Source organism: Rhodamnia argentea, chromosome 9 (genome assembly GCF_020921035.1).
Source record: "Rhodamnia argentea isolate NSW1041297 chromosome 9, ASM2092103v1, whole genome shotgun sequence".
Classification (NCBI taxonomy): Eukaryota; Viridiplantae; Streptophyta; class Magnoliopsida; order Myrtales; family Myrtaceae; genus Rhodamnia; species Rhodamnia argentea.
In genome coordinates, this window is record NC_063158.1 from 16,467,678 (window position 1) to 16,539,766 (window position 72,089).

Sequence of the window (72,089 nt, forward strand, 5' to 3'; positions counted from 1 at the left end):
CTCGTGTTGCTTGCTAGAATTAACCCGTCTGGACCCCGATGTGGAGTGGTTCTTGACAGGGGTAAAGAAATGAAACCATCGCTCAAAAGGGGTAATCAATGGATCACCTATAGTGTTTAGATAGAGAAATGAACGCCTCCGTCACTTCAGTTATCGTACCTTTCGCGAGAAAACTCTTTACCTCGGGAATGCGGAATTTTGCCACCGTTCATCTCGCCTGAAAAAATTGGACGTGTTTGGGAAATGATTGCCTTTCATCATCCTGTCATGCCCCATTCCATACATTTGATGTATCTTATGTAGTTCATGTTCCTTATTCAGAGTTGGTAAATTAAATACGAGGAACAGTCATGCACAAACTATGCAATGTATGAGTGTTTTCGAGCATATAAAATGTAGCAACTTTTTATCTTGGTGCAAGCACGTAAGAAAATTCTTAAGGGCGTGAATTGTGAGTTGCCCCTGCTCATGCAAATGAGTTGCAAAACTTCATTATCTAGTTTGAGACATGAGATTGTCAAAGGCTCCAGGAATTTCTCATTTCATTAATTTTTCGGGAGAAGGGATACTTCCCTATCCGGGAAAGGCAGTGACCCTCGTAAAAATCAAAAGGGAAAGCGTCAATGTACGTTCTCACGTTCTAAACGAGTTGAAACGATACCGCTTTACCCTTGTACGTATTCCTTGCAAACTTTGAATTGAAAAGATCAATTCATCTCGGATCGGATCGTGTGTCGGGGATGTTATCTCTCCAGGTTGTGTAACCATCTTGGCTGAGTTTCAATCGACCTGAATCGCGAAGCAAAAAAGTTTTTATTAATCTTTGTACATTGATGCCAAATCCCAGGATCGAACCCGGGATGCCTCGGACCCTTTGTCATTCCCCCAACCACTAGGCCGTGGTGATGTTGGCGTCCATGGTTGGTTCGTTTTTTGCTATATTGTTCTCAAAACAGTTGGCAATCCCTCGTCGAGAATAAAATAAGCATAATTTAGAGTTTGAAATGACTAAGAGCCAATTGGGACGATACGGAGTTACCCATCTTTGAGCCCGCTTGGCCTTTTACTCGTATTCTCCCAAGTAAGGCTATTCGGAATTTCTCTTTATGGGCGTTCGTAGGCGTCGTCCACAAATTGATTTGCTATAGGCCTAGCTTAGTAAGGAACTTACGCATTTGACAAGAGAGGAGAAAATTCGTCCTTTAACTCTAGGCAAATTCTAGACAGGTTAGAAAGTAAAAAATATCCCACGTAGGGGAACTATACATGGAATTAAAGGAATATTCATGCGAGATTAGTTCCACCTCTCTTGCCGGCCACTTCAACGATCAAGCGATTCTGTCTTGGACTAAACACCAACAATCGTTGTTTGAAGACCCATAATAACTTGCTTCGGATCACAGCTCTGGAGGTCCTTCATTTCCAAACAGGCTCATCAAGGTAGCAAGCTCATCATCAAAGTAATCTTCTGATTTTTCGAGCAATTGATACTCGAATTGGGCATTGTTACTTGCTAACACCGGTGACGATTCTTGTGAGCGGTCGACTCCTTAAGCTTGAGCCTCCGTCGTTGCTCGGGAACTTGTAGGGATGATCAACTGGTCTGCTACTAGAACCACCAGCGGAAGGTTGGTATGACCTGTATTCTTGATTGGGAAGTGGCCGGGTACCTTTTGCTCTGTAGATTTTCCCGAATTGATCTTCCGACCAACTCTGGTCCGGTCGCCTTGGTCCCAAGCTGCATCGTGCTTCCTCGGCTTATCTCTAACCCTTTGAAGGTGATTTGTGACACTTTGCATGGTGAGTCCGTCTATATTCATCATTTTATGTACAGCCAAGTGGTCGTCTTTGAATTGATTCCTAGTCGTCGAACCGCCTCAATGAATATAGAATGAAGCTTGGCGGACCAAAGGGGCCTTTTCTTTTGGACAAAATCGTCGTCGTCGCCTTGGTCGTGGTTTTTTTGTACAAGTAATTGCTTCCTTACAGCATGCTGCCAAATGTTTTGGAGCACTTGAACGCAGATCGGCTTCGCGGGACGTCTCGAGCACCATGCGATATGGCCCTCGTTATGAAGCTCGCGATCATTACTTGCCGATACTACGATGACTGTATGTCCAACTCGGAATCAATGATCTTTAAGAGAGCTCGAAACCGTCCATGTCGATCCCTACGACGCACATGACGACGATGTCAAAATCATATTTGTATTTGCCTCGGTACTTGTAAGGCATCCGTTGCTTTCGCATTAGCAAAAACCCCGTACATGCAACTTCTCAAGCATAGCAACGAGGATTGAGAGGGAAACGGGGTTGCCATCAATGACCATGACTCGCAGATCTTCGGGGATAGGAAGGTTCCCATACTTCCGCCCTGGAATGAACGTGTTTTTCTTTTAAAACCTTCCATATGTAGATCAAAAATGGTCTGTTTCGACCCGTAGACCGAGCTTTAGATGTTCTCGGACTTGCAAAACAATCGTCCGAAAATCACAAAAGTGATGGTGGTCTTTCGTGACGAGTTCGGTGGTCATTTATAAACTTTTTCTGATCCGTTAGTCTCGCATATAGGTTCTCGCTTTTTCTACGAAAGAGGACAACTTTTTCTCTCCTTTCTGGTCTTAGTGTCTTGGATCCATTTCGTAATAACTCTTGCCTCTCACTCAATCTGTCATCTTTTTCCTTTTCTGATATGTAGGAGCCCTCAAATCTTTTCGCTTTCTCTATGAACGAGGCAGTTATTTCCTTCCTCGGATCTTTTCGGTTCCCCCTACGAATGAGGCAGTTATTTCCCTCCTCAAATCTTTTCACTTCCTCCTGAGGCGGTTATTTCCTCGAATCTTTTTGCTTTCTCTAATAACGAGGCAGCTATTTTTTTCTCAAATCTTTTTGCATCTATCTATGTGAAGGCTTTTAATGCTTTTCCTTTCGGCGTTCAATCAAATCTGACAAAGAATTCACGCATTTAAGCATGAAGATATTTGCGGATAGTACTGTTCTTTGCCCCTTGATTAACTCTAGGCGTAAAAGGAAGAATGTCTCACATGGGGACTTTGTAACAAACAGTACATTCATTCACGCATGTCTCTACTTCTCTTGAGAATTCATAAGGGCTAGCTAGTAATGCTCGAAAGAGTGATATTTTGAAAGCCCATAATAAAAACTCAAGCTTCATGTAGGCTACTGATTCGGAGTTTCATCGGTGTTGAATTGGCCGATCGTGACATCGTGGAAACTCCAATTGTAGTGATGCATGTCACTTCCCTCGAAGGGCATCGGTTACGCCTCCGCAAGACCGACTTTCTGGGATGTATCCCCAACGAAATCCGATTGTGCGAGAACTTGCTCGGGAGGATGAATCGATAAATGAGCATTTTCAATGCTCGGATGTGGCTCATCAAGGAACATGCCACCAAAGGTGATGGGGTTGCTGCAGACATGGCAAATAGCGATGTTAAGAGCATCTCTATACCTCTTGATCTCTGCTCGAAGCTCTTCATTTTCTTCCTTTAGAGACGCAAGTTCATGACTTTCACTTCGAACCTTCACTCGGGCCCGCTTATTTTGAAACCAAAACCTGACCTTCAAGGGCTCCATTCCTAGCTTCCGGCTCAACTCATTTTTTCGTTTCCCGTTCACGTAAGGGCACTCCTTGAAGGCAGCTTCGAGCTCTTTGATTTGATGTTTTCTTTTCCAGGGTTGACTACGGCTGCTCTCGCTGCTATTGTTGTTCTTTGTTATCGAGATATTGAACTTCACCGCCAAGGGAGTTGGGTTTTACGGCTTCATGGCTGGATCCGCCTCGAAATTCAGCGAGTTCATTCTCGGGGATGTCTAGGTTGGTTGCCTCCAGTAAGTCTTGGTAGCCTCCAAACATGTTGGATTGAAATACTTCTTACTGCTTTTTGTTCACTCTACTCTCCAGTTGTATGCTTACTCTCTCCAAATTCTTTTGAGTAAACATGCATGTTCCAGAGCCTCCCTTTTAACGTGGATGAAAACCACTAAGCCGGTGCTTCTCCCAAGATTTTGTGTTTCCCGCTCTGTCTTCTTCATTTCCTTCTGACACGGTGGGACCCTTAAATCTTTTCTGCAGTATGCTTGTCCCTCTTTTAATATGGCGGAACCTTTAAGTCATTTCGCAACTTTTTCGAATTCGTGAGCCTCGAGATGGTAGATCCGTGATTCACTGGACGAAACGTCCGTAGTTTCACCCGAGATAATTAACTCGGCCCCCACAATAATTATTGCTATGACTTTTCCTGCCCTTTAAATTAGGATTTAACGCCGAGATGATCATCGCTTTCATATCTTCATCTCCAACCTTCTAAGCACTCTTTCGCATCCATTCTTTTTCGGTTGCTTCAACAACAATGGCCTCCCTCCCCGCACACGTCTTCTCGGCCGAGGTTTTGGCCAAATGGGAGAAACTTTATAATCTCCTAGGCCAGGGCTACTCTTATATAGCCAATCATCCGGAGGTCGAAACCGAAATTCGTCTTATGTTTAGGGATATGGATGCTACTTCTATTCAAGGTACCAAGTTAGAAGAGGAATATAGGATCTTCCCTACCCTCTTCACTAACTTCCCGGAGGCTTACAATCACGCTCATCAAGATGTTACTTTGGCCTATCTTGTGAGGGCACGCTATCGGGACCGGACAGATAACTTGGTGTTGGCCGTCCTTGTAGCCGACAATTATAAGAAGGCCCTTGACTACGGTAATGATCAAGTTTCCTTGCTTGGTTCGTGAGAGGGGAAACTTGGTGGAACGTTTGGCCATGTCTCGGACCATCTTTGAGCGTGATCCGCTCAATATTGTTTTGAAATTCCAATGCACATGGCTGGAAGAAAGGATGGACGATCCGACCCTGGATATAGCCCGCGGGAGAATGCTTGATCCATGACTTGGAATCTGGCCGTCGAGTATCACGAGGACAAGGTAGCCGAGCTTAAAGAGAAATGTGAGCTCCTCCTCTTTAAGTCGGGCGGATCTTGATTCTCGAAGCGATCGGTGTAGGCGGAGCATCAATTGTATGGAGGACCGGTTAAGCTCCTTTGTGATGCTCATTAGGGCTCGTTTGGCTTTACGTTCCCACCCCGATGATCTATTTGTAAGGCTTTCGATGGATGAAACGAATGCAAGTTTTCACCGATTTCATCTTGGTCGTCATATTTTTTCGCAAGATAACCCCTTTTACTCGTGAATATGTAAATCTCACGCTCCGATGGCTAATTCAATTGGGCCGGAGAGACCCCCCATTCGAAACGATCTCTCGAAAAAAATTGGTAGCGATGAAACAAACGAATGCCCAAATGTGAACAACTTGTGAATCCGTATTAATATTATAACTCGATTATGAAAACATCGAGTAAATCAAGTATAATATTTCTTTACGTAGTCGAATTCACCGGGTTGGTAAATACACGACCATCCATCTCGGCCGAATCAAAGCACCACCAGGGAGCACCTTCTTTACTATATATGGACCACCATAGTTTGGAGCAAACTTCCCTTCCGGGAGTGGGACTATTGGCAACAATTTTCGCAAGACCAGGTCATTGATCCGAAAATATCGAGGCCGAACTTTTTTGTTGAATGAATTAGCAACCCTTTGCTGATAACACCGGCCATGACATATAGCCTTAATTCTCTTTTCATCGATCGGATTCAATTGGCTTGCCCTCTGCTGGATCCATTCAGCTTCCGTCAAGATAGCTTGAGACAAGATATACGTAAGGAAGGAATTTCCACTTCAACTGGTAGAACGACCTCCATTCCATATACAAGAGAATACGGGGTTGCCCCCGTAGATGTCCCGGATCGAGGTCCGATACGCCATAAGTGCAAATGGCAACCTCTCATGCCAATCGCGATAATTCTCACCGTCTTCGCTAAGATTTTCTTAATATTCTTATTGGCGGCTTCTACTGCTCCATTCATCCGAGGACGATATGGGGAAGAGTTCGGATGCTTGATCTTGAATTCCTTGAACAATTCGTCCATTAGCTTGTTGTTCAAATTTGAGCCATTGTCGGTGATTATGGCTTCGGTGAACCATATCGAGCGATGATATCTCGACGGATAAATTTCACGATATTTCGTCTTGTGACCGCTAAATAGGATGCGGCTTCGATCCATTTAGAGAAATAGTCAATTGCTACCAAGATGAATCGATGCCCATTGGATGCTTTAGGATTGATAGGGCCAATAACATCAATGCCCCACATAGAAAACGGCCATGGTTCGGATAATCGATGCAACTCATTCGGAGGGACATTAATCTTGTCACCATGAATCGACATTTGTGACAACTCCGGACATGCTGAATACAATCTCTTTCGAGCGTGAGCCAATAATAACCCAACCTCATAACCTTCTTAGCTAACATGTGGCCATTCATGTGTGGACCACGAGATCCCTTCATGCACTTCCATCATCGACGAACCGCTCCGGTTGAATCAACGCATCTTAGCGGGACGTAATCGAATGATCGCTTGTATAAATTTTCTCCATTTAAGAAGAACTTGAAGCCATCTTCCTTATGTACTTTTGGTCGATACGGTACTTTCTTGAGGAACCGCTGCTTTCGAATATAAGTTTTGATGTCATGGTACCACGGCTTACTATCGGGTTCATCGATCACGGCCATACAATATGCCGGCTTTTTTAATACCTCGATTTTCGGTGGGTCAACCTCAAGTCCATTGGCGATTTGTAACATTGAAGACAAGGTAGCCAATGCATCGCGAATCGATTATGAGTCCCGGACAGATACTCAAATGAGATATCCTCAAATTCCTCCACCGGTTTATCCAGATACTCATGGTAGGGTAGCAATTTAGCATCTCTCGTCTTCCACTTTCCAACGATCGAAGGATAATCGGAGCGGAATCTCCGAACACCTTGAGTCGGGCTATCCCCATTTCAATCGCAGCCTGCGCACCGAGGATGCATGCCTCATATTCCGCTATATTATTTGTGCAAGGGAATACCAATTTTGCGGCCACGGGATAATGTCGACCACCTGGAGATATCGTAACCGCGCCCGTGCCTCGATCCCGATAAATTGACAGCTCCGTCAAAATACATAGTCGAGATGTAATCTTCCACCGACATGATCCGATCCTCGAATAATAGGCATCATCATCTCGTCCCGGATTTTCAGCTAGGACATCCGCTATAGCCCGTCCCTTGATTGACTTTTGGGACAAATATTGAACATCAAATTCGGAGATGAGGATCCGCCATTTGGCAAGTCTACCAATCAAGGCGGGTTGATTAAGCAAGTATTTGATAGGATCGCACTCTGTCACCGAAGTACCCGGTAATGCAAGGTATATTGCCGAAGCCCGTGCGGTACCCGCACTAACGCCGCACATGTTTTTCTCGCCGGTGTACTTCATTTTTCAAGCGGTGAATTTCTTGCTCGGATAATAAATGGCTCGTTCTTTTCCATCCTCCCGCCTCTCTTGTGCTAACATAGCACCCAAAGACTCACTAAGGATTGTGAGGTAGAGGATTAAAGGTTGCCCGGTGTTGGAGGAATAAGCACGGGTGGACTCATGAGATCTTCGCTTCAGTTTCCCAAAAGCTTCTTCACATTTGCTATCCCATTGGATTAGCGCATTCTTCTTTAACAGCTTGAGGAATGGCTTAGCGGTTTCGATAACCGAGAGATGAATCGAGCAATATAGTTTAGCTTTGCCCATCGGACTTCGAACTTCTTTAACCGTCGTCGGCGGCTTAAGCTCACGAATAGCCTTGACTTTAGAAGGGTCGACTTCAATACCCTTATTGCTTACCACGAATCCGAGCGGCTTGCCCGAGCTGGTCCCAAAGACACACTTGGCGGGGTTGAGGCGTAACTTGTACTTTCTGAGTCTATCGAACAATTTATTGAGCGTTTCGACATGATCTTCTCCATGCCTTGTTTTTGCTATCATGTCATCAACGTAAACCTCAATCTCATTATGCATCATGTCGTGGAAAAGGGCAACCATGGCTCGTTGGTAAGTAGCTCCAGCATTTCCGAGACCGAACGGCATCACCCGGTAATGAAACATTCCCCATGGTGTGGTGAAAGTGGTTTTCAACTTGTCATTGACATTCATCGGAATCGATTGTACCCGGAGAAACCATCCATGAATGAAAACAATTCAAATCCCGCAAGATCGTCAACAAGTACGTCGATATGCGGGAGGGGAAAATCATCTTTAGGATCGGCCTTATTCAAATCTCGATAATCGACATGGACCCGAATACGCCCATCCTTCTTCATGACTCGGGACTATATTGGCAACCCAATCGAATATTCTCGTAGTCTCAAGGAATCCGACGTCAAGCGCCTTCATGACCTCCTCTTTGATCTTCCTGGACCAATTCGGTCCGGCCCTCCTTGACTTTTGCACCACCGGCTTAGCCGAAGGATCTATCGGCAAACAATGTTCGACAATGGAACGGTCAAGACCGGGCATATCCGCATAGGACCAGGCGAAAATATCCCGGTAATCCTTCGGGAGCTTAGTCAAGCGCTCGGTCATCTCTTTGGAAAGGTTTGCCCCGATCTTAACTTCTTTAGGGTTTTCTGCATCGCCTAGGTTGACCGAGACGGTTTGTTCACCGGTCAAGGGCTTGATCTCCTCATGTCGTTCGAAATCCCGACGAATTTCCTCATAATCTGGACTGCACTCATCTAGGTCGTATACTTCTGAATCCACTAGATTTCCCTCCTCATGTATCCCCCTGAAACATAAAGTAACAAAATCAGAAAAACAAACAAGGTTTAATTGCGGTTTTTTTTTTTTTTTTTTTTTGAAGAACTTTATTTATTTATTTTTTGTTATTATTTTTTTTTCAAAACCGTGGGACATGAATTCTTGAAGAAGCCCAACCCTCGGTTCTTACCATGATGACAAACTTGTTGGTCGTTGGTTATCGTCATCGGGTTGGTTTGGGATACTTCAACAAGATTCGAAAAATAGTGCAATTTTATTGATATGAAATTACATCTTCTAGGAAAAAATTCAAGAGTGCAACACTGAATAGAAATCCCAATGTGATCCAAAACCTAAAGGAAACAGAAAAGGTCCCACGCAGGGGATTGCATAAACATAAAGATGTTACTCTGAATCTAAACCCTCCAGTGGATCATCACATATGGCATTGACGAATGATTTGGAAGGTTTAGGTGCTGGGTAAGGTTCCTCTTCATGCGCTCCGTCTTCGGATATAGCAGCAATGGTTACATCGTCAAAACAACCAGCGATATCGAAGACCCCTTCATCCTCTTCGGACCCTATTGGCTCAACCGGAATATCTCGGTCCTTCGGTGTGTCTGGGAACACAATCCCCAAGTCTTCTTCGAATTGGGTCAAATTATCGTAACCTCCAACCACTCCGGCTGATCGGAAAGTGGTATATAGAGGTGGGGGTAAAGGATCGCATGCCCGCTTACCGCGACCCATTACGCCTCTTTTATGTCCACGTCCTCGACATCCCGGTCCGGCTGTATGAGATTGGCCTTTGGGTTCAATTGGGGTGCGAATCCCTTGGCCATGTCGACCTAAACCCATACCGGGTTTGAAGTCATTGCCAACCATTATCTTAGCCACCATAAGAGAAGTGGCTGATATTTCGGAACCGGCAAAGGACTTTCTCGGTGATGCATGGATAGTGTGTACTATCTCAAAAGCGTGGTAGGAATCTTCTTCAACATGAGTCGGCTCGATGTAAGGGATGGCCGTCTCATTGAAAATCTGGTGATCTTCCTCCCCATGGACAAATACCAACCACGTTCGACCACGAACTTAATTTTTCCGATGAAGGCTTGATGGGACAGCCCCGGCATTATGAATCCAAGGTCGGCCTAAGAGAAGGTTAAAGGCCGAAGGAATATCTAATACCCGGAAGAGAATGTCAAACAAAGAAGGCCCGATCTGAATCTCCAAGTTGATCTCGCCCAAAGACATCTTTCTTTACGCCATCGAATGAGCGGACGGAAGTCTTGGCCGTCCGCAACCTGGCCAGGTCGATTCCAAGACGATTCAATGTGGCTAATGGGCAAATATTTAGTGCCGACCCGTTGTCAATAAGTACCCGAGCTACGTGAGTTTGCTTATGTTTGATCGTTATGTGCAAAGCTTTGTTATGACCTCGCCCTTCAAGAGGAATCTCATCGTCGCCGAATGCAACCTCGATCCTTTAGAAGGATCGTCCCCACAAAGTTCTCTAGTTTGTCATGTTCAACATTCTCGGGTACGTGAATTTCGCCGAGTACCTTCATCAAGGACTCCCGATGCTTCTCGGATGATCGTAGAAGTTCGAGTAGGGATACCCGAGCCGGTGACTTCCGCAATCGGTCGACAACGCCGTACTCACTCGCCTTGATTACAGCCAAGAATTCCTTAGCATCTTTCTCGGTGACTTGTTTAGTCGGTTGGTCATCACTATAAGCGCGTCCCGATCTTGTTATCGTGGCAAGATCGTAGGACCAAGGAACCGCCTTGTCATTAGCGTACGGAAAAGGCCGAGGCGAGGCAATGACTATTCCAAGTTCGTCATCCGCTACATCTTCCAAGGCGGGCATGTCTCGCTACCTCGGGTCATTTTTGATCAAGTTAGTCATATTAGCATCTTCCACCCGAGACTCTTGAAAAGTCCCGGGTTGGGTCAAAGCCGCAAGCTCCCGATCCCGGGCCAATGACAACTGGGATATAGTGGCCACTGTCCCAGTTTGACTTGCCCGGACTATGAATCCATTCTTCATGAGAGCGGAGACCTTTTCCTTCAATCGATCGAGTGATATCGGTTCACCGACCTCATAATATCCTCGCCCGATCGGAGCATTGAGAACATCGGCTACTTCAACTTTAACAAAGACCAACCCGTCTAATCCCCGGCCCGAATATAGCATTAACTTTACTTGAATGATCTGGCAAAGGATTATTCTGGACATTCGGCGGTTTGTTGCCTTGAAACGAGAATGCCTTAGAATCAAGAAGATCTTGAATCCGATGCTTCAACACGAAACAGCTGTCGGTGTCATGTCCAGGCTCCCCGCAGTGGTAATCACATTTCTTTGATGGATCATATCTTGGCGAGCTCGTGTTACCGGATCGTAGAGGCTCGGAAGTCAGTAAACCTCTCTTACGTAGAACCGCGAGTACCTGTGACGGGGTTCCTGGTAGAGGAGTAAACCGCCGAGGGGGCCGTTGATTCCCTCTTTGTCGTTGCACGCCGAAATTAGCCTGCTGCCGATTAGGAATCTGCACGACCGGCGTCCGGGTCGTGGGTTTTTGGCTGTAGGTCATGTTGACCTGTGGGGCCGACTCCTTGTCTTTCCTTACCACAAACCTCTTAGTCGTCATGGCGACATCACCGTACCAACCTTTCTTCATGCCGTTCTCGATTTCTTCAACCATTGCGATGAGATGGCTGAATGACGTGGCAGCAGATCCCAAAATTCGAGTTCTCATAATCGGCGGCGTGGTGGAAACAAACAATTTCATGAGTTCCCTTTCGGGAGGGACTGGTTTCAATTGAGATGCCACGTTCCTCCACCTGGTGGCATATTGCTTGATTGTTTCTTCCTTTTTCATCTCAAGCTGCTCAAGGTCCTCTCTCGGTGGTGAGCACGTCCAAGTTAAAGCTGAAATGTTTGATGAAAGCATTAGCTGCCTTCTCCCAATCATCCATCCGGTAGATCTCGTAGTCCGTATACCATCTCATGGCAACTTCTTTTAAACTAGCCTGGAAGGTCTGAACCATTAAGGGACCGTTGGTCGCATGCTTATTCATTCTTGCCTGGTACATCCGGACGTGCTGGACCCGGGTTGGAAGTTCCATCATACTTCTCAAAGTCGGGCATCTTGAACTTCTCCGGCACCGTGACCTTTGAAAAGACAGACAGTCAATGCGGGGTATGTTGTGAGTCCCCTCAACCTCTCGGATCCTCCTGTTCCATTTGGGCCAACAGTTTGACCGTATCACCATTCAACCCGGGGCCCACGGGGTTGGCTTGAGGGATTGGGACTACGGGCGGCGTGCTCGAGTTCACGCCCGTGATGATCACATCCTCTAGCGGCATTGTCGGATAGGGAGTAGCTTCTAGGGCTTTACCGACGTTGTCCGTAGGAGGAATTAGAGCAGGAATGGTTAGCGGCGGGCTGGAGGTGGATGATTGAAGTTTGGCGGCAAAGGCGGCCATCATTTCCTCCATCTTTCGGGACATCATCCCTTCAAAGCGCTCGGTCAAGGAGCCAAGTTTCTCATCCAGGGCAGCACTAACGGTGGCGTTGATGTCGGCCATCCTTTTTGCTAGCGATCGGGTGATATGTGGAGGATCCGTGATAAATTACCTGTACACACGTAACAAACCCAAAATGAGTACGGGGAGCAAGAATAGCGAGCCGGCCCATGGCATCCCTCTAGACTCAAACGAACAAAGTGATTATGACCAAAGGATTGAAACATGTAATTTTCAGTTTATCCGCTTTTACAAAAAATTCATATTAATTCGCACGTTGATCAAAACATGTCCAAATTTTACGAGCTTGTAGTTGAGAAGATGATGAACAACTTTTATGTTGGCCAATCGGACTAGAAATGCACGGGTCAAATCAGTTTAATGTGTTTTTCCAAAAATCACATTCAGAAAACTGTTATAACCGCAGGTAGTTGAAAAAACGAAAGGCCATCTTAAATTATGAATTTAATTTTGAAATTTTGTAGGATATTAGTTGAAACATAGGTCTACAACTTTCGTGTTTGGCACTTACTCAAAGCTCGATCGTAGAATTTAGTAAAAATCGCACAACAAGAACAAGCCAAATCAGAAATGAGGACAACCGATGAAATTGTAAAAGCTACGGAAGCAAAGTGCGAAATTGGAAATAAGACAACGATACTCCTAAACCATGGACCAGCTCAAAATAAAAATGAGATAATAGGGTAAAAGAGACAAGAAATTACCGTTCATAGGAAGAAAATGTCAATCACAAAGACCTGCGCATGAATTGTGAGTTTAAATCTTATTCTATCTATCCAAAAGGCTTTTGCAAAGTGAAATGATGAACGAAACGACATGTCGCAGCCTCGCGCGCAATCATCATGACTAGTCGCAGCCTCGCGTACAATAGTCATGACTAGTCGGGTTCAATCACTTCGGCTTGGTTCGGTCGACAAGGGCAATTCTCATGCATCGTAGCCTCACGTGCATAAGAACGACCCTTGAGCCATTTTTTGAAAAAATTTTCGGGATCCAGATGGGATAACCTTTAGCGAAGCCTTACCGCCAAGGTTAAAGGACCATCTAAATACCATCTTAAAACTATTAGTGTGACTCGAGTCCGGTCACGGGTTGTGTGCGAGTGTAGTGCAAAGACGATAAATCATGCACAACAATTAAAAGCAAACACCGCTTCAATGATTCAAAAGTTAAATCACAATTCCAATTCACCAAGCCTCGCAAAACAAAGGGTTAGCCAATCACTCCTCCCCTTATAACTCCCAATCGCAAAAGCATTTAACACCTAAGAATGAGAATTCAACCAAAGTTTGCCAAATCAAGTGATTCCTTTTTCATGAAATTATCTGGCCTAAGTCCTCTTAAATTCCCCAAGTGAGTCGCCAAGTCGTCGCGACCTAGAAAAAATAGACGAGTTAAATTTCGGGCTAATGGATTATCGGGTTAATTAATTAACTAACCTAACTCGGACTCTCCCAAGTCCATACCAAATCGCAACTTAAGGTTCAAATAATTAACATGCAATGTGATTTGAATTTGGAGTCGCCACTAATCATTTTCGGTAGGTTGATTAGAAACCTAAATAAAATAGCGGGAGAAAACTATCTTATTTCCGCGAACCGGAGATTTTGAATTCGGGGATTTGGTTACGTCAGATTTCTCTAACGCCCTTTCGGTACCATTTTCATGAAAAATATTTGATTTGGCAATTTTGATGGATTTTACTCGAAATTCAAAGATGCAATTTTTTTGGTTTTTTCTTCTTTTTTATGGGGATGTAAAACATTGAACTTTGTACGATATACACCATGGGTGATTTAGAAAGAAAGAAAATGCAGCCGATCACGAGTATTTATAAAAATAAATTAACATGTAATAATGCTAAAATTTGGAACACGTGGCATGTCTAAAATAAACAAACAAATGTTCAAACCAAACGATTACATTTTTGTAGATCGAGATGGAAATGATTACCTTCTATTACACAAAATCTTACTCACATACACGTTATAGTTCCCTTCAAGATCTCGGAATTTGGAAGAACGCGGCTGTCGTCGAAAATGGCAAGCAATGGCGTTGTTGGGTTGCGAGGGGCGAAATATGTGTCGGGACTCGTCGAAGATGATGCTCGACTAAAACTTTTTTTTTCACTCTCGAATTTTCTCTTCTGATTTTTCTCAAGAACACTCTTTTTCCTCTCTAAAAATTCCTCTCAAAAACTCTCTCAAAACTCTCTCAATTCTCTTCCACTCCCTATCACAAAAATTCTCCTCTACTCTCTCTCTCAATTCTCTTCCACTTCCCCCAAAAAACTCTCTCCCCTTTTATAGCCAAATTTCTCCATCATCTTCCCTTCTTCATCTTCTCTTCATCATCTTCTCTTCATCACCTTCCCTTCATCATATTCATCTTCTCTTCTTTATCTTCCCTTCACCATCTTCCTTTCATTATCTTCTCTTCTTTATCTTCTCTTCATCACCTTCCCTTCATCATCTTCCCTTCATCATCTTCCCTTCTTCATCTTCTCTTGGTATTTGCAATGCAGTCCCTGAAGTTTCAAGTATTTGCAATACGGTCCTCGAAGTTTTAAGTATTTGCAATACAGTCCCTGAAGTTTCAAATCTTCTCGGTATATTTTTCCATCCCGTGCCTAGTCTAGACGCATGCTAAATTAAGTGTTCTGCTTGCCCAATTATATGCCAATGCAATGTACGCTAAAAATAAATATATGAGATGATTTTTTATAATTTTTATGCAAAAAATAGATTAGTCAAAATTTAGGCGTCAACAAGCATGAGAATGTCGTTTCTATTGCTTAGATTACTCTATCAACATATGGATATTTGATGTATTACTTTTCGAAGTGTCTAACAATCTCCCACACTCATGTCTATGCGTCTCTACTTTCCTCGAACACAAAATGGGGAAAAAAAAAATTCGTGGCATGACTAAACACGTGCACATCTCTCCGGTAATATTTAGTCGAAAGGTGAAGGTAAAAAAGCTTGTTAAATTTATGGATTAGTCTCTAAAATAAGGTCTAGCGATGGGTTTGTCGCTTTGAGAAGTGATACATCACTTTGATTTACATTGTACTTAATCCATGATTTTGGGCTTATTAAATTTTCAATTGGAGTCTTGTCATTTGTTAAGACTGTGTCCATTTGTTGCGCCTTATTTTTTTTAGGGTTTCGATTGGCAGACTAAAATGTTTTCGATTTTATTGGACTGGCTAATCCATTTGGAGAGGAAGAAAGATCACCAAACATGTCCCTTCTTTTTCTTTTCTTAATCTACAATGATACATGGCTTTTGCTATACAAAAGTTTAGTGGTGGGAGGTATATCGCCAACAAAAAGAACCTTTAGTTATGGTACAAACGTTGGCAATTATGTTATTGGAAAAATATTTGCTCTTTTCTATCCGCTGAATTTTATTGAAAAAAAAAAGGAGAGAGAGAGATAGAGACGTGTAATATAACAACAAAATCCCTTCGTTTTCCATCGTTAATGTAGAGAACCTTAGTTAACAATAGTAGGTAGTATATATACTATTTAAGCCAAACAGCGTTGTAGATATTATGGCTCTATTTACATTGCAGTGTAATCTATTTACAGTCTAATAGTTATTTTGTTACAACCTTATTCGATGACGGTGCGGGAAAAGTTTATATAAGAGCTCTCATTTTCTTAAATAAGGGCCTTGTTGACACTTAATTTTGTTAGCCTAGGTAAGATTTAATTATTTTTTCTTTAAGGCACAAAATAGGAAGGGGACGAAATTGAAATTTGCGTTGGTCTTATTTCATCGCAAATTATAGATTTTCTTAAAATTTCATTAAAAAAGAAAAGGAAAACAAAAAAAGGGTTTCGAATCGGGCCAGCGCTTGCCCCTCCCCATCGAAGTGGACCTGGGCTGTGCAGGCCCACTTTCTGTTTTCCCCACCTTGAGCGCGCCCCGCGGAGCAGGCCCAGTCGGCCCTTCTTCTTCTTTCAGGCGAACCGGTCGAACAGGACAAGGCTCCTTATACTGGCCGAGCATGGCTCGTCGGACCGAGGTCCATCCCTCGGTCGGGCCAGTCTCCGGCCAGTTCTTGCGATCCATTAGCTTCCTTCACGTCCTATTTGAAGTTTTAGAACATGTGTCTTCATTTTTTCTGCCCTGTCTGTGTTTCGTTTGGCATGTTGGTTGCTCTGTGGGTCGGTCATGGGCGGGGCAACTGGCCAGGAGAGGTCTTGCATGTAGCCTAGTTCGTGATGCTCTTGTGGCACGTAAGCTTAGCCATGTTACGAGTAGTTTTATGCGTTTGAAATTTTGTGTTACGTTATTTCATTTTGATCGAGCACTTTTGCCTTTGTGACGTAAATCTGAGAGATTTTTTTGGGGGGGGCTTGAATCTACGCATGTAACCTGTTTATCTGTCTGGATTCAAACCCAGTTTTACGAAAAAAAAAAAGGTCAAACCCGCGACTTGGAGGCAAACTTTCGTTGTGATTTTCTGATTTTTGGTTGTTATGTTTAGTCAATACCATTCCCTGCATGTTTTAGTGCATATCTATGGACGATTTTTACGTTTATTATATTCGAGTTCCGAGATTGAAGGCCATGAAAACGCTCGTTAGGGCTGGTTTGAGGTGTCTCAGTGCACGTCAGGTGCTCGGTGAAATGCATGAATGAAGGAAATTTTGGCCCTTGCACGCGAAACCAAGGACGACGTCATTCTGGCATTCCCCCCGATGCGGCGTCGTTTCTCGTTTTTAGTCCTGGTGGAATGCGCAATACGGCGTCGTATATATATAATCGCAAAAAATTATTAAAAATCAGGAAAATTCCAACAAATTGAGAAAATTTTGGAAAATGTTTTGATTGTATTTTTAGCCTAATTAGTACTTCTATGCCTTTGTTTCGCAATGGAGGATAACCAATGTTTAGTCCAATCGATTTCTATGTGCCCCGATCAAACTATCGGATCTTGTTATTTTAGATTGTTGTTAATATTGATTGGCTTGCATGTCTACTTTTCAGTTACTAGGTAGTCGCTTTAAATATTTGAGTGTTTAATCACAGCTCTGCAAAATTGCCTGTTAATTGCTTTCCTAGAATTAGGGTAAGGATTTAGTCGGTAATTGTACGAAAATGATATAAAATCATTATGCATGATAACATAGCAGGCTTTGATTGATAAGAATAATGTGTGGTCACCTTCGGAAATATTAGCTGGCTAGGTACCAAAAGGGCGCCGATTAGATAAGTAATGTAAACAAGTCCGCGAATGCTCTGGTTCCGTGAGAATCGAGACGACACTCCCATGTCTCGATTAGTTTCTCCCGATCTTATATGCTAATGACGCTATAATTCGGTGATTGTTTAAACTAATCACGCCGACTACACTTTTGCGAGAGTGGAGATTAGACTACGTGGTGCATTAAAACTAATCCCTAGTAATTGTCAGCAGTTCTTAGTTGATGGATGTTCTTGAGTCGTGGCGATGTATGGCCTTCCTCGGTTAGTATAGCTGCTTTGTTATTTGTTATTATTCCATGGTTTTGATAGGTTAGATTCGTCGTCATTCGACAGCTTTATTCCCACCATTTGTACAGACATAGCATAGACCCAGGTTCGACCCCCAAAAAAATAAAAAAAAACATAGACCCAGGTAAAAAGTTAAATTAAATAGCATGCGAAGGAGAGGGAAAGGAGTGACTGCCAATCCCTCATTCTAGAATGTTCTAAATTTAAAATTACGGTACTTTTTACTTCTTCATCTGTTGTACGGACCATGTTGACTTTGCAGAGAGACAGATGCAGCCTACAACTTTTAATCAGTCTCAAGTATTGTGTCGTTCAAATTAGATCACAGGGAAAATTTGTGCATAAACTTATTGTACGATAGCAAGCGGGCAGCGGCCGCCGCTGTGAACGGGTGATGGAGGAGGCCCGGCAAGCGAGCGGGGCCTGTCGCCGAATTTAATATTAAAGTATTTTAGCAATATAGATCGAATTTGAATTGAGTCGCTAGAACTGTATTGCATGAAAATGGATTAAAACAAGTTAATAGATCAATATGGATTGAACCGTTTTCAGCCTGAGCTAACCCAACTCACCTATTTGATTGGCCTAAGCGATAGTATAGTTAATCACCGTGAGCAACATGTCTCAGCCTCCATCTGACATAGTGACCCCACCTTCAATCCTCTCGAGACTTCGAAATTCTTTTGGCTTTGTTAACAAACCGAATGCCAACCATATTGAACCAGAACTTTGTTGAACAAAAGATATTTGCAGGAAAAGCTACCCAGCAATTCCCATTCAAAGTCAGCCAAAGCATCTTCAATTGTTTTCAGTATGCAGAACAAAGCTCTTAAACTTCATCATACAAAAAGCTGATCAAATCAGTCAGCAAATTGACATTGTTAAAAGACTGGACTCAATATCTTCAAGAGAACAACCAATCATAAATACACAGCACAGGAAGCATTTTCAGTACTTAACGTATTCCACCTATACAACACGAATCAAACTTGATAGAACCAGTCGGTCATACGAGTAACAGTCCAAAGCCGACAATGGTCCCCCCCCCAGCAGGACAGATGTGATGATGAAGTCAAAATCACTTCCATCGTTTGAAGAACTTGCCCTTGTGCTTTCCAAACATGCCGTGTTTCCAGCGTTTTCCAAACTTCCCGTGCTTGAACTTTCCATGCTTGAACTTTCCATGACCATGGCCGTGGAAAGCCCCGTGTCCGAGATGATGAGCACCATGAGACAGTTGGTGTGCCCCGTAAACGGCGGCGGCAGCAGCGAGGCCCCCAGCTACCATTCCTCCCATACCAGGCCCATGCCCTGTAAACACACAGGGAACCAAATGAAGAAACATGGATAGCCGTCACAGAGAAGCTGAATAACCAGAGTTGCATCCTCTGCATGTCTATCTGATCTAGGTTAATGGACTCATACATGACCCTAGCAAGAAATTCAACAAGAAAAAACAAAACTCCCAAAAAATTATCATCTTTGAACCAGAGTTCACATCGCATTGGTTACAATTGTTTCACCTACAACTACTTGTCACTGAGCGGAAAAGAAAAAACGAAGGTTTTGTGAAATTGACATGTCGACGGTGAACAGGTCCTACCCAACGAAAAACACAAAAAGGAAAAAACCAGAGACCATCAGTGCCTCAGTGCAATCTCTTCAGCTTCGGGATTGAAAACGAATTACAGGAGAAAATCCATCTTTACACAGAAAAATAAAGACAACACTCACAATACACTCTGAAGTTCAAAAACATCAACATCTCCCTAGGAAAAAGGGCAAAAAGAGAAAGAACAGCTACATTTTACAGCTAACATGTTCATAACACAATCACTAGTCCGACAATCGCAGTTGCGATCCATACCTGAATGATATGGAGCTGAAGGACCGGGATAAGCAGCCGGTGGATATCCCCCATGTGGTGGATAAGCTGGTGGATAACCTGCAGGCGGAGGAGGGTAACCGGCAGGAGGGTATCCACCCGGCGGAGGATACCCAGCTGGTGGATACCCCTGTGGGGGATACCCCTGAGGAGGATAACCCTGCGGAGGATATCCATGCTGAGGATATCCATGCTGAGGATACGACCCGTGGTGCATGTGTTGCCCCACGGCGTACCCAGCAAGGCTCGAGAAAAGCCCTTTGTCTGTGGACTCGTTATCACGCCCGTCTCTTCCATCCATGTTTATTCAATGACAGATGATGCCGTAGAATGCCGAGAAAGTAACAAGAAGGCCAGCACAACACAAGCAATATTGAGTCAAGAGCGACACCGCAGTCTGTCAAACAAGTTGTAGGCATTAGACCCGTTTGCTTGACAAAGATCATCCAGTAACTTGGCAAAGGGCTAGACCCCTTAATTCAACAGAAGAACTACAAAAAGAAAATTATTCCTCGGGCACCAAAAAGCAGAGAACTGAAGGTTATCGAAAAGCCAACTTCCCAGAAATAATGCCCCAAACGAAAACAAAACGATGCAATCTCTGCCGACCCCTTCCTGATCTAAGATACAACTTATGAACACGATAGACAAACGAACAAAGGATTCTAAAACTTTCGAAGGAAGATGTCAAAAAACTCTCACGGCGCGGCAACCTCGCAAACCGACTCGTGTCACACAAGATTGGTCGCCGATCAAGTTCTCGAGTGACAAATAATCAGGAAGAATGCCGCAAGCGAAGCGAATCCAACAGCGTCCCCATTACTCCCCACCGTTTCACCGCCACCAAACGCGAACACCCATTTCTCAGAAGCGAAATTCAATCGTTGTACCATTGAAGCTCAGAAAAAAGAAAAAAAAAAAGGATCACCCGACGGAGGAAGACACGATTACAAAATCAGAACTCAGAAGAGACGAACCACGTCGATCTCAATTGCACAGAGAGAGAGAGAGAGAGAGAGAGAGCGAGAGAGAGATCATACGTAGTCGTCGGAGGGATGAGAATCGCGGGTTGCGAGAGCGAGAGAAGGAAACACAAGCAACATATAAAAATAAACGAGCTTTCGATTCGACATATCTGCGGCACGCGTTACTCGGACGTCGCTCTCTCGCTCTCTCTCTCTCTCTCTCGGCGTCACGTGCGAACGCACGTGTGCTCACCTTCCTCGAATTAAATACAGGACTATATATTTATACCTCCTCGACACAGGAAACTTCCTTCGATATCTATCTATCTATCTATCCATGTTCTTACGTGCCAATTGATGGGTGTGACAAGATACAAGCAAGTTTTCTGGCACAGTTGCAAAGTGTTGAGACATCGGAACGTTCAAGATCTCGTTCATAAGTTCCTAAATAAAGGAAACATTCGGTTTTTGGGAACATCGACACATATCGTGAGAACAATCGATTTTGCGATGCTTACTTATTGAGTTGCTTTATAAGTGTCCTCGGGAATTTTTAACTAGACCCGCCATATGTTATGAAAAACACAAATTTCGGCATTTTACAGCACGAAACATCTACAATTGAGCCACAATTAGATAAAAACGAGCTTGTCCCGTTGCTTTCTATGATTGCATGTCATGGTCCTCTTCAAGATTTTTTTAAAAATTTGAACTCTGAGCGTTAAGTTTTTTTTGTAGTTTTCCTGAAAACTATCAACACGACGTTGCCAAAATCCCTTATGTTAGGAAATGCTAGGGGATGTCTATTATCTATTTCTTTTTATGTATCATGAAAGTGAGGTACTCACACTTTTAGGTCCCTTCCAATTTTATTCTTGCAAGATTGCTCTCAATCACGGAATGAAAATTCAGCGGTTACATAGAATCCTCTTGTCAATTCCTCGTATCATTTCCACTTCTTATGCTCATTCTCTCGTTAATTTTGGAATGACATACAAAATAATAGTTGAGAGCGCGCATTATCATAATGTTCAAATAAAAGTACACATAATGATAATTGAGTAAATGGTCAGTAGCCGAGAATACCCGAGAATATCCAAAAAGGCATTTAGAGAATCGGTTTGATCCTAAAGAAAATGGTCAGATCAATCAATAGTTGAAGGAGGAGTTTCATGGGGAGAGATTGGTTGTCGAAGACTCAAACGACTTCGATAGACTTCCCGGTCACCGATCACATCTAATATAGTATGTATGACATATAGAATTTGTGTTATTACAATTACTGTATCTACTTCAGATTTTTGAGGATATTGTTTCGTTTCATTAATTTTTACTAAGAAGCAATTTTCATAAAGAGTATGATATTATTTTAAGGGTAAATGACACAAATAATTCCTGAACTTTGGCCCAATTTGCGATGTGGTCCTCCAACTTTGAATTTACTCTACGTGGCCTATGAGCTTTAGCACAATGTACGAATCGTCCCCGATCTTTTAATTTGTTCAACGTAGTCCATGAGCTTTTAATACATTTCAATTCGGTTGTTGGACCGTATGAAAATGTCCAATGTTGTTCGCGAACTTGAATTAATGGAAAGACTATATTGAATTTTTTTTTACAGTTCAAGGACGAAGTTGAACAAGTATAAAAAATTCAAGGGCCACAATGAAAAAAATTGAAAGTTCAGGATGACATTACATATTGGACTAAAGTTTAGAGTCCATTAGTGTCATTATCCCTTATTTTAATGCAGCTCGTGTATGTGACATTCGCACATTCTCTAATCCATGGACATTTCGGCCAAAAAAAAAATCGTGGACATGAACGGGTCAGTTTACATGCTTATGAAATTAGTCGAATCAAATGTTCAAGCATTCGCATTATGAGAAAATAATAAAAATTAACCAATAAAGTTCAACCGATCAAAAGAAGCAAACCATACGCACTTGCATTGTGCACGTCTTCTTATCCAAGCCTATGTTGAAGGTATGATTTGTTATCATTTAGATTTTGCATGTTCATTGTATGATGGGATAATGTCATATACATCAACTTTCTTTTTTGTATGTAATATGGTCATTGAAAGTTTTTTGCACAATAAGGTCCTTAAAACTTTACTGTTTAGTCAATGTGATCATTTCGTTGAAAGCTCCAACACAATTGACGACGTGGCCGTTAAATGCCACATTGGCACTTACATCGGAGCGAGGTAGCGCTTACATGGGATTTGAATCGCCTAATATTGAGATTTTCATGATATGCATGACATTTCTCAAATCAAACCATCCAAATGAAAACGGACGGCCTGATTTGAGCCACATTTGAGATTCAAAAATTTTCAAACCCCAAAAAAATTCTCGCTAACATTTTTTCCCTCCCTTTCAACACATGACATGGCTCAAATCAAGCTATCCATTTTCATTGGGACGGCCTGATTTGAGTAATATTACGCATGTCACGGAAATCCCAATATTAGGCGATCCAAATCTACTTACATGACCTTCAGAAACTTGAAAATTAAATAGAGTAGCAAAATGGGCAGCGTGTTAGCATCATCCAGCCACTGGCAAAAGTTCGACAACCCACGCCGGTGGCTAGTGAGAGAGAGAGAGTCAGCCACAGTGTTGGACGGTGGCTATGGCCAACAGGTTTCGAATTTTGGATGCTTAGAGTTTGTAGAAGCATGGATCTCTTTCTTCTTATTATTATTTTTTTGTTAGATTTTTAGCCCCGAGTTTGTGGGTGATGAGGAAATTAAGGATCTTTCTAGGAAGGAAGGATAACTTAGCCACGTTGGCTAGCTACGCGATCTAAGTGCACAAATTAGACAATTCATAAGTAAGGTACATGAAGTGATAACCGGGAAGAATGTGAAGGGCTTTTTGAAAATTTCCTGAAGTTTTTCGCGAGTTACGAGAAGTAAAACGTTACGTAAATTTGACCGGTGGGTAACCGCTGAGAGTTTGCTTAATTTAAGGTAAAATCACAAGAATTGATATATATATTGAAAAGGACATGATTTGCAGTGAAATCAACAAATAATTGGTACATAACTTATGGCTAAATGCGCGTTTGCTTCGAAAACATTATCTTGGGAAACTCGAAAAGACATCTGTTAAATGCCACGGTTCTTTCTCAACATCATCTAATCCGACCCCATCCAAAACACAAAAATTAAAAGATAAAAACAGAAAGAATTTCGAAGCCAGCATTAGGTTGCTGAGCAGAGAGGGTGATGGTGATGGAGTAGTTGGAAGGAGAGAGGGTAGTGGAGTAGTTCAAGAGTAGGTGGCAACATGGTTCTTATCAAAACACCTAAAGAACTACAAAGAACTCGGATCTTTTCCTGCATAAGCAGGTACAAAATAATCTAATCCTTGGGAAACCCTACCCTGAAATTACACCAGCTTCTGGTACATTCTTCTGTATATCTTAGCACCTTCCAACTCTGCATGAATTTCCCTCTCTGTTCGGATGCCCATTGGATTTCTCGGTAACCATCCATCCACGTCGCACGAAATCGTTGGATCGATGGAATCGACATGTTGAAGCAAATCGCATCTCCCGTCGAATAGGTTCCTCATGTCAACAGCCACTTCGAGCACGTCAGACTGTATAAATACCTGCGTGATCACTGCTAAGGTCAATAACATCAGGCGTCAAACATTGGATACATATTTTAGGACAGGATGAGTGATGAATATGCAACTAGAGAATTACATCAATCAAAGTAAAATCCAAAAAGAACGTGCAAAAGTGACCAGACTTTGTCAAGATCCAAGAATGAAGAGTCGAGTAAAGGGTGAGCTTCATAATTGCTGCCCAGCTATTAATGGAAACACACGTATTGCACCAAACACTTGAGACACACCACATGCTTGAACCATGAGATTGGTAACCAATACCACAAGCAAAATATAAAGATACACAGAGATATTTCTATTGTTGCAGAACCAATCACTGTGGTATCAAGGCATAAGCAGTTTTGGGGGAGAAATCAGAGGCCCCACCAAGAAAGGACAAACTGGTTAAAAAAGACTCCACATTTAGGGCTTGGTGTATAACAGAATTGTCTGCCATATCAATTATCCCAAGATTGCAAGCTTATCCAGTTCTAGCCATGCGAACAAGGTTCGGACATTTAATCTCCGGACCATGTGCAACAGATGTGATTCTTATTCCGAATGAATAATGGATCATAAGCCCCAAGACACCTAACCATGACTTCCATAAATCTCTCATTCCTTCGCACGCGCTCTCTCTCTCCCTCCCTCCCTCCCTCCCTCTCACGCGCGCACGCTCACACACACAAATCAAGTTCTCTTTGGGAAACCATGGGAACTGGGCATGTCGTATCATATTTGTACTTTGACCAGCTGACAATGTACCCATAGGTACTTTGACCTTCTGGAAGATCAAAACTTTTGGCTATTAAGAATATGCCAAAAGTTTCAGTTTTTTTTTTCCTCCCCCCTCCACTTGCATTTTCCATGTGGCAGTGCAATCTACAATTTGTGCATAATAGATGGGAGTGACTGTACTTCAAGACAGATTAAGCTTGGTGCCGTGGATAGGAGTGAATGTTCTTTCGAAAATCAAAAGCTTAACCACGACTGGGAGAGTGATTTCAACAAAGCACCAGAGCATGTGAAGTAGTGATTTCTAGCTCCACTCACAAAATTGCCTTCTCCTTAACCCACATGCTCTTTTCCGTTCAAACAGATTATTTGACAGTAGAAACTTGAAGTGGAAACAATGATAGGTACACAAATCTTTGTGCCGATAGCTTTATACTCATTAAGAGATGGCATCAAACTAAACTTTCGGCTATTGCAAGAGGAAATAAATGAACACGCAGTATGCACAATTTATATAATAAGCCCTAACAGAATGACATCCCTGTTGATGGTTTAGGGTTAGATTTTGTCTGTCAAATTCAAATAGCCACACACACAACAGAATGGAATGCAGATTGATTTAGAGTCAGGTTTGTGACTGTCAAATGCCAATACAAAATATTTCAAGATACTTGGTGTCGCAAACACCTAAGTAATGAACTGATGAGCAAGCCAAAAAGTCTGCTCAATGGAATAGACTGAGTTTCATATCCCTACTTCAGTAACATCAGATGCAAGTACAACTTTGAGTTGCGAATTCATCTTTCCTTACGAGCTTATCTTTCCTAGATACTACCTCTAATCAGCTTGGGACAGATCTCACTAGAAAACTAATGCTTGTCCTAGACTGAACAATAAATTCAAGAGGAAACATGCTTGAGTAACATAAGATGAATGGTAATTCATCCCTCATTCCAATGCTGAGTGAGAATAGAACTCACGAGCTATATCTACTCCTCAGGTTTCATTACTGAGGTAGGAATATGAATTTTAAATCATTATCATTCAATGACTACAATTAAGAAGTGTGAAAAGTTAGTTTTCTCCACTTTTTTATTACCTGACTGATCTCCCATAAAAACTTGGAACATGCCCATCACAATATCTTTCATGTGCTTTTACTTAAAGATGCACCCTTTCGCATTTCAAAAGCGCCTGTATTATTCCCTTCTGGAACAGCACACCAATAGTTACTTCCCCATCTTTGGCCATCACGAGTGTTAGGTGGGGGTTGGTTTGGGTAATTGCAGGTTTCACCAGTTTCCCCAGTGGCATTGATAAGCTACGTTAGTTTAATTCATTATAATATCACTTCATACTATTTTTTATGCTCGTTGCATTTTCACAATACATTTGCTAAATGTAATATTTGATCGTAACAAGGGATCAAAAGCTGATGTACATAAACAGCTATAATCTCAAACTAATAAATTGTTGCAGCAAGCCCCCGTATACACCCCATCATCCTCAAACATTAAACAAGCAGCTGAATTTTATACTGAAGTATCACCCATTTTTTTGTTTGAGCTGTAACTGTTCGTAAAGGGAAGGCTAAGAAGTGATTCTGCTAGCTCTATTAATGGAATTGCAATGTGGATTAAAGCAATCCAGTACAGGTCCTTGCAATGTGCATTTCAAGCGCATCCTTGAACACGTATTTTCACAACGAAACATGAGAAAGTATAAATGTAGCTAACAAGAAAATGTAACAACACTTGATGAAAAGAACCCAGCAGCAATCATTCCACTGACAATGGAATACTGGAATGCAGCATACATACCTTTCCCCCAGGCGCTAGACTATCCAAAATAGAATCTACCAAAGGCTTTTGCACAACCCTTCTCTTGTGATGCTTTTTCTTGAAATGAGGATCTGGACACTGCATCAACAAGAGCTAAGTTCATTCCTCCAGCATACAAAGTTAAAGAGATACGAGTTCCTAAGAAGTTTCAAAGACGAGACACTTACAAGGATAGAAACTAACATCAAAGGACCTGGGTAAGTGGATATTATATGTCTGAAAGAAACTGTGGCATTTGCATACATAAAGTGTCTGCAATGTAGTCAAGAAAGCTATAAGAAAGATAATGATGTGCAGATTTATCAATAGATGGTAAACTACAGAGCCTACATGTTCTTTAGAACCAGCTCCTTTACCCAGCATTCTGCACGCTTAGCAAGCTGCAAATAGTACATTTCAAGAATATGAACTAAATCTCCATGCTCTTCTATCAGAATAAGAATAAACCAAGATTGTAGTACACTAACACAATCAGAGTCATTGCTGAGTGTGCTAGAAGCACCCAAAGTGTTCATGCCATACTTTCTGCCGGATTTCCAGTCCCAGATAGTTTCCCGAGGGATTTGTTTTTGCAAGCCACAGGAGAAATCTGCCACTGCCTGGGAATTTCAAGTACTATCAGTTGAAGAAAAATTTCCCATGCAGGTAAGCAACATGACTCCTGTTTACTGATATGAGGTTCGAGTGATAGTCATAATGACTAATTCAGCAAGACAAATTAAAGAAAAATAAAGAAGCAGAAGAAGATTTCAGTAAGTCAAATGTCACTTCCAAATTCTAAGAGCTCAAATTGTTATTCTGGATCCAGGTAATTTCATCTGTGTCACACCATATTGACCGGTTGTCAAATCTCATGATTCCAATAAACATAAACTGACATACACAAAGAAATAAGATATATATCATGCTCATCATCCAGTGAACATGGACAGACACATACAAGGGAATTAGATATGAATTGCGCTCGTCATCTGCCAATGAAAAGATAACAGGTGGTTAAGCTATTATAAAAGAAGAGAAGGAAAGATTTTGTAACTCTGTCTCACTCAATGAGAACCTAAATCAACCTATAGTCTATAGCATAAACAAGCTAAATAGAGGTATTTCTGCAGCTTTATGCATTTGCAATCTCAATCATAACATCCTAAACCAATTCATTTGAACTAAAGAAGGAAATTGATATATCAAGTCACTAGATTCCTGGTTGGCCCTCAGATCAAGTACTTCTTGAACAATCGTACTTTACTCAAGTGTTCACCAAGAACTTTTCAAAGTTATAGAATAATTTGATCGAGAATCTGGAGAAGTCAAAATCCAAATACAGCAATCAGTTCTCCCTAACAATATATTTTCCTGTATGGAGACTATATTAATGATAGGCTCCAAGTTTCTACTAAAATTACGCGGTCAGGCTACAAGTAGATACAAAAATTGGATCCTAAACAGCATGGTCCAATTAGAGCAACTCCATTAAGAGAAAGAGAAAGGAAATTGAATTCAGTAAGCAGCACACCACTAGCATAAAGGAGAGAAGATGACAAAGCACCAATAATAGTCCTGAAAGCTAAGGCTTCTAAACTATAGGATCGTTTCAAAGAAAGGAAACTTGATCCAAGTCTGCCAATCTACAGACCCTTACAACTGTGCAGGTGCACATGTCAGTATGATATGATGGCAGTTGATTGGAGCACTATGCCAATGCAAAGGCAATCAGAGAAACTTAAAGGCCTGTGGTCTATTTGATTTTTCCCTTAACCATTTTATAGCTGCAACTCCCTGATTACACAGGTTAGCCCCTTTAGTTGCAGGCTCTTTGTTAATTCATGCAGGCACAACGGACAAACATGCACAAGAGAATGACCTCTTTATTAATTAGATTTATCTAATACAATGAGCTCAGTCACACGAACCAACAAGATGTGTCGTGAAGTTTGACCTCAGAGCAAAATTCTTCTAGGAGCTGCGACAACAGAAGCACATTACTCAGATTTCTACCGTGCCATTTAACCCGGAATTCAGAAAAATATGATACTCGGAATCACAGAGAACAATCCAACATATAATTGCAATGAACGCAACCAGAAGTTACAGGATGGCCAAAACTTTTGAATATCAAGGTGGCCTCACCGCTCCCAATGTCCACCATCAAAGGCAAGGTCGGGTCCTCCAAAACCTCGTCCCAGTTCGGCGCTTGGGCAGGCATCTGTCATCATCGAACCAGAATCAGACGAAGCGCCAACGCAGGACTTGAATGAAAAAAGGAAGAAATTTAACGCGTACCGAGAAGGAAGAACTGAGAGGATTGACATGTTGCCTGATCCTGACATTACCCAATTCCTGCAAAATGAGAACCAACAAAAAAAGAACTCGCTTTTTTACCGGACTCTCGGAATCGGCAATCGACAACCACTTCGTTCAACTGTTACCTCGGAGAGCTTGTGAGGGAGATTGAGGTCCGCGTACTCTAGGGCGACGAGGTCGGGGCTCCGCAGCTGATTCCGCTCTTCTTGTTGCCGTCGCTGCTGCCGCAGCTGGACCGTGGTGCTGCTGCTGTAGCACCGAAGACGACGAGCGCAGGTTGCTGCGGCGAGCTTGGCGATGCGAAGGAGTGGAGGCGAAGAAGCGAGAGGAGCGTGCAAGGAGGCAGAGAAGGGGATGACGATGATAGCCATTGATGCCGACTCAAGCTTCGAATTCAGGCATCCATGGAAGCTCCTGCATCGGAAGAGAATCGGAACCTTCTACTCGAAAATTCACTCTCACGGGCGCCCCCACGGAACCTACTCCGGCATAACGTGTCATTCAATGTGTATTTGGCAACTTCGACAACATTATTTGGATGCAACCTTGACGGGGAAATTTGGGCGTCAACCGAAACTTGGTGTCTTTTTACGAGATTAAAAAAGTTTGAGCCACAATTGGGACTCGAACTGAAGTTGATTTTTTTTTATGGGACAAAAAAGAAATTTGGCCCAAAATTGATAGCTAAGTCAAAGTTTCTACTTTTTTATGAGACAAAACAAAGAGATTGGATCAGAATTGGTACACAAAGCTAAAATTGAAGCATTTCAAGGGAATTAGGCCAACCAAAAAAAAAAAAGATACAATTTTTGTTAGTAAGTGTCAGGTGTGCATAGCTCGAGCAGGTTCAATCTCGATATGGAACTAGGGATCGGATTAGTAGTCCCGATCTCCAAATTTTCGGGATTGAGGATCGACCGATCCGGGACTAGCGATCCGGTTCGGTCCCAGTGGGACCTCCAACACTAGATGCTTATAGAAATCTCACCATTTGATCTAAATTAACAACTTATAATCTCAACCATCCAACCAAATAAACATACACATAACCATCGTACAAACATCACATGAGTACTTATAATCCTTAAATAATGGGAAAAAAACACTTAAAACAACTAAAATAGGATTATGCTCCCGCATCATTCTCTTTGAGTTAGAAAGAATCAAGCTTAAAGTGAGATTACACTTATACTTTATTGAATCTAAGTGCGAACAAAATAATGGGTTTGCATAATATAGTCAAGATAAAACACATATTGAATCAAGACAAAACACGATTGGCGATCGCATATCGACAAGCACAATTAGAGGATGCGTTGCGAAGGTGAGATGCGAGCGGCGAGCGAGAGGAGATGAGTGAGTGTGGAGCAAAAGATGTGAAAATTAGGTTAACTAGTTCTTCAAAAATTTCTAATTTTTTTTCTATTTATCTATATATATATATATATATATATATATATATTCCGGGCGATCCAGTCCAATCCCATCCACTATAGAAGCCCGGTCATCGATCCCATTTATTGGAATCGGGGACCAAACCGCCCCCCTCAAGGTCCGGACCGCACCCGACCAACTCGACTTGTCCGGTCCAATCCAATTTGTGCATCCCTAAATAAGTGCCCCAAGGTATTTTTTAAACACGTACTTAACGAGAATTACTTAAATGAAAATACTCCTTTCGTAAATATGGTCAACCGATGTCCGAGGTTCAAATGACCCAAATAAAAGAGGAAGAAAGTTAATTACCCACTTCCCACTGTTAATCACACTTATTAACATTTCATAATTATCTTTACACTGTAACAACCAAATTCGTCCTTCTCTAAATTTTCTTTCTAAAAATTATGAAAGAACGTTGGTTTTTAATTATTGAAATAATGGGAAATTGTTGCTTTATTGAAGAACACTTCGTCGTGCAGTGATAAAAAAAAAAATTAATTAATTAATCCATCCCTACCACTTTGGTACCTTTTTTTTTTTTAAACCCGTGGAAACCCCTAAAAGGCTAAAATAGTACTTGCACCACTCTCCTATATTTACCATTTGTTACAATTCCGACCAACAAAATTACGAAACTATAATCGACCAATACAAGTTAGTACCACTTCGATACGTTTGTCCCATGCATCATTCCGACTGTGCAAACCCATGTCACAGATGTTGAGGAGGCTTCATTTTTTTTTCCCCCTTCCTAAAACAGAGTCTTCACGTGGTAGATTGGTAGATTAGTGCAAAATCAAGGGTTTTGAGAGAATGAAAAAGGGCTTGCTACGGTTCTTGCCAAGGTGAAAATTGCGAACCAAATCAGAGCCGAAGGGCCGAGTTCGAACATTCGTTCAAGATTTTTTAGAGCCTCAAATCCCATTTCCATAGTCGAACCAAACATGCCCAAAGTTCGTGTCAGCCATAAATCCATTCGAATTTGAGGATTTGAAATCCAATGTCGAAGCTGATAATGTGCTCCGTAGTCCGTACTACTTCTATTGCAGCCACTGAAAATTCTAATTTAGTGAAATTGATGGGTAACCTAACATTTTATTTGTGCACAACTTTATCTGAAGAAAACCTTATCACAAACATTAATTTTGTCTCACTTAGCTTTGACCTTTGAATTTGCTCAATGAGATCAAAGGACGGGAGCCTCCGATCCAACTTCACATGGATCCATCAAGCATGGGTCTACCACATTGGGCAACATGTAGCATATTTTATAGCCAAACCGAAAGGTATTGTAAGTCATCGGGTAAAATTAGAACGGTCGCATCACTTTGGGGGCTTCCATGAGTCGAAAAAATAGTTTGAGTAAATGCGCTCGGATAATATCATTATAAGATTTCAAGTTGTATTTACACCTTATAGTATTGTCAATCTGAAGCATTATCTTTATTTTGTTTGATTTGTTTAAATACGAACGGAGCAACCCTTTTAGGGTAAAATCCACAAAAAAAAAAAAAAAGAGATCAAATTTCATTATTTGTGGTGAAAATTTCAAATAAGAGCATAAAGTGGCTAAATTATCTCAAAGAAGGGCCTAAATTATTTTAAATAAGGGCTAAAGTGACTATATCGATCACAAAGAAGGGTCCGACCTCGCCGGCCGGAAGGAATTTTTTCTTCATTTATTTTTTTGAATTTTTTTCCTTTTCTTTTCCTTTTTCTATTTTTTTATTTTGAAAAATAAATAATAAAAGAACAGAAACAAAAGGGAAACAAAGTGACGTAAACAAATAAAATAATTTAAAAAGTATATTCTTAGATTTTGTTTACTAAAATATCCCTTCTCCATCGGCCGGAATAGTTACATGCTCGTCGACCCGCCAAAAGTCCTCATTTAAAACGGTTTGGTCACTTCAGGCTCTTATTTGAAATAATATCTACTTCAGACTCTTATTTAAGAAAATAAAGGCACTTTGGGCCCTTTTTAAAATTTGCCCTTATTTGTGTTAAGGGTGTATTTTGAAGCAAACGACAGCGAGAGGGAAAATCGAATTGCTATGTAGGCGAATATCTTAAAATATATTCATTTTGCTGAAAATGGTATGACATCTAACGAAGAAACGAAATAAAATTTGCATTTGCTTTCATATTCGTGTGCAATTTTTTTTTTTTTTGGGGGCCTGGGGGGAAATTAATTTCTTCCATTCTCATTTATTTCCATTCAATTCTTTTTTTTTTCCCGCACCAAACACCAGAAATATTTTACTTGATCCTTATTTCCCTTCTCTTCCAATAAATTCTCTCTATCTAAACATGTTCTAAAGACGGGGAAAATACAAAAATGTGAGCTTTATAATAATATTAGGTGTACTAAGATTATTGACAAATTAGCTTAAAAAGCAACACAAAGCCCTTTTCGGTGTCGAATATGATTCGCTTATTTAAAAGTTCATTTATTTACACTTGCTATTTATCTCGTTTTTCCGTAATATAATTCTTAAACTAATCTTGATTGGCTCGCGTTGTGACTCAAAATTTAACTTCTCACTTGGACTATGTCACTTTTCTGGTGTGAATTCCTTGACCGTGTTCGCGTTTTCGATTACCACAAGAGGGTTCGAAGGCTCGGTCCCGGCAAAACTTGAGGCTGCCCAAGGCGGATTAGATCAAGCATTTCACCTTCTCGGACGACGGCCCTCGCCCCTTGACAGGCAAGGGCCACAAGGCCGAAGCAAAGTTTCAATAAATAAATAATTATTTTAAAATAATATTATTAAAAAAATATCAACGTCAACGCCGGCCATCCTACATGGCATCACTAGCGTCTATGTCAACGATTTCAAGTCAAAATTGGTTGGATGGACTGAATTGGTAACAATGCAAAAAGGTTTAGGACTAAATTAATCCAATAAAAAGGTTTATGACTGAATTATCATCAATGCAATAGGTTTGTAACTTTTTTTGTGTTTTTCCCTGCAATTAGCTGATTAGCAATATATCGATTACTTTTCCGTCATCCAAACACCGAAAAATTGGAAAAAAATTATCAAAAATAATTTTTTTTTCAAACAAACGAACCCTAAGTTAGGGGATTCGGTTCCAAAGGCCAGGGGTTGCAGATTTTCTGTTTGTTGATTGTAGCTGTTGGAATAATTTCCAATCAAAATCATAACTGATCGGTTCATGACTTACCGAAATGAGAGTCGACCCATCTTTTAAGTTGGTAGCGAAAATGGCCGCGAGCTCTTCTTGTTCCTCAACAGCAACAGAGGCTTGGAAATCCCACTCCTCGGTTCCGACCTCGTGATTTTGTTATTGGTATGTTCGGAAATTACTTGGCATAGTTCGCATGTTGGTTGGATTTTTCTTTGTTGGCAATACCGTCTCGACCATGTTTATGTAATTTTATTGGATTTTATAATAATTCGGCGGGTTGATTTTTCTGATTATATGGAATTCTCCTGTTCAGAATCGTCACTAAACCCCTCATCACATTTAAAAGCCGAAGAACGAATCTATGTCCGCAAAGAGCTGACAATTCTCGACACATTTCGATTTGCATGACATGAATGCTATTCGTGATTCAACACGTTTGAGTTTGACATAAATAAATTCGTGTCATAAACAAGCCGGCAACACATTACAATCGCGTCTTACGCGGATTAATCCGCTTAATCCTTTAGACACTAATTGACACATTTAAGTTTTCATGTCATTCGTTTCAAGACGGCACACTTATATACGTATTAGCATGTTAAATACTCATATTTAAAGATTTTTTTAATCCTTAAAGATTGTACAAATAACTCTCATTTCAGAAAAATTAAATAGTAAATGTGAGTATATTTATGTTCATGAATAAATCAAATCCAGCTTCTTTGCAGTTGACTTCTTTGATTTGTTTTCAGTTGAACAGGTCGGGTGCTTCAATTTTTCTGCCAAGATTTAGAAGAAAGACGAGCTTCGTCTAGACATTTGTAGCTTGTAGGCGTCGAAATTCCATAAATGTCGATTGACATTAGACATGTCTACACATGTGCCAGGATAAGCAGTTAAAGATTCAAAATAGAATTTTCTTGCATCAAAACAGTGATGTCATATCATGCTCCCGGTTTCACGGGATGGGCTATACGATAACGTGATGTTTGGTACGCTGGAGTAGAATAGAGCAAGAATAAAAATGTTTTTCCGTCAAAAGGCTTGATGTACTCTTTTCTATTCATATCGTAATGTACAAGAATTCTTCGTTTCTTCTTCCGCTTTATATTCTTTAAGTTGGTATCAGAACCTTCTTTCCTCAGGCAACCCCAGTGCACTGGGTGCACCCGCCCCGAGATCTTGCACTACTGCACTACATACATTCCCTAGCAAAATAAATCCCTCCCGCATATAGTGTTCACCCGAGTGCCTCATTCATGTTTGAGCAAGCGCAATGGTAGTCATGTTACGACGTCGGCAACGCATCGTCCAGTCGAGCTTTTCTTTTTCACGAACGTATTTTTTGATGTTGCGAAGACCTGTTTTCAAATAGTAACCTTTGCTCGAGAGTGCTTGGCATATTCCATTTGGTGTAGCCGCGTCAACCGTATCGGCCTTGTTTCTTAAGTTATTGTCTTGACTGCAAAGTTCACGTTTCTTATTTTGAGAAGCAAACACCACCACCGGACTCGCTGCTCGGACAAACCAGATCCGGTAGATGCCGCTTCACATACCGCCCCACTGCGGATCCACCAAACTTGATGCCATGTGGTGTATTGGTGCATTGTTTGACATTGTTTCAAACTCAAGGTGACTTAGTTACCATGAGTTTGAGGGTGGATGTTAGAGATATTTTAACTATCATATTAAGATATTTACATGCTTTTGCATATCTCTCGGATTATGCATATATCTCATTTGATAGTGTTCCTTGTTTGATTATAATTGACATTATTGTTAATCTCCTTAAATAGTGATCTCGTAAAGCCTATAAATGGACTTGATGTAATTCATTATAATATATCAAAATATATTGGAATTTCTCTCTTCCACTTTATATTATTTTACTCATGAAAATATGATAGAACGAGAACGAGGATTCGAATGGAGCAGCTGTCCATTAATAGGATAGTTACACAAATGATACCTAAATTTTGGTTCAATATGCAGTGTCGTATATGAACTTTTAATCTGCTCTTATGTGGTGGTATGTGTTAAATATAGTTTTTAGACTATATGAAAATAGTTAGTATTATCCTTCCATCAAATCAAGTTAATAGAATTTGCTGATTTTGCTTCCGATAAGCTTGAGAAGTAGACAAAAAAAAAAAAAAAAATTCAGGATATAATAATCCACATCGTCAAATAACATAAATAATCATTTTTTCAAATTGAAAAAAGTAAATAGATTAAACGAATTATTAAAATGTCATTTGAGTTTTTTTATCCGATAATTTGAGTTGAATATCTAGATAAATAACTTGTAATGTCTATTTTTTTTTTTGTTAAAGGTTCAAATTTATTGGATTAAAAGCCAGAGTAGCAAATTTCATTAACTTGAATAATGGAAGGACAACATAATATATTTTTATGTAATTTAGAGACTATATTAAATATTTACCAAAAGTTGATGGACCACATTAAATAAATTAAAAATTTCGAGGACAACATTATACATTAGGCTAAAATTCATGGACCACATTGAATAAATTAAAAATTTAGGTACGATATTGCACATTTGACCAAATTTATCTAAATTTATGAGTAATTATAATATTTAATCTCCGATAGGAATTTATTATTGTTTACTACACTTTATTATCATAATCATATTATGATTACTCATATCAACAATAATTTTCATGTTATTGTATAGTCTATACTTAGGATATATATGTCTAAAACTGAACTTATGATTTCGAGTTAAGCTCTAACTATACTAAAATTACGCTAAAATAGAAAAAAAATTAGTAGATTTTATTTCTAATTATAACTAATGCTAGTACTCATATATATATTTTGAACAAGAAGTACTATTATCTTCATATACTCTAGTATAAATTATGTCTTTACTATATACACTACTGTGATAAATGATGATCTAATTATAATAATAAAAATATTTCGTAATAATCAATAATTGGATTATGAAATAACATTTTTCAATGTACCACCTTGTTCAATAAAAAAAATTAAAAATTAAAGTAAGCGAAAAGTCCCTTTGACCCGCTCAAATACCGGTTAAGAAATTACTTTCTCATGACTTGATCTCTAGCAATTAAGTTGAACAGAAAGTGAAGTTTAAGCTTATTGAGGTATGGGATCAAGCCATTTTATTGGCAATCTGTCGACCCGACTCTAATGCTTACATAATTAATGAGTTAAATTTATGAACAGTGTCATCACTCTTTTCTTTTTCTTTTTTTTGTTTTTTGGCTAACCGAGCAATGGCATTATTGAAAAAGAAAGAAAGAAAGAAAGAAAGAAATCCAAGCAGTAGCATTACTCTTATTGATTTATGGGATGAAGCGTCCGTTTCTTCTTGGAAGGGAAAAGGAGGAGAGAGAAGAAGGACGCGGTTGATGGTGGGGTTAAGCAAAGCATGTGTGCAAGGCAAAATGGAACCCTCTTCTTCTTTCCATTGACAAATCTCTCTCTCTCTCTCTCTCTCTCTCTATATCAACAGTAATAGTATACTTTAATCCTCTTCAGTCGTCCTCGTTGTCGTGTTGATAGAAAAGTGGGATTCACGTCTTGGGTGGCTTCGATCCTGGGGATTCTCGAAAATTCGAAGCCGAAATTCGAAAAAGCAGAGGAAGAAGGAAGAGATTCGAGGGTTGGAAGACCGCCCCCACCGACACGTTCTCGGATAAAGAAAACTTTGGAGATCTCTAAAGAAGAAGGAGCAGAACGAGCAGATCGGATCGTACTCGCTGTGAATTTTGATTGGTATTTTCTTTAAAATTTAACATTCTGTCGACTGGGTGTGATTCCATTTGTTGTGTTGCTGTTCGGCTGAGTTCTGAACGAGTTTTCGATGATGGGTTGTTAAGAGGATGAAAGAAAAAGAGACAGAGACTGAGATGGACAAGAAGGGCAATGGCGATAGTGATGATGAGAAGAAGCAGAAGAAGAAGAAGAAGAGGAAGGGGCTGGTGTCCCGGATTTTCGCCTTCTTCCGGATGAGCCGGAGCGACGATTTCGAGAAGCGTCTGCAGTACATCTCCAAGGAGGAAGCCGCCGTGCTCTTGCGGATGAAGCGGCGGTCGCAATCGTGGCGCCGTATGGTCCGCCATCTCATTCTCTTCTCCCTCCTTTTCGAGGTATATATGTATGTAGCTATCTGCTGTGTGCATTTGCTGTTCTTGCACACACGATGATATAGATCACACACCTACAAATACCCACTGAGTGAGTTTTGATGGCTCTTCCAGATTGTTGCAGTGGTATATGCCGTCATCAAAACGAGGTCGGCGGATCTTGACTGGAAAATGAGGGCTTTTCGGGTCTTACCCATGTTCCTCTTGCCTGCTCTATCTTTTGCATCTTATTCTGCTCTTGTCAGCTTCACGAAAATGTGTAAGTGTCTCGAACCAAATGATAGTCTTGAAGATAGCTTCTCATTCTTGAAGACTACCCTTTATTGTTTTCACATGGCTTCAGATTTTGCACGGTCCTTGTTGCATTGGTTTTGAGAAAATGTACATGATTGATTTGCAAAAGTTCACTAGAAAGCAGTTGTTTTAGCAGTTTGGATATGGACCTCCTGATGGTGTTTCTTAAGTTCTGCATCAACGACTAATGTAAAGTTGGGCCACAGTCCTGATTTAAAATGAAGATAGAAAATGGCGATACATTGGATTATGTGATGAAGGGCTCCCTTCCCATCCAAAAGCAGAATTAGGGACTAAGTAGAAGAAAGACTGTGGTAGTGGAAGGTGACGATTGTTTAGTTTTTCTGGTGCCGGCTGCATTATGTGTCCCTTTGTAGTCTGTTGAATATTATTTGGTCTACAGATGGAGTCTTTGCCCTGAATGCAGAAGAGCGAGTATGCTTTGTTCATTGTTACTTTTTTGTGATTTATTCCCCCGCTGCAAGAGTCATTGAGGTTCATAATTTGTTTCTGTTATTTATTGATTCTATGTAGATAGGCTCGATGATAATTTTATTAATCTGTTGGATCATGAATTTAAAAGTTGTGGAGCATAGCTTATTTTGTTAATAGAGGTTATTTGTCGTGGGAAGGTGTGGAAAATTTATAGAATTGCAGAAGAGCCTGGGATTACTTAACCAGATAAAATCCCTTTGGTCGATGTTTCCATGAACTTTCTTGTGCATTGCAAGAAAAGGCATGGATAAATATTCTAGGTGTTCGAAGAATCAATTATGGCCAACGAAATCTAAAGATTTGATTTTGTGAATTTCTAATATGATTTTAAGTTGCTTGTTTTCTAGTGTGACTTTGCTTTAAATTGTGTAGCTTTTCTTCTTGCATTTTTTTTTCTCAAACTTGAGAATGAACAGGTAGAACAAATTAAGCCATGTACGTGATATGTTCAAGTAAGGCTGCAAACAAGGTCCAGTCTTATCTGTTTTGTTTTTGAAAACACAAAACTGATGGAGGATTATTTTAGAGGCAATCTGGAATTGATCCAACACTATTTAACGCCCTCATGTTGCGATTGCCATGTGCACAACGTGAGCAGAGTGTGTCCTGCCAAAATTAAAAAAATGAGGAGGGGTAATAGTAGGGACAGCTCTTAAAGTCAATTGTCCGCAAGCACTGAGTGACTACTTAGGAACATGTCCAAGCAGGTGCTGTTTTATCTTCTCTAGGGTGTATATAGGATCTAGAGATGTTGCCTTTTCTTCTTTCAATCTTTAATGGCCTGTTTGATGAGGACTTATTACTGTAGCCGGTTAATCAAATTCTACCATATGTTCATGCAATTCTTGATGGTGATTTTCTGCTGAGACCTCGAGGCTCTGGAGTATAGAGCCATTTACTTGGGAGAGCTTGTTTGTAGAAAAGAGGCACCTTGTGTGTTGATCCACATTATTTCTGTGGGAGTACTGGCATGCAGAGTGTGTGATGACATTGTAATCGGTGCTTGTGTAAACTTGCTGAGTAGCTTTTCTCACCTGAGGACTGGTCTCTAGGGTACCTCTCATTTGGGTCTCTTTGAACATTGTATTTACAGAAACTGAAAGCTGGCTGTCATTGGTCACCACTAGTTGTTCAGAAGATCTAGATCATTTTTTGATGTTGAAATTGTATCACAGCTCAGCTAGAGAGCACCTTTTATTAATGCATTGCCATGGGACAAGTAAAATTATTTGAGCCCTCTTGGGTTACGCATCTAACCTACTAGGTCAAATTGTTAGCTCTACAGAAATGGAACTTTCATTTTTCAGTTCAACAAGTTTTTTAAATCTGCAATGGCTGCATTTGGACGAAAAGTAAGAAAGAAAGAGAGGACCTTTGTGGACTATCAAAATTGACTCGTCCTGTGAAAATATAGTATCATTTTCACCATTTGCTAGCCTAGTCAGGTGTTGTCTTTAGTTCATTTTCTAATAGCAGAAAACTTTGAATTTCTAATTTCAGATCCTTTTGACATATTTTTTGGATATGCTGAAAGTAATGTTTGTAGTTCAATGAGACTAAAGATTTAGGGTTATTTACTTTTAACCTTTTGCTTTTTAGCATTAGAGATTTGACTTTTTAACAACAGTTAAGACCTACCGTGGAAGTCTAAACAATGCAAAATCATTTGACATCATCTTAGCTTTCTAGCAAATTTTTGTAAGCTAAAATAATGTTTTTCCCTTAGAGAAATTAATAACTAAATTTTTTCTTAAAGGAACTCACAACAAATGGAGCTTTTTGATAAATACTTTGCCTGTTGTCAGCCTCGAATTTATGGATCAATGTTTTTGATCAAATTCTCCTTTGAACTTACTGTGAAGTTCAGTTTACTAATTTCGTTTGCCATTTATAATAGAAAGCTCTATGGTCAGTTGATTTGCAATTCAACTATTTGATGATTACATGGCACCTACTTTTTGTCAATAATTCAAGGACCATTTTTGTGAAACATCTTGTCTAAAGATAACCGGTTGAGTTGATTATTAAATCCACTACTAAAGTGCAGATGATTGTTGATGTGGTGTCATTTAGTATTTAGCAAACTTAGGCATTTTGAATTCAGAAAATGCAATAAAAGTTGCATCAGCACATTATTGTTTCTGGGCTGAATGTGTTAGCATTTGTGGCTATGCCTTGGTTAATCTGTTTCATATTAGGTATAACCGTATAGGTTCATCATCATCTTGATTGGCCCAAATTCCCAACTTCTTGTTCGTGATGTTGAATTGAGATTTTTTTATGTAGATTGATTGTATGACTGTTTGATCATGTTGACTTTAAAGGTGATCGCAAGGACCAAAAAACTCTTGAGCGGCTTCGGGATGAGAGGCAAGCAAAAATTGATGAACTCAAAGAGAGGACTAACTATTATACTACTCAGCAGCTAATTCAGGTGATGTCTTCTAGGGGTGCGGGCATTTTCACGCTGGTATATTCAATTGATATTTATTTGCTTTGTTAAGTCATTTGAAGGAATTGCTCTGAGGTAAAAGACTTAGTATGAGTGATGTTGCTTGAGGCGTTTATTACTCTGCCCCCTTTTTGTATTGTAAATTACTATGTCATTGTCGAGTAGAGAAATTGCAGAATAGAGATGCAATGGTTGGCCAAGAAGTCAGGTTGAGGTCCTTTTGCAATGAGATAAGGGATTTGACTGCCAACCAATAAGTCAAGCTGCAGAATCATAGTCTTCATACATTTTAATTCCTGTTCTTTCCATGGTCCCCTTCATTGAAACAGGAGTGGAATGTTTGAAGTAAGAATCAATTTGATTCCACTACCCATGTTTGACCCCGTCAAACTTTGCATTTTGCCTCGAGTTTCTTTTCCACTCTCTCTCTTGTTTTGCCGTTTTTATTTTTGGTTTTTGTTTTTATTTTTGTTTTTTGTTCCTTTTTTTTGGGAGGGGAGGGGGGGGTTTGTTGTCGGTACTGACCAGCGTGATTTATTTCACAAAATGTAGGACTCTGGCTATTTACATGTTTATCTGATATTTAAGACCATAGCAAAGCAAGGTAGACTGAATATAAAAAGAATTGACTCCCTGATGCTAGACACTTTACAAATATCTAATTTCTGTGACCTGTGTGGATATTCAATTATCACATACAACAAACACTCTTGAAGGTGTGCTTTTCTGAACATTGAGCTATATTCAGTGTCAATCTTGGCTGAGGTTTATTTATTTATTTATTTTTAAATTTTTGGGCCAAAAGTTCTGGCTGAGAGTTAGCTCTGTTAGTTTGTTACTATTGGTTTGGTGGTTGATGCCCAAGTGCAAATTGCGGTATTGGGCTACAAAAAAGGATTATTCGCATTCTTGGGTCGTATATCAGTGCAAGACCTGGGACTTTAATATTATCTGAAAATTGAAACATATAGAAGGAAACTTGTTGCTAAAAACATCATTTTGCTGTGCTCACGTGGCGTACACTCTGTATAAACATTCACTTATGTTTTTGTTCATCAGTCTTTAATTATGGTGTGTATTGACCATTCCTAGCTTAGGAGTAGGTAGTGCAGTAGAGTCTTGTGTGAGGTTCAACTGGGGGAATTAAATTCATTTTGTAACAACATCGAGACATTGAAGTACACAAACCAATTACTCAGTACTTTTCTTTCCTCCTGAAGTTTGTGCATCTTTTCTTGGTCATGGTCTCATATCATTTGCATAGTCAAGGCATCATAATTAAAGTTGATTTTCTCTACAGCGATATGATCCTGATCCAGCAGCTAAGGCAGCTGCTGCATCTGTCCTGGCATCAAAATTGGGTGCAGATTCTGGCTTGAAGGTGTTCGTAGGAGACGAATCTCAGTCTGTTGCTTCAACAGGGAAGAGCAATGACGTTGAGCTCATGCAGTCCAGTGGGCTACGGAATAGAAAAGAGTTGCACAATAGGGCAAGCAGTGAAGGGAGTACCATGACGCGCCAATCCGATGGAGGGACACCCACTTCAGCAGCTGAGCATGAACAATTGGTCGTCGATCACTACCATTCGGATGGATTGTCGATGCAGAACAATGGATGGATGGCTCGACTTGCAGCATTGCTTGTGGGTGAGGATCCAACGCAATCTTATGCACTCATATGTGGCAACTGTCACATGCACAATGGTGAGTGAGTTATCTTTTTTATGTAGTTTGTTATGCATGTTTCATTCAATAAATGAAGGCAATGATCGCTCTTCGTAGACTGCGATATCATTTGATGGGGAGTAACACCACGGCATTCTTGCTTCTGTGCAGGGCTTGCTAGGAAAGAGGATTTCCCGTACATCACTTACTACTGCCCACACTGCCACGCCCTTAATCGGCCAAAACAGTCGGAAGAGCATGTCGCTGGGTCTATATCCCCGGACATGGGTTCCTTGAGGATGGGTACCGGAGGAGACACGATTGACAATGCCGCTGGTTCAGTGAGCGACAGTGTGGCCACAACATCTGCCACTTTAGGGGCTGCTGAGGTAGTGGAAGAACCAGAAAAGGTTGCATCGGGCGATTTGGCTGCTAAGGAATAGTGATGCATGCGCCGCTTCTGTTTTTTTTTTTTTTCTAATCCCTTTGTGACCTGTTTCTGTTTGCCTGGGACTTGATGGGTTTTGTGTAGGATGTCTAGCTTGGTCGTAACGTCGGAGTGTATACGCGTTTGGGACAGCATACAGAGATCACGTGGAGTGGTGGTTATGAGATTTGTGTATCTCAGCTTTTGGAATTGATGTTTTCTCGACTGCCATTAGACGGAAATGAATAGAAGCAAAGATCTTATCTGGAAAAGAAGGGCATTAGCATAAGGCAACTATGAACCTTATATAAAGCCAGACTACTCTTCAAAAGACGCTTCAGTTTAGTTTGAGTTGCTTCTTTGGATTGAACTGTTAGCAAGCATGACCATGGACCTGCTAGTTAAACAAGGATCGAATCGAGTGAGCCTTCTACGCATCAAAAAACGTTTCTCGAGTCGTCTTGCAAATAGATGGCTTCATCTCTCTCGGGTTTTTTTGTCTTGTCTTGAATCCTCATCATCGGTTTCTGCTGATTTTACTCTTCGATGGAATCTCACCCTCTCGTTGGCTTTCTCCTACGATGCATCTTGGAGAACTTCACCGTCGTTCGATCGGCGATCGAGAATTTAATCTCCTTAAACGAGTTATGTGACAAAGATCTTTCTTGGACCAGCTTTTTCATGCCGAGTTTTGAAAGTTCCTCCTCTGTGTTGCGTAAATTGGCATGATGAGGAAATGAATGTACTTTGCAATATGTCTTAAATAAAGAAAGTTCATTCAATTTAAAATGAAAGCAAATTAAAACCAAAGTTATGATACATTTATAATTTGTACTGGTTATGTACTTATTTGTGCTTTTAAGATATATGTATGTACATCTGTAATTGTAGGAACCAATGCGCAGGTGGTTCTTGTATTTGATTCTTGTCGCTCTGGGATGAGCCACGTCTATTTTTTATGATTCTTGTTACTCTATGGGAGGAATGCTTATGCTTGTCGTCCGTTACATGTTGACATGAAAATTGCACATAATGATAATTTACTGTATCACGTCTAGATTATTGGGCATTGCTTATTCTCATTTGATTTGATAAAGAAGCAATTGTCATAAAAGTACGATACCTCTTTAACGCGGATTTTTTTTTTTTTTTTTGCAAATGCAAACGGGACAATTTACATGTGTGAAATTAGTTGAATTAAATGTTTACGTATTCATGTTATATGGAAATAATAAATCTTAACCCATGAACTTCAACCGATCAAAGCAAGCAAATCATACGTACTTGCATTTGTTGACATGCACATTTTCTCATCCAAGGCTATGTTTGAGGTATGATTGGCCATCATTTAGAGCGCGCTCGTTTCGCGCAAAATGAATTTGGCCAAAAATGATCACTTATATTGCCTACAATAATATTTTCATCTTCAACAAAAGTATTTAGATATAATTTGTTGTCGATAATAAAAACATTCTTCATTAATTAATTATTTCAAGTGATATAAGCCGGGAGCGACCGGTTCCCTTCAAAAACCGTGAACCGGACTCACTGGTCCAGTTCATCCGAGTTCCCAGACAGTCCAATAGAACCGGTAAACTATGTCTTATGATATCCCAAAACAACATAACAAAGAATCCAAGTGCCCACTGTCCAAGCTCTAAAGTGCAACAACAACTGAAAGACAAAACCACGAGGCATCAAACATTTATGTTGGCCAACATAGGCTGCTTCCTTTTTTTCTCACAGCAGCGACCTTCTCCCTATTTGCATCGTCTATCAAAGTGGTACGCATGCCACGAAATAAAGGATGTATTGCACCGTAGACAAATTATAGGCTTGATGTCTTAAAAAGTTTTTAACTTTATATTCAATCTTAATTTTGCTCCGAATGTTATTTTCATCTAAAAAGAAAAATCGTCAACTTTAGGTTCAATCCAAATCCAAATCTAAATCTGCCTGAAATGCATCTATCTTTTCTTGCTCTGATTTGAGAACTTGAGCAATTCTGTCTCGGATTTTCCACATTCATTCATGACTTTGTTTCGAGCCAAGACGTCGTTTCAAGTGGTTTGGAATGTGCATGTGCTGTCGAACCAGAGATGCCCCATTCTCCGTGACTTTAGAATTGTGAACCATGGCCAGCCTTGTTTGACACCGGATTTCATGTCCATGCCCCCTCCGATGATGTTTGGACTCATGGAGCTACGAGCCATCGAGATTCTAGCATGCTGATTTTAACTTATCACGTAAAATGACGTTAGGGATGCGTGTTTCTAAATCAAGGACATGGGCTTATCATGCTAGCTGTCACCTTTTTAAGCTCGTTGTCCTGTCAGAAACCTCAAATTATGAATGTAAGATGTACATGTCTCGTGACTTTGTAAAACACCGGATTATGCGCACTAATATCACTCATAACAACTCATGTTCTATTCTAAGCACATTAGCTTCACCCAACAAGGGAATCAAAGGTTGGGAATTAGGCTGTTATCAGCTAGGTTTTTTCTTCACTTTGAGTGTCGCAGCTTGAACTCTTTCCCACTGTTTTCTCAAACTGGCATTGGCATGAGTCCGAGATGTGGCATCTACATAAATAAACTCATTTATCTTCTTTAGTTTCTGGTTAACTAGTTAAGCTTAAATTTCAGAGAATGTCCCGTGCAGAAATGAGATTTGTTTTTAACTCATTAGAATCATCTCCAGCGAGCCTTCCTTTACCGATGTACCGCTCTCCAAATCCTCCGTTCTCTTGCGCGCACACTATCACGGACGGCCTCGGACTTCACGATCAACCGCTCCATGTCCTCCTCTGTCGGCCCCCACGGTCGTCCTTGGCTGCGAAGGAGGAATATGTTGAGCACCTGATCATGAAGTCTGAGGCCGTTCGTGGGGGTAGTGGTTGCAAGAGAGCGGAGGATCGGTCAAGGCTGGATTCGCGGGAGATGATTCCGAGTTGATGTTGGTTGTGACTCTTGAATCGCTTTTTTGAGAGTTTCAAACCAGCTGTTTTGGCTCCCTGGCTCGTGCGCGCCCAGATGAACTCCTTCATGGGGCGTTCAGCAAAGGCCGAGCTGTCCAGGATCTCTTCGGCAGTCTCGGGTGAGCCCACCGAGAACGCCATCAGCCTCTTGGCGTTCACAGTCCTGGCACCCAGCATGGACGGCGCCGCTCTAGGCGATTAGCAAGAAGGCGAAAACGGCGGCAAAGAGGAGGAAACAGGGGGAGAGTTGGAGGCCGAGGACGGCAGGTGAAGGGCCGTGACGTGACATGGCCAGGGAGGCTTTGAGGGAGACGCAAAAGATGATAGAAGGGAAGAGATGGGTTTATATAGGGACCCGGCTAGCGTGACATCACCGTCACGAGCAAGTTGTAACGGTGCAAACTGGAATGTATGATTTATTTATGGAAAATGCTTGTTATGTCAGTGATATAATATCAATCGTAAATTTACATATTATTATCGCATGCTTTACATAAAATATTCATTATTTGAAAGGTTGTGTTATCAGAAATTACTGATAATACTATCAATATTATCAAGCTAGCAAGTATCTTTATTTATTTCGCAAAGGATGGACAACTACGGATGGGCAATCGAGTGGCCACTTATCAGTTGCCACGTATACACGACTGGCCCCACGTCTGATTCCATCTCTTCACTCCGTCCCGGCTCGGCTCGGCTCGTGCTTGAAATCAAAATGCGAGGGGAATGTATTCCCTCTTCTTGGTCAACAAGGAAACTGACCAAGAATAGTTTTGTTTACGAGATTTCTGCTTTTCATTCATTGGTTTCTTCCACTTTCGTTGAGAGAAGAGAGAGAGAGAGAGAGAGTAATGGAACAGAGCAAAGCAGAGCAGGGCAGTGCGGTACAGTGCAGAGTAGCTCCTTTTGGAAGAGTGGTTGGTTGGGCGAGTACTCCTCTAATTAACTCCTTCCCTTTGAAGGCACAAACCTACCTTCTCTGAGAATGAGAACGGACGCCACTGGTCCCCCAATCTTGTCCTTGAGTTCATGAAATTTAAGCTCGGGAAGGGACCGATCATAGCTGAAGAACTGCGGCTACAGGTTTTAACTTAAAATGGAAGTGGACGCCATTGGTGGCAGCTTCAAGTTAAGGGGCTGAACTTGAGCAAAGAAGGAAAGATCGGTCTTTGCTGGAAAATTGCAGCGATGCAGCAAAAGGGTAAAGGGTGATATGTTGCTTGAGGCGTTTCGTTTATTTCTCTGCCCCGTTATTGTATTGCAAAATTGCTGTGTCATTGTCAAGAAGAGTGATGCAATGGTTGGCCAAGAAGTCAGGTCGAGGTCCTTATGCACGCATTTATACAAAGGGATTTGACTGCCAAGTGCCAACCACCAAGTCAAATTGCAGAATCATAGACTTCATACATTTTTTTTTTTTTGGTCGTGACTTCATACATTTTAACTCCTCTTCTTTCCATGACCCCCTTTGTTGAAACAGGAGTCAAATGTTAGAAGCTAGAATCAATTTGATTCCACTAACCATGTTTGATGGGGTCAAACTTTGCATTTGCCCTCTTTCTTTTCCACTTCAGTCTGATCTGAAAGACCTTAGTAAAGCAAGGTAGACTGAATATAAAAAGAATCGACTCCCTGATGCTAAACACTTCACGAAACACCTAATTTCTGTGACCTGTGTGGATATTCAATTTGCTGTACACTCTTTATAAATTACTCTCACTTATGTTCTTGTTCATCTGTCTTTAATAAGGAGTATAGGTAGTGCAGTAAAGTCTTGTGTGAGGGAATTAAGTTCATTTTGTAACGACATCGAGACATTAAGGCTGCGTATGGTAATGTTTCTGTTCCCGGAACAACTTTTGGAACATAAATACTTTTTTCTATTTTTGTTCCCGACAACGATTTTTGGGAACGGAAGCACGTTTGGTAATTGCAAAAAAATTATGTTCCCGGAACAAAAAATGAACAGAAACGCGTTTGGTAACTACATAAAGTTTATGTTCCTTAAAAAAAAAAAAGCGCGTTTGGTAATTGCAAAAATATTGTTCTTAATTTTTTCATTTAATTAAGGGGACTATATATATATATATATTAAAATTAAGATGTCTTTATCTTGTTAACTTGCTAAATCAAATTAAATCTCATTTGTTCAATTTACTAAATCAAATTAGACCAATATATGTATAAGTAATTTATGCACGATTTATAAAATTATAATATAGACGAGATCAACTATATATAAAAAAAAACCGAAAGAGAAGACGAATTGGAATTGGGCAACGAGAATAACAAATATGTTTTCTATAGATAGGAAAAATTACATTTATGAGTCACGGATAAATATTTCCAAGTAGTTAAAAATACAATTACCTTTAAACGGGGACTCCTAGAAAAATATTAATTACACTTTGAGTGAAACCGGGGACTAAAATGAAAAATATTTGTGCATTTAGGTCTTTTTAGTCCAATTGTACAATTTTTCCAAACATGAGGATTGAAATGAGATGCAGGGTATCAAAGTCTCATGTCATGACTCTAAAAGTAAAAAATTTTGGCTAAAATGATTTAAAATGAAAATGTTTAGTCAATTTAGGATTATGTTCAAAGAAGAGGCATGTGGTCCCAAATTGAATTTTTAAAATTTGAGGCCAAAATGAAAAGGGAATTAAAATAAAATTGTGGACTATTTTTTCTCATTTTTATGACCACAAATACTGTTTTTCCTGATTTTCGGATATTTTTATAATTAAAATAAATCCGAAAAAAGTCAAAAATTACGAAAAATATTTTTTGTTTAAAATTGGTTCCTAAGTCTAGGCTAAAGCTTCAAGGTTTATTTTGTAATTTTATTAATTGTTTTGGTATTTTTAATTAATTTTTTAAAATAAAATGATCAAGAATCGGGTATCAACATCATGCAAGATCAAAAGAGAAGAGAGTGTGTTAAAAAAAAAAAATTTCCCAATTGTTTCTAAAAAAATGTTTCAAATGTGTTTCTAAAAACTACTCTAAAAACACAGAAGCAAGTTTTTTTCATTTCTTGTTTCCGTTCCGAAAGTGTTTCTGTTTCTCAAAAGTGTTTCCGGAATACTTTGAGAACATTTTTTTACCATATGTGTTTCTATTCTCAAAGTGTTCCGGGAACACTTTGGGAACAAAAATATTTTTTTTGGAGCAGTACCATACATAGCCTAAAACGGTACTTGAACCAATTATTCGGTACTTTTCTTTCCTCCTGAAGTTTGCGCATCTCTTCTCGGTCATGGTTTCGTATCGTTCGCATAGTCAAGGGCGTCATAATTTTATGCTGATTTTCTGTGCAGTGATATGATCCGGATCCAGCAGCTAAGGCAGCTGCTGTAATTGTCCTGGCATCGAAATTGGGTGCAGATTCTGGCTTGAACGTGTTTGTAGTAGACAAATCTCAGTATGTTTTTTTCGTTTTCTAATCCCTCTGTGACCTGTTTGTGTTTTGCCTGCAACATGATGGATTTCGCGTAGGATGTCTAGCTCGGTCGTGGCTTCGGAGTGCATACGCTTTTCGGACAGCATACATAGATCACGCAGAGTGGCGGTTATGAGATTCGTGTATCTCAGCTTCTGGAATTGATGTTTCCTCGACCGCCATTAGACGGAAATGGTTAGAAGCAAAGCATCTTATCCGGAAACTAAGGGCATTAGCATAAGGCAACTATGAGCCTTATATCGACTAAGACTATTCTTCAAAAGATGCTTCAGTTTAGTCTGAGCTGCTTCTTTGGTGTTACTATACTAACCATACGACAAGACTCGTCATTTATCAAACTCTGACCTAGCTTGCCATCCCTCTCGATTCCGACCGCGCGAATTTGGATTAAATTGCTCTCAAGCATAGACTTTTGCCTAGGGTCAGCATGGAATACAGAGTTGACATTTAGACTCTTCTCCCGATAGAGTTTCTAACCTTGTACTTGGTTCCAAAAGACATGTATGGTCGGAAGAACTGACGCTTCGCATTGCGCTCTTGGAGCGAAACTTTGCCTCGGCTTAGAAGTGGGGAGCTCCGGGGTGAAATTTAAACACTAGCCCGAAGGTCTGCGAAGTATAGTTTTGCTCGAATGATGAGGTTTTGCCTCAGACCCATGGGCCACATAAAGCTCATTCCAAACATGGGCCGACCGGATTGAGTTTCGAGCCGAATTGACTTGAAAATTTAATTGTAGAGATTGTCGAATCAATGTCATCTCTACGGGGAGATTAAATTGTGACGAAGCACCTAAGTTCAAGTGGACCGTTTGTTTGATATAACAGAACTTTGGGATTCCAAAGTCAGGCACATAAATTATACCACAATGAAAAGTTGAAGTTAACAAACTTATGATACATTTATAACCTATTTTCTTATGAAAAAAATCCCATGTTGCTGCCCTTACTAACAATTCAAAAATTTTGAGATTGGATATATATTTTAGCATGCTTAGCATTCTTATATACTGTAGGGGGAAAAATGCACAGCTGGTTCTTGATCTTGTCCTGACTTCTCAAGGGAATATTATCAAAAAAGGTCCTAAATCTATCTTGTTTTTGCCAAATCAGTCATAAACCTTTTGTATTTGTGCTAATTCTGTCCTAAATATTTTTTTTTGTGTCAATTCAGTCATAAACCTTTTGCATTTGTGCCAATTCAATTTATCAAGCTAATTTTGGCCTAACGACAATGGCATGGACAATATTTAATAATATTTTAAATTTTTTCCAACTTATTTTTTGTTTATATTTTATATTTTATATTTTTTTCCTTTTCATTTTCTTTCATTTTTCTTTTCCCTTCTTCTTCCTCCGGTCGATTGCTGCCAGGAATCGGCCAAGAGGCTAGGGCCAGCAAGGTCGACCTTGCCGAAAGCTCGACCCCACCGGCCACTAGCAAGGGCAAGCCTCGCCGACTCTGAGTGAGGTTGATGTTGCCCTCACTAGTGGATGGAGGGGACGAGCTTCGCTTGAGGCCAGTGAAGTTAACCTCGTTAGCCTCAGCCTCTAGCTATTCATAGGCGGCGACCGACTAGAGAAAGAAGAAAGGTAAAGTAAAAGAAGGACATAAGGATAACAAAAGTGCTAAAGTCTGTTTAAGACACCAAAATTTTTCGTTGACTCACTTAAGTGCCAAATCGGAGAAATAACAATTATTTAAGTACCAATAGCGAGAGATTCCAGCCAAAAAATGATACGTGGCATTTATAATTAAATTTTTTTTAGTGACATGACAAATTTTAATTAAAACATATTAGTTAAAAATAAAATACCTTTCTACGTGGCAATTTTTTTTTTGAAAAATCAGTCGTCACGGCAAATTATTTTAGAATATTCAGTCTTGAACTTTAAAATAAGCTATAAACAAAAAAATTTTAAAAAATAGAAAAGGGGGTTACAACGGTGAGGGACACCGAGCCTCGGCCAATGCCCGACCACCCCCGCCGACCATCACCCACCATCATTGGCAACCCCCACCTGCAAGCCCTTGTTGCTACAAGTCCTTTATTTATTTATTTATTTATTTATTACTTTTTTAGCTAATTTTTATGAATTTTTTTTATTTTTATTCTTTTAATGCAAATAAGTGAGCAATTTTTTTCCCGATGTTTTTGCAGATAAAAATACTGGAGATTGCCATTGTCGAATTATCATTTTGTAGATAAAAATGCTACAAGTCCGGATTTTTTAAACTATTTTTTCAATGTTTTTATTTTTTTTATCTTTTTAATTTAATTTTTAGCATTTTATTTCTGATTGGATTCTCCGACAAGCCTCGTAGGCTTAAGTTATTAATAAAAAATGCCATGTAGTATTTCCCGCCAAGCTGATTGGAGTTGGCACTTAAATAATCGTTTTTTTAAAAAAATTAGCACTTAAGTGATTTGAAAAAAAATTGGCACTATAGTGAGCTTCGTATACAAAGTTTGGTACTTCGGTGTCTTTTTACCAAAAAAAAATAAAAATACGAAAAATAATTTGAAAAAATTTTAAGTTATTATTACAAATTGTCCAAGTCAACGCCGGCGTCCACGTCGGCGCAAACTAGCCAAAGTTTACGGGATGAACCGAATTGACATAAATGCAAAAAGTTTATGACTAAATTGTAAACCTGTCAAATGGATGGGTTCAATCGGGTCATAAATGATCCGACTCAAATTAACCCATTAACCCACTTATGAATTATTTATGCGCAATACAAATTTCTTGACCTATACTCGACCCATACTCGACCTGACTCATATTACTAAATACTTTAATATTAAATCGACGACCGAAGGACCTGTGACTAACAGCCGCCACTCACCTGCCCATTGCCCACCTCGTCCCAGTTGTCCTGCGCCACTCGCCTACTACCGCCGATTTTCCATCGCAGCACCACGAGTGACGACTTGCACGGATTGGCTATCGACCAATAACATATCTTAGACATTCAATTTAGGGCTTGCACGGACTCACGATCGGCAAAGAAGATATCTCAAAGCTTCGATTTGGGGCTCGCTCGTACTCGCCCGCGATTTAGGGCTGAGAACATGGGAATGGGGGAAACAATGAACAAAGAGAACGAAGAGAATGGAGAGACGAAAGAAAGAACCAAGTACCAACTCCCAACCAAAAAACAAAAAAAACAAGAGCCCTGGTTTGGGGCAAAAGGCGAACGATGCCGGTTTGAATCCGTAAATAATCTACGTGGAATATGGGTTTTATATTATTTGCCACGTAAGATAGAAAAATAATTAAAATAAGTTAAGTCAGCATTTTCCATTAGCCTAGTTGATTGGAACTAATGGAATGAGTCGATTGCATCAATTTGATAAGTTTTAGCATTTAATTGCATTTTTTGCAAGTTTTAGGACTAAATTACACATTGACGACAAGTTTTAAGACTTATGGTGAACTTATCTCTTTTTTTAGCTCGAGTCTTTTTTAAAGCACAGTTATATACTTGTGATAAATTTACCATATGTTAGTTTTTGTTAAACTTACAGTCAATTTGCTGAGTTGGATGGTACATGACGGTCGACGGGTGTACCGATTTGGGATTTTTATTATTTGTTTGTCACAAGCGTACTAATTTGGAGTCTTTCGTGGTATTAACCCAATTTAACTGAAACTAACATAAGGTAAATTAATTACAAGTATAATTTGGGATTTTTTATGGTAAAAAATTAGTTTGGATAAATTTATGGCAGATATACCAGTTTGAGATTTTTCATGGTCAAAAAATAAGTTTGGGACAAATTTTTTACATAGTGTATGAGTTTGAAATTTTTCGCGATAAAAAAATTAGTTTAAAATAAATTTGTCACATGATGTATCAATTTGGGATTTTTACAGGTATTAGACCTTTTTCTAAATCTATTTTAAGTAATATTTCACAAAGAAAATTATAAAAAAATTACCACAGAGGGAGAGAAAATAAATAAATAGATGTCATATCAATATTTTTTTATTAGCCAAATTGACAGAGTTAATGGAAGGACTTAATTGCATCGGTTTGACAAATTTTATGACTTAATTGTACTTTTTAAAAGTTTAAGGACTCGATTATCTTTTCATAATAAGTTTTAACACTCCTAATACACTTATCCCCATTTCTCCATGTGACGTTGGAGGACTTTGCGTCTATTTGATGTAACTTCACTAGAAGTGATGTCTCCTATTCATCCGGTAATATGTCGTATCCCAATATTGTGTTATATCACTTATTTAACTAAAGGTCCATTTGAACTTGAGAAAATTGTCAAAAAAAGTTCTAAATTTATTATATTTTTATCAATTTAGTCATAGACCTTTTAATTTTATCAATTCAGTCCTAAATCTTTTGCTTTTGTGCTAATTCGGTCTTAAATCTTTTTTTTTTTGGTCAATTCAGTCTTAAACCTTTTGAATTTTTGTAAATTCAGTACATCCAACTAACTTTGACCAGCCGGCGTTGACATGGACCCGACTCGGTGACATGGCACTTTTTAATAATATTTTAACATTTTTTAAATATTTTTATTTTCTTCTTTTCTTTATTTTGCTTTTTTTTTTGGGTTCGTCTTCTTCCTCACCCAGATCCGGAGGCTTGCCCAGCCACTTCAACGACTTTCATGGCCTGAAACAAGCTATCATTGTTGGAGTTGATATTGGAAGAAGACTTGTTAAGCGACTTTCCGGAGAACTTATCAGCCAATGTCCCATCAAAGTCGTTCTCCATCTTCGGCGCAACTCAATCAATGGGGTTAACACTCCATTCCACTCTGCTCCCCGCTTCGAGGGCATCTACTAGAGCCGAGCTACGTCCCGATTCATGTGAGATTCCAGCTTGCTCCGCCAGGTGATGGTGAGGCTTGACCTCGCCTAGCGACGGCGATGTGATGCCATGGCTAGGCAAGCTCGGCCTCGCCCGGCCATTCCATCGCCGGATCTGGGCATGCCATGGCGTCACCGTTGCTCGCCCGCCGACGGCGGCGGCGCTCCAATGGCCGGCGAGGCTCGAGCTTGCCAACCCTCACCTCCAGCCGGTGGTCGCATCAACAAACGGCTGGAGGAAGAAGATAAAAAAAAGTAAAAATTTTAAAAAATATTAAAATAGTAATAAATATTGCCTCATTAGCATCGGTCGACATCCACATCAGCGCTGGGCGGCCAAAGTTGGTCGGATAGACTGAATTTACAAAAGTGCAAAAGGTTTAGGCCTGAATTGGCACAAATACAAAAAATTTAGGACTAAATTGACAAAATTAAAAGGTTTAAGATTGAATTGATAAAAGTTAAATAGGTTTAGGACTTTTTTGACAATTTTTCCCTTGAACTTAGGTACGTCATACACAATTTAATCTATCGCAAAGATGACATTGATTTCGATAATCACTACGCTTGATTTTTCAAGTCAATTGAGCGTTATGTGGCCTGCGATTTGCGGCAAAACCCCATCATTCAACCAAAGCTCGACATCTCAAATTTCCGAGCAAATGTTTAATTTTACCTCGAAGCTCCCCATTTCTAAGCCGAGACAGAGTTTCGCTCTAAGAACGTGATGCAATGCGTCAATTTTCCAATCATAAGGGAAAAGTCTGTGGTTGCCAACAATTTAATCCAAAGAAGCAGCTCAAACTAAACTGAAGCAATCTTTTGGAGAATAGTCTTAAAGTCAATATTAGGTTCATAGTTGCCTTATGCTAAATTGCTAATGTCTTTATTTTCCATAAAAGATCTTTGCTTGTCACCATTTCCATCCAACGGCAGGGGAGAAAAGATGAATTCCAAAAGCCGAGATACACAAAATCGGGAAAAGTACATTAGAAGTGCCATAACTTTTGTACGGCATTCACTTGAGCGCTATAACTTTCAAAACGTTCACTTAAGTGCCATAACTTTCAAAAAAACGTTCGCTTGAGTATCATGTTGACGTGGATGTCGGAAAAGCCGACGTGGCTCGCCGGAAAAGTTACTGTAGCACTCATGTGAACGATTTTGCTCCGATGTGGCATTCAAGTTGTCACGTCCCGCAATCCTCCTCGAACGTACATCCACCTAAGCCGTAAAATACTAACCCAGGATACCACATAATTGCATACGATAAAACATGCAACGCGCAAACAGAAGGTAACTAAACCCCTGATAAGAGAACAAGTGGACAAAAGAGTAAAACCAAATATTCACGGATATATACAACATCGATCAAGCGATAAACATCGGCGAGACCAGATGCAGCACCCACAAAAGAACAAAAGTAGGAACAAGAGAACAAGCCCCAAAAGAAAACCACTAGGCCTCAAAAGATCTAACAAAGCAAATTGGAACATCCAAGCTAGACAGAAGAACTCCCTATAACCCCGCCACTCTCGCCCTTAGTAGTCGTCGGTACATAATCTGGGTCCGTCTCTGTAATCTCCTCCTCTGTCTCACCGTCGGTGTCCTCTTCATCCTCCAAATGCGAGATCACCACAACATGCCAATCGTCTACCGAGGTAGGGCTCCTCTTTGATATGTTCCTAGATCCGGTCGCGGAAATCTCTACGTCCGTCCGTATCTCGGGACGAGTCGGGTGGCATCACTTTGGAACAACCTCCACTGGAACGTCCTCGGGTCGGAGAGGACCCCGTAGGTTGCCATCTCCCAAGCGGAGGAACCAAGACTCAAATGGATGAGGCTTCATCTGTCCCGCTCCTAAGTCTACCCAAACCTTGGTACACTTTCTAACATATGCTACACCTTTACTTTTTGGAAACTCCTCAAAAGTTACCATCTTCTCCTTTGGGTCACCTAATCTGACTAGAACCATCTTCAATGTCGGGGTTACGAAAAGGCGGTCCCACAAAGGGGTGAGATTGACATCTCAGCGAGTAAATCCTAACCCTAACTAGACCACCGGTTCAAAGACAAAATAAATGAAGGAAATGTAATAGCATGGCATAGCAAAAAACTCAACTTTAGTAACATCACACAATTCAAAGAACTCGGCATGAATGGCATTCCAATATAACAATTTATCAAAATAAAGACCCAAGTAGTCGCACTAGCATCACACGAGTTTCAATAACAAAATCAAGTCGCCCGCGTAAGAACGCCTTAGGCATTACATTTCAATTTCAATACCTTAGCCCGCGTAAAAACGTCTCAAGCTCAATTCAAACTCAATACATTAGCTCGCGTCAAAACGCCTAAGGCTATATGATCTCAATGTCAATAAACTCGCCCACATAAACACGCCTTAGGCTTAATGATTCGTGGAACCCACGTTTTCTACGCTTCAGGTCCCCCATGCCACCTCATTTGCCCAAACAATACATAACTAATCCAGTAATTCCAGTCACAAATCCCATCACATTGTATTACATTCCAACAATTATTATATCCATGAACATATCTATGTACTAGGAAGGGTAAGAATTACTCACAATTATTGTTTTAAGTGCCCAAGCCAAATAGATTCCTTCTTCCTCTAACCGGCGAGCAACATCTCAAGTCACGCCTATGGAAATCAATCCAAAACTTAATCAAATCGAACTCCAATTGCGCCCAATTTTTAACCACACCTTAATCACTATCTTAAGACATCCCACAATTAAATTCAAGACCAAAAGACTTCAATTTGCCCCTTAAACAATTCGGTTTCTCCTGTTCAGAAACAGGGCATTCCCGGTTTTGCATTAATTTACCAATTTCAACCCATTTAACTATTCTAATCACTCAATCTTCACTAATTGCATTTGCCAAACCCTCATTCCACATGTTAATGAGGTCTACTAAAAATTTGGCAGCAATTTACTTCAATTTGGGACCTCCAATAGTTCAAAAATCAATAAGCATCAATCGGCCGGAAAACTACTGCAGTAATGAGCTCCAATTCAGCTATATAACTCTAATTTTTTCCAACATAACATAACATTCTCAAATCATCCAAACCTAGTCCTATCAGTCCTTGAGCCATAGCCAACAATTTCATGTCAAACGGAGCTAAAATGAAGAAATTATGCCACTTACCCTTAGCTGACTCCAAAACCGTTGACCGATTTTCTTTTGGCTGGCCGGAATTGTTTCGGAGACCAAATGAGGTGCTTCCAGTTGGAGAAGGTCGGCAAGAGACTGACCTTTCGGGGGAAGAATGAGGTGCTTTCGGTTTGCCTACAATCGCAAGGAGGGAAGAAGAAATTGTAATTGGAGGGGAATGGAGGCTTACGGGAAGTTCTCATTTGAAGCAAGTTTTTTTCTTTGTTATTATCCCTTAATTTCTTGAATTATTGGCTTCAAAAAAGTATTAGTCAATAACACACCACCTCCATTTGACACTTGATAAGTAAATCCTCTACCACATAAATTACTTTCAGCCATTATTAACCCTAATTTCTAGGTAATTTCGGCTGAGATGTATTCCCAAAAGACCATATTGTCCTTCCCCGTATTTTAAACAAAATTTAATACTCTAGGGGCAAAACGGTCATTTTACTCCCGTTGGCTGAAAATTTGATTTTTCCACCACAGATTACTTTCAATGAGGCGACGTCTAATCCAAAACCAAAATTCGAATTCTTCAATTCCTTTGTCCAAATTTTGAGATTTTATTTCTTGATTCATTTTCTATCAAATGTAATTTCAGTTTGTTTCAAAGCGACGGACGGCTTTTGCAGCAATATTACGCATATCGACTCGGTGATTTTCATTACTCTTAGGCATACTCTAGTCATGGCCATTTTGGTTGTCATGTAATTGCGAGGGTTTATCACTAGTCCATAGGTTTCGATATTCGGAAATCGATTTAGGAAAAGCTCGTAAATTATACATTGGTTAAGCGGAATCACTCGCGTACCAATCGTACAATACTAGCAATGAATTCCATAATCGTCTTTAGATCGCCCTTTCTTGGCTCTAAATATCCCCTCACCGATCCTTATAGTCAAAATGCCAATTCTTATTTGAGTTTCCTAGGTCCACGTACCTTGTCGCACGTTAGCCTTTCCCTTTTTGGTCGGTTAACTCATGATTGATCGGATCTGAGTGAAATATAATCGAAATACATTGATAGATCATTCCTCATTCATACATCTCAAAAGGACGGAAATTTCAGAATGTTATAATTCTTTCCCCCTTACAAAAATTTTGTCCTCGAAATTTACAACAAAGTACATTACTCAAACAACTAGGGGTATCGACGTCTCATTGCTTCTTCGCTTTCCCACGTAGTGCCTTCTATTCCATGATGCTCCCACACCACTTTAACCAATGGAATGGTCTTGTTTCTCAGCACTTGTTCTTTTCGATCTTCAATCCTTATCGGTCTTTATACATAAGCAACTCTATCGTCCACTTCTAATGTCTCGTGATCCAATATATGAGTCGAGTCGGGTTCATACTTTCTCAACATCGACACATGAAACACATTATGTACTTGGGATAAACTCGGTGGTAGAGCAAATCTGCACGCCAAGGTTCCGATCCGTTCTAAAATTTCAAACGGACCTACGTATCTTGGACTCAACTTCCCTTTATTTCCGAATCGAGACAAGCCTCACATTGGTGATACTTTGAGGAAAACGTGATCACCAATATGAAACTCTAAGGGCTTCCGTCGCTTATCGGCATAACTCTTCCGATGACTTTGCGTTGTTCTCAACCTTTCGCGAATTAGTTTTCTTGCTTCTACCAATTGTTCCACCAGTTCGGGGCCCGTAATACTCCTTTCTCCACTTCATCCCAACACAACGTAGTTCGGGCAAGCTCGCCATAGAGTGCTTCAAATGACGTCATTCTAATACTCTGTTGATAGCTGTTGTTATAGGCGAACTCGACCAAATGTAAGTGGTCTTCCCATCCACCTTTAAAATCAATTACGCAAGCTCATAACATGTCCTCGAGCGTCTGAATTGTCCTTTCCGATTGTCCATCGGTCTGTGGATGGTATGTTGTACTAAACTGTAATTTGGTTCCCATAGCATCCTGAAGACTTTTCCAAAAATTTGCCGTAAATTTAGGATCTCGATTCGACGTTATTGTTAAAGGTACTCCATGCAACCGTACGATCCGCCACATGTACAACTCTGCGTATTTATCCATGGCAAAGTCCTTTCTCACGGGGATGAAGTGCGCCGACTTGGTCAATCTGTCCACTATTACCAAGATCGAATCATGTCCTCTCTGACTCCGCGGTAACCCCATAACAAAATCCATTGTCACGTGTTCCCATTTCCACTATGGGATTTCCAAAGGTTGTAATAATCCGCCAGGTTTACAATGTTGTGCTTTTACTTGCTGGCAAGTCAAACACTTTGCTACATGTTTGGCTACATCCACCTTCATACCGGTCCACCAATAATGCTGGCGCAGATTCTGATACATCTTCGTACTTCCCGGGTGGATACTGTAATTACTTCGATAGGCTTCGGACAAAATTCTTTCTTTAAGCTCCTCATCACTAGGTACACATAGACGTCCACGAAATTTTAAAATTCCATCCACTGTTACTTGAAAGTCGTCTTTCCTTTTCGATACATTCATGCTAAGAATTTTCTGGATTTCGGGGTCCGTAGCCCGTGAAATTTTTATCCTTTCTTGAATCTCCGGTTCAATTCTCGGAGTAGCTATCGAGCTTGCCAATTGACTCACTTCTAATTTGAATTCGTAGTCTCTCGGTCCTTCCAGTACCAACCATCCTTTGACTAATAATGCGCAATACTAGACTTTCGGCTAAGCGCATCAGCAACTTATTCGCCTTTCTAGGATGGTACAGTATGTTGCAATCATAATCCTTAAGCAATTCCATCCACCGACGCTATCTCAAATTCAACTCTTTCTGTGAGAATAAATACTTCAAGCTCTGATGATCCGTGTAAATCTAGAACTTCTCTCCACAAAGGTAATGTCTCTAGATTTTCGGAGTAAAGACGATCGCCGCCAACTCCGGATCATGCGTCGGGTAGTTCATTTCATGAGATCTTAATTGTCGAGAAGCATAGGCGACAACTCTCCCATGTTGTATCAATACGCACCCCAATCCCTTTAGTGATGCGTCACTGTATACCTCATAACCTCCCGGTCCAAAAGGAATGGTTAACACAGGTGCGATCGTCAAACGATGCTTCAATTCTTGAAAACTTCATTCATATTTATCAGTCCATTCAAACTTCGTGTCTTTCTTTGTTAACCTTGTCAATGGAATGGCAAATGACAAGAATCTTTCTACAAAACGTTGATAGTATCTAGCCAATCCCGGAAAACTTCGTGTCTCTGAGTTTTGATCGTCGTGGGTCGTGGCCAATTCATTATCGCTTCTATCTTCGAAGGATCCACAGATATTCCTTCACCGGAAACCACATGGCCAAGAAATGCCACCGTATTCAGCCAAAACTCACATTTACTAAGCTTGGCATACAACGAATGCTCCCTTAAAGTCTGCAGAATGATTCTCAAATGTCTCTCATGCTCTGCATTACTTCTTGAATATATCAAGATGTCATTGATAAAAACAATGACAAACCGATCAAGAAACTCCTTAAATACACGATGCATTAGATCCATGAAAGCAACTGGAGCATTAGTTAATCCAAAAGGCATTATTGTGAACTCATAATGCCCGTATCTTGTTCTCAAAGCAGTTTTCGGAACACTTCCTTTTTAATTCTCAACTGGTGATAATGAGTCCTTAGATCAATCTTCGAAAACACAGAGGCTCCTTGTAGCCGATCAAACAAATCATCTATTATTGGCAACGGATACTTATTCTTAACGATCACCCGATTCGGTTACTTGTAATCAATACACAACCGCAAGGATCCATCCTTTTTCTTCACAAACAACACCGGCGCTCCCCAGGGCGATGCGCTCGGTCTAATGAATCCCTTGTCTAACAATTTCTGCATTTGCACCTTTAACTCTTTTAATTCCGGCAATGACATTCTATAAGGTGCCTTCGAGATCGGTTCTGTCCTAGGTGCTAACTCAATCACAAACTCGATTTCTCTCTCTGGTGGCAATCCTGGTAACTCCCGGGGAAAGACGGCGGGAAATTCACATACCACCGCAATATCTTCCAATGTAAGTCCCCCAACGGTCGTATTAACAACCACAGCCAAATACACTTGGCATCCTTCCACCATCAACTTCTCCACTTCAAGTGACGATAGCAAAGGAATCGAGGTCCCACCTCGACTTCCTATCGGTTCATAACTCGGACGACCAATAGGATTAAACCGAATCATCCGATTACCACAATCAACTAGGGCCTTTTGTTTACCCAGCCAATCTATCCCAATAATCACGTCAAAGTCATACATAGATAATACCACTAGATCTATTCTTTCTTCGCTACCACTCACAACTATTTTACAATCAAGACATCCCATCGAGACTAGTACCTTATCTTTCAATGGTGTGGCAACATGCAATAACATATTCGGTGGTTTTAAAGCCATGCCAACTAACTCCGCAAATTGAGCAGACACAAACGAATGCATAGCTCTAGGATCAAATAAAGCATACGCAGATTGATCACATAAAGAGATCATACATGTGACCACTCCCGGTGTTTCCTCGGCGTCTCGACGTGCAACAGCATAAACCCTTCCTTGGGCCGGTGGTCGGTTCATCTCATTCTGCCGTGCTACCGCCGGTGGTCCGATTTGCGGCCTTTGTCCTTGTGGTCCAGTTCTCAAGTCTTGCCTAGGACAATTTCTCATCCGGTGGCCTAGCTAACCACACCTGAAACATGCACCTATCTTAGTAGGACAGGGCCCCTCTTCCATCTCTTCTACCACAAAGGCGGCAATACCAATTCAGGCGATTCGACGGTTTTCCGATGTTCCCTCGAACTGGAGGAATAAAACGTTTGTTATTTACTACGGCCTCTTACCCAAATTGTCGACTATCTCTCGAAGGAGTGAATCGCAATCCACATACATCGGCTCTTTCTTTTATGTCTCTTTCAATCATCCGACTTCTCTCATAGATATCTCTGTACGTTCTCAAGTTCACGGTTATGATTCGATCGCGAATCTCCGGTCCCAAACCATCCCGAAACCTTTGCACTTTCTCCCTAGGATCCTCAACCGATCTTGTCGTATATCTTGACAATCTCGCAAACTCAGCTTCGTACTTATCCACGGTTAATCGATTCTGTCTTAACTATTGGAATTCAATTCGTTTCCTCTCACGTGCCGTCTCCGAAAAGTACTTATCATTAAAAGCAGATATGAAAGCAGCCCACGTGAAGGCGGTACCTTCGGGAAACACTCCATCTTTGGAAGCATTCCACCAATCATTGGCGGTCCCTTCCAGGTGATATACTGCTACTAATACTTTTTCTTCATTGGTGCACTTCAACACCCTAAAAGCTTTCTCAAGTTTCTCAATCCCTCTTGGTGCCAACTCGGGGTCTCCAGTGCCATCAAACTGGGTTGATTTTAACTTTATAAACTATTCAACCAATTGACCCATTTGTCGATTGGCATTAGCATCACCTTGAGCATTTCCGGCCTCGGCGTCCCGAGCATTATTTTCATGCGTCATATTCACAGCAACTATCGCAGCTTCAGCAGCTTGAGCAATGATCTCGGCTCTATCCTCGCCTTGTCGAAGAGCTGCAGTTGCCTTATCCCGCGCCTCCTTTCCCATTAACTCCCCAATTTATTTCAGAGCTCTCAAAATTCCATCAACTCGTGGGTCCCGTACTACTCTTGCCCTTGAGCTAGATGCTCCTCTAGCACCTTTACCTGACCCGGAGCTAGATGCTTCCCTAGCACCTCTACTTGCCCTTGAGCTAGATGCTTCCCTAGTACCTCTACCACGTTGACTCATTCTTTCTAATTCTCGGAGACCCTGAATTCCAACAAAGGAATTAGAGACTTAGGTCTAACAAATCCATGCTACACATCAAAGTAGCAATACAACACAATGGTCAATTACTCGGGCATTCATGAGAGCACAACATCGTGGTACACAACCATACCTCAAGTCCGGACGCATCCGCAACTTATTAGAAGCAAAAGCAATCATATCAACCAACACTCTCAAGCGATACAAACGCTAGTGCGACACTTGGTCTTTACGAACTTATCACATCCATATTATGCCGGACGCCAATCACATGCGCCAATTCATATGCCATGCACACTTGACTCTAAGAGGTCCCCTTAAGGTCTCACTACCCCACTATCCACATTTCACTCCTCCTTATTACTCCAATCCTCAATCACTTTGGATCGAGCTGAGCTTGCTCTGATACCAACAAAACGGGGATGTCACATCCTGCAATCCTCCTCGAACGTACATCCACCAAAGCCGTAAAATACTAATGCGGGATACCACATAACGGCATACGATAAAACATGTAACGCACAAACAGAAGGTAACTAAAACCCCGATAAGAGAACAAGTGGACAAAAGAGTAGAACCAAATATTCACGGATATATACAACATCGGTTAAGCGATAAACATCAGCGAGACCGGATGCAGCACCCACAAAAGAACAAAAGTAGGAACAAGAGAACAAGCCCCAAAAGAAAACCACTGGGCCTCAAAAGATCTAATAAAGTGAACTGGAACATCCAAGTTAGACAGAAGAACTCCCAATAACCCCGCTACTCTCGTCCTCGGCAGTCGTCGGTACATAATCCGGGTCCGTCTCTGCAATCTCCTCCTCTGTCTCACCGTCGGTGTCCTCTTCATCCTCCAAATCTGAGATCACCACAACATGCCGATCGTCTACCGGGGTAGGGCTCCTCTCTGATATGTTCCTAGATCCAGTCGCGGATATCTCTACGTCTATCTGTATCTCGGGACGAGTCGGGTGGCACCACCTCGGAACAACCTCCACTGGAACGTCCTTGGGTAGGAGAGGACCCGGTAGGTCGCCATCTCCCAAGCGGAGGAACCAAGACTCAAATGGATGAGGCTGCATCTGTCCCGCTCCTAAGTCTACCCAAACCTTGGTACACTTTCTAACATATGCTACACCTTTACTTTTTGGAAACTCCTCAAAAGTTACTGTCTTCTCCTTTGGGTCGCCTAATCCGACTAGAACCATCTTCAATGTCGGGGTTCTGAAAAGGCGGTCCCACAAAGGGGTGAGATTGACATCTCAGCGAGTAAATCCAAACCCTAATTAGACCACCAGTTCAAAGATAAAATAAAGGAAGGAAATGCAATAGCATGGTATAGCAGAAAACCCAACTTTAGTAACATCACACAATTCGGAGAACTCGACATGAATGACATTCAAATATAACAATTTATCAAAATAAAGACCCAAGTAGTCGTACTAATATCACACGAATTTCAATAACAAAATCAAGTCGCCCGCGTAAGAACGCCTTAGGCATTACATTTCAATTTCAATACCTTAGCCCGCGTAAAAACGCCTCGGGCTCAATTCAAACTCAATACATTAGCTCGCGTTAAAACGCCTTAGGCTGTATGATCTCAATGTCAATAAACTCGCCCGCGTAAACACGCCTCAGGCTTAATGATTCGTGGAACCCACGTTTTCTACGCCTCGGGTCCCCTATGCCATCTCATTGGCCCAAACAATACATAACTAATCCAGTAATTCCAGTCACAAATCCCATCACACTGTATTACATTCCAACAATTATTATATCCATGAACATAACTAGTACTAGGAAGGGTAAGAATTACTCACAATTATTGTTCCAAGTGCCCAAGCCAAATGGATTCCTTCTTCCTCTAACTAGCGAGCAACATCTCAAGTCGCGCCTATGGAAATCAATCCAAAACTTAATCAAATCGAACTCCAATTGCGCCCAATTTTTAACCACACCTTAATCACTATCTTAAGACATCCCACAATTAAATTCAAGACCAAAAGACTTCAATTTGCCCCTTAAACAATTCAGTTTTTCCTATTTAGAAACAGGGCATTCCCGGTTTTACATTAATTTGCCAATTTCAACCCATTTAACTATTCTAATCACTCAATCTTCACTAATTGCATTTGCCAAACCCTCATTCCACATGTTAATGAGGTCTACTAAAAATTTGACAGCAATTTACTTCAATTTGGGACCTCCAACAGTTCAAAAATCAGCAATCATCAACCGGCCATAAAACTACTGCAGCAATGAGCTCCAACTCAGCTATATAACTCTAATTTTTTCCAACATAACATAGCAATCTCAAATCATCCAGACCTAGTCCTATCATTCCTTGAGCCATAGCCGACAATTTCATGCCAAACAGAGCCAAAATAAAGAAGTTATGCCACTTACCCTCAGGTGACTCCAAAATCGTCGACCTATTTTCTTTTGGCCGACCGGAACTGTTCCGGTGACCAAATGAGGTGCTTTCGGTTGGAGAGGTCGGCAAGAGGCTGAACTTTCAAGGGGTAGTCGGCTTGTGGCTAGTGGTTTGTCGGGGAGTGAGCAGTGACCGATGTAAGGAGTGATCAGAAATTGGTTTAGCAGAGACAGTTTCTGGTTTGCCTGCAACCGCAAGGAGGGGAAGAAGAAACTGCAATTGGAGGGGAAGGGAAGCTTACGGGAAGTTCTCAGCTGAAGCAAGCTTTCTTCTTTGTTATTATCCATTAATTTCTTGAATTATTGGCTTCAAGAAAGTATTAGTCAATAACACACCACCCCATTAATTACTTTCAATCATTATTAACCCTAATTTATGGGTAATTTCGGCTGATATGTATTCCCAAAAGACCATATTGTCCTTCCTTGTACTTTAAACAAAATTTAATACTCTAGGGGCAAAACAGTCATTTTACTCCCATCGGCTGAAAATTTCGTTTTTCCACCACAAGTTGCTTTCAATGAGGCGACGTCTAATCCAAAACCAAAATTTGAATTCTTCAATTCCTTTGTCCAAATTTTGAGATTTTATTTCCTGATTCATTTTCTATCAAATGTAATTTTAGTTTGTTTCAAATCGACGGGTGGCTTTTGCAGCAACGTTACGCGTATCGACTCGATGATTTTCATCACTCTTAGGCATACTCTAGTCATGGCCATTTTGGTTGTCATGTAATTGTGAGGGTTTATCACTAATCCATAGGTTTCGATCTTCCGAAATCGATTTAGGAAAAGCTTGCAAATTATATATTGGTTAAGCGGAATCACCAGCGTACTAATCGTACAATACTAGCAATGAATTCCATAATCGTCTTTAGATCGCCCTTTCTTAGCTCTCAATATCCCCTCAGCAATCCTTATGGTCAAAATGCTAATTCTTATTTGAGTTTCCTAGGCCCACGTACCTTGTCACGCGTTAGCCTTTCCTTTTTTGATCGGTTAACTCATGATTGATCAGATCTGAGTGAAATATAATTGAAATACATTGATAGATCATTCCTCATTCATACATCTCAAAAGGACGGAAATTTCAGAATGTCACACAAGTGAACGATTTTTGAAAGTTATGGTACTTAAGTGAACGTTTTGAAATTTTTGGCACTAAAATGAACGCCGTACATAAGTTATGGCACTCGTGGTGTACTTATCCCCACAAAATCTCATTAACCTCCACTCCACGTGACTAAAAAGCGTATACACTCCGGAGTCACGACCAAGTTGAGACATCCTATGCAAAATCCATCAAGTCGCAGGCAAAACACAAATAGGTCGTAATGCATGGATCACTATTCCTTAGCGGCCAAATCGCCCCGACGCATCCTTCTCTGGTTCTTCCACCACCTTAGCGGCCCGTAAAGTGGCAGTTGATTTGGCCACGCCGTCGCTCACCGAACTAGCAGCATTGTCGATTGTGTCTCCTCCGATATCCATCCTCAAGGAACCCATGTTCGGCGATGTAGACCTAGAGACATGCTCTTCTGATTGTTTTGGCCGAGTAAGGGGACGACAGTATGGGCGGTAGTAAGTGATGTACGGGAACAGAAGCAAGAATGTCGTGCTGTTATTCCCCCCATCAAATGACATCGCAATCTAAAAAGAACAATTGTTGCCAGCATTTGTTGAATTAAACAAGCGTAACAAACAATATTAACAAGAGAACGTCGACCCTACTCACTAACTATTTTTGATTCCTCATTGGCTGTACCGCTTTTAGCAAAATATATAGTCTTCTTTACTACTTGACTTCATGTTCTTATCTTCGGAAAATTAGTTTTCTTGGCCTTTTTACCCCCATGCGAGATTCTAGGGCTCAAATTGGTGTTGATTGAAGACCGATATCCAATCTGGTCCGATATCGGTGTATTCCGACCATCGAGTCAAAGTTGTTTGCTTAAATATGGCAATTACTGAATTGGTTTACATCGTGTTCGTTGCAGTCTTATTTTAACTAATTGAATGTTTATTACAACAGTCTTTTGATAAATTGCATATTAATCGCTTTTTCTATATGTTGGATTAAGGATAAATAGGTAATTTCACGAAATGATAGAAAAATATTATGCATGATCATCTAGCACTAGTTAGATACTTGGTAAGCTTAAAATGATATGCAGATTATGTGATTACCATACGAAATATTAACTGGTTAGGTACCGAAAATGCACTAATTAACTGGTTAGCGTAAACAAGTCTCCGAACCTAAAAGCTCTGGTTGCACATAAATTGAGACGACCCTAATAGGTTAGTGGTGACTCCTAGTAACCTTTTAGGTTGGTAATCAATAAAACGAAATCCAACGTCATGCAAGGTATCACTTGGAAGAGTTTGCACCTAAACCAATAGGCTCTCAACCCGCCGGACCCTTGAGAAAGGTTAAGGCAAGTCGTGATAGCTTGGCGACTCCGCTAGAGACATTGGTTATGAACCCGTGTAGACTTAGACTGTAATAACTAGTTGATGGTTCTCTAACTTGATCTACATTTTGCAGCGCTGCGAGGAAAAACAAGTTAATCCATTAACCGCATATTAGATGTTTTTGTAGGTTGGGAGTCATAATAGGTTGAGTAATTATTGACCTGTCTATTTTGCAAGGAGTCGTAGGAATGTATGTTATTTGGATGTATATTGAAGTGATATTTGATATAACTTGCTATGCATCGCTCTCATACACTACACCTTTTATACACACATCTAGCGATTAAACCTGGATTGTGACCCCGGGAAATCCTTAGGAGGTATCGAAAATAGATTGGGCCATACGCTAGTCTGCAAATAGCATGATTATTTCTGATCCCGCTCATCACCTCGAAATATGTGCCCCAACATGATTATGCTATCAACATTTTTGGGGGGCGGTATATCATTCCGTTGTGGTGGGAGCCTTATCCATTAGTCTACCCTACCCTTCATGTGTCGAATCTCATTGTTTGCATGCACTTATCTATACAATTAACAGGTACCGTCACCAACCGCTATGAGCATAATTCCTACTCTATCCCAATTTTTTCTAAACCTTTTTCGGTAATGTCTTTGTTATTTAAATTGACTGATTGAAATGCTTGTGTGCATTCCGCATGAGCGAAAAGAGACGCGACGTTGATAATCGTTACACCTTCAAGCTTAGAGTTCAAAACTTGTTGGAAGGAGGCCTCCCGACATTCAAAGACTTCGAGCCGATTGTGCAGTGAAACCCACTACTAGGCCATGCTCAAAACATTTGAGCCATTGAGGAGGCCAAAAGGGTAACCAAGAAGAGATTCTAAGGACATATCTTTGAGATATATTAGGCACTTGTTTCAACTGGACACTATAGCATCATGAATATGATTTCCATCCAAGAGAAGCATATGCAAATCATCGAAATGGTCCATACGGGAGTAATTCGAGCTACCCCAAAGGAAGTATTGACTTTGCATCAACAATAGTTCATGCGATTCGCATTCCCGATATCACCCCTATGGAACATGATAGCATGTTAACCGAGCCAGAGCCAGAAGATGCAATCACACCCGAAATAGTGCCACACCAGCCGGATGAAGGTCGTGATCTAGAAGCCGATTCACTATATAGCTGGCACTATTGGGATCGGGAGTTCTTGAGCAACGCGTATACAGCAGGTGATATAGTGGATACCTCGGAGGATATGACTTCATGGTAGCGTATTCACTCCCGCCTTGGTTATTCGAGGAGCACCTCCCCGAGACATGAACTCATGGGAATGAATGGGGAGAGAAGTTTGACGGGCTTGAACCCACTAATGAGGTAGTCACGTTAATTGATTCAAATCGGCCCATCAACATTGAAGAAGTCGCTTATGATGATGCGGTGGTCCCCGAAATAATATCTGACTTGAATGAGATATTCGTTGCTATGGTGGGGCCGGTTATAATAGACCTGACCGTCGAGGAGGGTCTATGCGATTATCGGCTTGAAGATGAAGGCCACATGGTCATTGACCTCACTTTCGAAGAATCAATCCGCATAGAGGCTCAGCTGGATGCTAGTTTGGATATTGTAGGAAGCAATTTTTTGCCTAATTACGGTTGATACACCATCAACGGATGTGAGTGATGACACGGCAGTTATCCTTGATGTCAAAGCGGTCCCCTACTACTATGGGACCGAGGTGATTGATTCAATTACTTGAATAGGTCGCTCTTATGCACTTTCGGGGTTATCTTAAAAGAAGCCTATGACTAACGTAGAGGCCGAACATCTTTGGTCTGTTGTAGAAACTAGAGAGTTTTTTTTTTTTTTGGTAAATCAGCTGAGGAAAATGCTAGCTCAAATATCCGTCCTTGACTTGTTCCAATATTCAAAAAAGCACATAGAGGCCCTCTTGAAGGTGCTTAACGAGGTGCATGTCCCAGCGACTATTGGCGCACTCCAGTTAGAGGAATTCGTAGGCTCTGTTCTCATGAAATATCGGATATCTTTTGTCAATGAGGAGCTTCCATTTGGTGGTCCTTCGCATTGTAATGTCCTTTACATCTCTATCAAATGCCGAGACAAAACGGTCTCAAGAGTTCTTATTGACGATGGGTTTGTTATGCATATCTATTCTCTCGATACTTATAGCCTTCGAGGCTTCGAGGAGCTACGGATGCATGCATTTAAGTCGCATGTCAAGGCTTTCGATAGCATAAAGAAGAATGTTCTAGGCGAGGTCAAATTGGAAGTGCTGATTGGGCCCAAGAAATTCTCAGCGACGTTCCAAATCCTAGATATTGCGTCTTCCTTCAACATGTGTTTGGGAAGGCCGTGGATCTACATGGCTAGGGCTGAACCTTGTGCTCCTTATATGTTCCTCATCACCTAAGCTTCTCGGATAGAACTACGCCAAGAATCAATCTTCAAAATAGCCGTTAACAAATTGTTAGATAAAAATCACGTAACCGTTGAGGTTGAAGACATCAGAGATTTGAGAAGATTTGTTCGCCCATACATTCAAATCCTTGAATCCATAAATCAAGCTTACAATAAAGGAAATTATCTACGGGATGATTATCAATCAATCAAGATTTCTCATATGAAAACTTGCGAGAATATTCTTTAGATTGTTGGTCAAACAATATAATTTAGGAATGAAATACCAAATCAAATTATTGACCGTCAGTAAGGGATATTTTACCTAATAAACAATTAAAGAAAAATTTATAAAAATAATGAGGATCGCTTGAAGTTCCAGAATATATCTCACCATAAGTTACTCAAGTGAGCCTATCTCTATCCATAAAACCTATTTCTATCATAATATAAACACTTAGCATATTAAGTATATATAAGCCATAATGGTATATTCGTAGAATATCCCCAGAGTATTTCATGAAGTCTTCTCAACAAGATATAACGGTTTTGTTTCTTTCAAAATCCAACAATTTCTCCAACAACCCAGCCATGGCAAGGGCAAGCCTCGTTAGCCCAAATCCGGTGAGGTCTCGACTCGCCTAGCCATAGCGAGGCTTGACCTTGTTGTTGTCGGGCTAGGCCACGCTCGGCCCCGTGATGGCAAGACCTTGCTAGTGGCCGATGTCTCCAATGGCTGGTCGTCGTTGGCAATCGACTATACAAGGAAAAGGGAAGGAAAAAAAAAGGAAGAAAATAAGGAAAATAAAAAATCCAAAAAAATTATTACAATATTGTTACGACGGACGGTCGGCACTGACCAGCATCCACGGAAGTGTTGGCTAGTCAAAATTGGCTGGATAGACTGAATTGGTACAATTGCAAAAGATTTAGGACTGAATTGGCAAAAAAAAAAAATTAAAACTGAATTGAAACAATTACAATAGATTTATGATTTTTCAATAATTTTCCTTCCGTGACATGGGGTTTGCCAAGTCGAACGATGCGTAGGGCACGGGACGGTTATGTTGGTCGGAAATTGTAGCCAATGATAAAAAGATGGGATGAGTTACTTTAAAATTTTATAAAATTCAAGATGTTTCTCTTTGGTAGCGATGGATAATCAATTTATTTTTTATTTAATCACTGTACGAACTGTTCTTCAAGGAAGCAACAATTTCTGTGTTTCAATAATTTTTTTTTTTTGGTCAGACACTATTTCAATAATTAAAGACGAACACCCTTTTAAGGGGAAAAAAAAAAT

The 72,089-nt window shown here is 40.5% G+C and overlaps 3 protein-coding genes across 4 annotated transcripts; 1 reads left to right on the forward strand and 2 right to left on the reverse strand.

Moving 5' to 3' along the window:
- Positions 1 to 18,561: 18,561 nt before the first annotated feature.
- LOC115754880 (glycine-rich protein A3-like) lies at positions 18,562 to 20,811 on the reverse strand. Of its 2 annotated transcripts, none has more exons than XM_030694051.2 (3): positions 20,706 to 20,811; positions 19,648 to 20,062; positions 18,562 to 19,091 (listed from the first exon to the last, which is right to left on the reverse strand). In XM_030694051.2, exons 2-3 carry the CDS (start codon positions 19,964 to 19,966, stop codon positions 18,859 to 18,861), a joined length of 552 nt encoding a protein of 183 aa, XP_030549911.1. In that variant the 5' UTR covers positions 19,967 to 20,062; positions 20,706 to 20,811; the 3' UTR covers positions 18,562 to 18,858. The 2 variants fall into 2 exon arrangements, with proteins under 2 accessions (XP_030549911.1, XP_048141826.1); XM_048285869.1 differs by having other exon boundaries at positions 20,594 to 20,711.
- Positions 20,812 to 23,825: 3,014 nt separating this feature from the next.
- Positions 23,826 to 29,609, reverse strand: LOC115754879 (tRNA (guanine-N(7)-)-methyltransferase). The gene is given in 9 exon segments (XM_048285872.1): positions 23,826 to 24,253; positions 26,809 to 26,907; positions 26,997 to 27,081; positions 27,160 to 27,209; positions 27,299 to 27,330; positions 27,333 to 27,428; positions 28,957 to 29,032; positions 29,110 to 29,166; positions 29,256 to 29,609. Coding segments are annotated over 9 exon segments (966 nt in total). The 5' UTR covers positions 29,502 to 29,609; the 3' UTR covers positions 23,826 to 24,028.
- Positions 29,610 to 37,167: 7,558 nt separating this feature from the next.
- LOC115754878 (uncharacterized protein At2g24330-like) lies at positions 37,168 to 43,384 on the forward strand. The gene is made up of 6 exons (XM_030694047.2): positions 37,168 to 37,494; positions 37,599 to 37,868; positions 37,980 to 38,124; positions 40,979 to 41,088; positions 42,407 to 42,809; positions 42,942 to 43,384. The coding sequence occupies exons 2-6, from the start codon at positions 37,602 to 37,604 to the stop codon at positions 43,211 to 43,213; spliced, it is 1,197 nt and encodes a 398-aa protein (XP_030549907.1). The 5' UTR covers positions 37,168 to 37,494; positions 37,599 to 37,601; the 3' UTR covers positions 43,214 to 43,384.
- Positions 43,385 to 72,089: the final 28,705 nt, after the last annotated feature.

Coding starts and splice junctions, on each gene's coding strand:
- LOC115754880 (XM_030694051.2), bottom strand. CDS start 19,966: ATGGATGGAAGAGACGGGCGTGATAACGAGTCCACAGACAAAGGGCTT. Junction 19,092..19,647: donor TTCAGCTCCATATCATTCAG/GTATGGATCGCA, acceptor GTGTGTTTACAG/GGCATGGGCCTGGTATGGGA.
- LOC115754878 (XM_030694047.2), top strand. CDS start 37,602: ATGAAAGAAAAAGAGACAGAGACTGAGATGGACAAGAAGGGCAATGGC. Junction 37,869..37,979: donor TCTTCTCCCTCCTTTTCGAG/GTATATATGTAT, acceptor TGGCTCTTCCAG/ATTGTTGCAGTGGTATATGC. Junction 38,125..40,978: donor TGTCAGCTTCACGAAAATGT/GTAAGTGTCTCG, acceptor TTGACTTTAAAG/GTGATCGCAAGGACCAAAAA.